The sequence below is a fragment of the Panthera leo genome, chromosome D4 (assembly GCF_018350215.1).
Source record: "Panthera leo isolate Ple1 chromosome D4, P.leo_Ple1_pat1.1, whole genome shotgun sequence".
Taxonomy (NCBI): Eukaryota; Metazoa; Chordata; class Mammalia; order Carnivora; family Felidae; genus Panthera; species Panthera leo.
This window is the reverse complement of record NC_056691.1, coordinates 93,183,654-93,248,243: the sequence shown is the minus strand read 5'-3', so window position 1 is coordinate 93,248,243 and position 64,590 is coordinate 93,183,654. Positions and strand designations below refer to the sequence as shown.

General features: G+C 63.2%; 6 protein-coding genes and 3 long non-coding RNA genes across 12 annotated transcripts; 4 read left to right on the top strand and 5 right to left on the bottom strand.

The window, feature by feature from the left end:
- The first annotated feature begins 6,034 nt into the window (after positions 1 to 6,034).
- On the top strand, positions 6,035 to 8,306 carry LOC122205486. Its single transcript, XR_006196092.1, has 2 exons — positions 6,035 to 6,914; positions 7,160 to 8,306. It is a non-coding gene; the product is annotated as an uncharacterized LOC122205486 (long non-coding RNA).
- A 1,107-nt stretch (positions 8,307 to 9,413) lies between these two features.
- LOC122205637 (endoplasmic reticulum mannosyl-oligosaccharide 1,2-alpha-mannosidase-like) lies at positions 9,414 to 21,930 on the top strand. Its single transcript, XM_042914220.1, has 13 exons — positions 9,414 to 9,653; positions 10,156 to 10,264; positions 10,956 to 11,071; positions 12,603 to 12,757; positions 13,048 to 13,160; positions 14,464 to 14,649; positions 15,346 to 15,494; positions 15,834 to 16,022; positions 17,917 to 18,107; positions 18,984 to 19,104; positions 19,869 to 20,066; positions 20,242 to 20,373; positions 21,005 to 21,930. The coding sequence occupies exons 1-13, from the start codon at positions 9,543 to 9,545 to the stop codon at positions 21,215 to 21,217; spliced, it is 1,983 nt and encodes a 660-aa protein (XP_042770154.1). The 5' UTR covers positions 9,414 to 9,542; the 3' UTR covers positions 21,218 to 21,930.
- LOC122205643 lies at positions 9,975 to 13,309 on the bottom strand. Its single transcript, XR_006196176.1, has 2 exons — positions 13,194 to 13,309; positions 9,975 to 12,827 (listed from the first exon to the last, which is right to left on the bottom strand). It is a non-coding gene; the product is annotated as an uncharacterized LOC122205643 (long non-coding RNA).
- On the bottom strand, positions 15,930 to 17,956 carry LOC122205641. Its single transcript, XM_042914223.1, has 2 exons — positions 17,885 to 17,956; positions 15,930 to 17,802 (listed from the first exon to the last, which is right to left on the bottom strand). Exon 2 carries the CDS (start codon positions 16,828 to 16,830, stop codon positions 16,144 to 16,146), a length of 687 nt encoding a protein of 228 aa, XP_042770157.1. The 5' UTR covers positions 16,831 to 17,802; positions 17,885 to 17,956; the 3' UTR covers positions 15,930 to 16,143.
- A 691-nt stretch (positions 21,931 to 22,621) lies between the features above and the next one.
- Positions 22,622 to 26,221, bottom strand: DPP7 (dipeptidyl peptidase 7). Of its 2 annotated transcripts, none has more exons than XM_042914222.1 (13): positions 26,025 to 26,220; positions 25,837 to 25,950; positions 25,618 to 25,757; positions 25,373 to 25,536; positions 25,056 to 25,191; positions 24,901 to 24,982; positions 24,625 to 24,791; positions 24,417 to 24,477; positions 23,983 to 24,101; positions 23,748 to 23,904; positions 23,550 to 23,614; positions 23,120 to 23,190; positions 22,622 to 22,995 (listed from the first exon to the last, which is right to left on the bottom strand). In XM_042914222.1, the coding sequence occupies exons 1-13, from the start codon at positions 26,104 to 26,106 to the stop codon at positions 22,857 to 22,859; spliced, it is 1,497 nt and encodes a 498-aa protein (XP_042770156.1). In that variant the 5' UTR covers positions 26,107 to 26,220; the 3' UTR covers positions 22,622 to 22,856. The 2 variants fall into 2 exon arrangements, 1 of the variants encoding a protein (XP_042770156.1); XR_006196174.1 differs by having other exon boundaries at positions 22,969 to 22,995; positions 23,120 to 23,351; positions 26,025 to 26,221.
- Positions 26,222 to 27,005: 784 nt separating this feature from the next.
- Positions 27,006 to 46,553, top strand: LOC122205642. The gene is made up of 2 exons (XR_006196175.1): positions 27,006 to 28,125; positions 43,701 to 46,553. It is a non-coding gene; the product is annotated as an uncharacterized LOC122205642 (long non-coding RNA).
- On the bottom strand, positions 34,779 to 47,114 carry LOC122205638 (endoplasmic reticulum mannosyl-oligosaccharide 1,2-alpha-mannosidase-like). Its single transcript, XM_042914221.1, has 13 exons — positions 46,875 to 47,114; positions 46,264 to 46,372; positions 45,457 to 45,572; positions 43,771 to 43,925; positions 43,368 to 43,480; positions 41,880 to 42,065; positions 41,035 to 41,183; positions 40,507 to 40,695; positions 38,422 to 38,612; positions 37,426 to 37,546; positions 36,458 to 36,655; positions 36,150 to 36,281; positions 34,779 to 35,518 (listed from the first exon to the last, which is right to left on the bottom strand). The coding sequence occupies exons 1-13, from the start codon at positions 46,983 to 46,985 to the stop codon at positions 35,306 to 35,308; spliced, it is 1,983 nt and encodes a 660-aa protein (XP_042770155.1). The 5' UTR covers positions 46,986 to 47,114; the 3' UTR covers positions 34,779 to 35,305.
- A 1,105-nt stretch (positions 47,115 to 48,219) lies between these two features.
- On the bottom strand, positions 48,220 to 54,821 carry UAP1L1 (UDP-N-acetylglucosamine pyrophosphorylase 1 like 1). 3 transcript variants are annotated; one of them, XM_042913681.1, is made up of 10 exons: positions 54,506 to 54,821; positions 53,618 to 53,822; positions 53,241 to 53,416; positions 52,761 to 52,933; positions 52,460 to 52,653; positions 51,848 to 51,988; positions 51,087 to 51,272; positions 50,448 to 50,514; positions 49,581 to 49,994; positions 48,220 to 49,415 (listed from the first exon to the last, which is right to left on the bottom strand). In XM_042913681.1, the coding sequence occupies exons 1-9, from the start codon at positions 54,792 to 54,794 to the stop codon at positions 49,911 to 49,913; spliced, it is 1,515 nt and encodes a 504-aa protein (XP_042769615.1). In that variant the 5' UTR covers positions 54,795 to 54,821; the 3' UTR covers positions 48,220 to 49,415; positions 49,581 to 49,910. The 3 variants fall into 3 exon arrangements, with proteins under 3 accessions (XP_042769615.1, XP_042769614.1, XP_042769616.1); XM_042913680.1 differs by having other exon boundaries at positions 48,220 to 49,344; XM_042913682.1 differs by having other exon boundaries at positions 48,220 to 49,289.
- Positions 54,822 to 59,360: 4,539 nt separating this feature from the next.
- On the top strand, positions 59,361 to 64,337 carry SAPCD2 (suppressor APC domain containing 2). Its single transcript, XM_042913877.1, has 6 exons — positions 59,361 to 59,946; positions 62,353 to 62,465; positions 63,142 to 63,288; positions 63,656 to 63,763; positions 63,878 to 64,000; positions 64,074 to 64,337. Exons 1-6 carry the CDS (start codon positions 59,361 to 59,363, stop codon positions 64,200 to 64,202), a joined length of 1,206 nt encoding a protein of 401 aa, XP_042769811.1. The 3' UTR covers positions 64,203 to 64,337.
- Positions 64,338 to 64,590: the final 253 nt, after the last annotated feature.

The following is a 64,590-nucleotide window of genomic DNA, read 5'->3' as shown; positions in this document are numbered from 1 at the left end:
GCCCCAGGACTTCCACAGAGGACGGCCGCAGACCCCAGTGATGCCGTCTGGCTTGCTCTTGTGCTGGTCTCCACTCGCTGTATCCACATGGTTCCGCTACCTGCCTCCACCACGAGATTGCTCCCATCCCCGTTCCCACACTCTGGTTTCTGCTAAGAAACCAATCTGACAGAGATTGCGCTGACTTTATAGATCAATTTGTGCAAGACTGCTAGCTTCCCAGTACTGAGTCTCTTTGGTCCATTTATTTAGACCATCTTTACTTTCGGCAGCACTTTGTAGATTTTAATGTACGGGTGTTGCTGTTATTTTTTTTTAATTTTTTAATTTTTTAAATTTACATCCAAATTAGTTAGCAAATGGTGCAGCAATGATTTCAGGAGTATATGCCTTAATGCTCCTTGTCCATGTAGCCCATCCCCCCTCCCCCAACCCCTCCAGCAACCCTCTGTTTGTTCTCCATATTTATGAGTCTCTTCTGTTTGGTCCCTTTCCTGTTTTTACATTATTTTTGTTTCCCTTCCCTTACGTTCATCTGTTTTGTCTCTGAAAGTCCTCATATGCGTGAAGTCATATGATTTTTGTCTTTCTCTGACTAATTTCACTTAACATAATACCCTCCAGTTCCATTCACATAGTTGCAAATAGCAAGATTTCGTTTTTTTTTTTTTTTTTTAATTTTTTAATGTTTTATTTTTATTTGTGAGAAAGAAAGAGAGAGAGAGAGCGCGTGCGAGGGAGAGGCAGAGAGAGAGATACAGAATCCAAAGCAGGCTCCACGCTCTGAGCTGTCAGCACAGAGCCCAACGTGGGGCTTGAACCCATGAACCACGAGATCATGACCTGAGCCGAAGTCAGACACTCAACTGACTGAGCCACCCAGGCGCCCCAAGATTTCGTTCTTTTTGATTGCTGAGTAATACTCCACTATATATATAGACCACATCTTCTTTATCCATTCATCCATCGATGGACATGTGGGCTCTTTCCAGACTTTGGCTGTTGTCGATAGCGCTGCTATAAACATGGGGGTGCATGTGTCCCTTCGAAACAGCACACCTGTATCCCGTGGATAAACGCCTAGTAGTGCAATTGCTGGGTCGTAGGGTAGTTCTATTTTTAGTTTTTTGAGGAACCTCCAGACTGTGTCCAGCTTGCACTCCCATGCTGTTATTTTGTTAAATTTCTTCCTAAGTACTTTATTCTCTCTGATGTAATTATGAATGGAACTGTGTTCTTCATTTATTTCTGGTCTATTCATTGCTGATATGTAGAAATAAAATTGACTTTTGAGTATGGGGCTTTCCAGACTCATTCATCCTAGTAGGTTTTTTTGTTTGTTGAGCCCTTAGCATTTCCAAACAGGGTCATGTTGTCTCTCAGTAGATGGTTTCCTTCTTCCTCTCCAGTCCGGGTGTCTCTTGTTTCTTTTCTTGCCCAAGTGAGCTGGGTAGAACCTCCACCCATGACAAACAGAAGTGTCTGCCTTGTTCCTGATCTCACAGGGGAAGCATTCAGTCTTTCACCAGTAAGGACAATGTCAGCTGCAGGATTTGGCAGGTACCCTTACTGGGTTGAGGAAGTGCTCTCCTAGCCCCGGTCTGTTGAGAGTATTTATCAGGAATGGATGTTGGATTTTGTCAAATGCTTTTTCTGCATGTACTTTTGGTGACTTATTTTATTAATATGGTGTAGAACACTAATTTGGGAATGTCAAATCAGCCTTACATCCTGGACATAAATCCTCCTTGGTTATGTTATACTTTTTATGTGTTGACACATTGTTTGCTAATGTTTTGTAGAGAATTTTTGCATTTATGTTACTAGTGGATATTGGTCTGCAGTGCCTTATGATGTCTCCGTCTGGTTCTGGTTCTGATATCAGGTTAACGCTGGCCTCGTGGAATCAGTTGGACCGTGTTTCCTCCTTTTCTATTTTCTGGAAGAGTTCATGAAGGATCAGTGTTAATTCTTCTTCAAGTTTTTGGTAGAATTCACCAGCAAAAGCCTGGCCTTTTGTTGGGGAGGGAGAAGGCAGGAAGGTTTTAAAATCACGGTTCCAATTTCCTTGTAGGCATATTCATATTTTCTTTTTCTTCCTGCACCAGTTTTGGGAATTTATATGTTTTTAGGAATATATCCATTTCATCTAAACTGACTTATTGACATAAAGTTGTTCACGGTATGCCCTTTAACCCTCTCGATTTCTGTAAGGTCAGCAGTGATGTCCCCTCCTCTATTCCTTTTTTTCCCTTTTGTAAAAAATTTATTTTTATGTAATCTCCACACCCAATGCAGGGCTCAAACTCATGACCCCAAGATCAGGAGTCGCCCACTCCAGTCAGCCAGGCTCTCTTCTTTTCCTGATATTATTTTTTCTTCATTGGTCTAAATGTTTGTCGATTTTGTCGACCTTCCCAAAGAAACAACTTTCTGTTTCACTGATTCTCTGTTATTTTTCTGATTTGTTTCACTGACGTCTTCAACTTTTACTCTTTTCTTCTCCTTGCTTTGGATTTAGTTTGCTCCTTTTCCCCTCAGCTTTGTTTTTCGTTTAAAGTTTATTTTGAGAGGGAGCATGCGAGTGAGTGGGAGACGGGGGGGGGGGGGGGGAGAGAGAGAGAGAGAGAGAGAGAGAGAGAGAGAGAGAGAGAAAGAGAATCCCAAGCAGGCTCCGCACTGTGAGTGTAGAGCCCAATGCAGGGCTCAAACCCACAAACTGTGAGATCATGACCTGAGACGAAGTCGGATGGTTAACTGACTGAGCCACCCAGGAACCCCTCAACTTCAGACATTTTAAACTTACCTAGATTTGTTTCATGGACTAGCACATGTTCTGTGCTGGAAAATGTTCCATATACATTTGAGAAGAACATATAACCTGCTGCTGTTGGGTAGAGTGTTGTATAGATGCCAGTTAGGTCAAAGTGGTTGCTAGCATCGTTCAAGTCTTCCTAACTCTTGCCGGTATTCTGCTGATTGATTGTTCTGCCCATTATTGAGAGTGGAATATTAAATACTATTTTTGAATTATTTATTTTTCTCTTCACTTCTGTAAGTTTTTACTTCATGTATTTTTAGAGCTCTGTTGTTAGGCGCATACATGTTTAATTGTTATACTGGACAATGATATACTATGAAAACAACCATAAGTGAACTGGAGTGTTTATACTCATATCAGATGAAATTGACTTTAAGACAAAACAATGTTACTAGAGACAAAAAGTTCACCAGCCCCCTCAGAATTTTGAAGGTGTGCCTTTCCTTTCTGGGATCAGAGTAATGATGGCTATGGCCGGCCTGCTTTTTCTCTCTGAATTATTCTGAGACCTTCACTGATCCTTGGAAGTCTAAAACTTCATAAGGGTGTGTCTAGCACTGGGTTTTGTTCATCCATCCTGTCTTGAAACTGGAAGGTTTTCAGCTACCAAATTTCTTGTTAGGCTCCGACAATTTTCTCCGTTCTATTTCCCTCTTGTTCTCCTTGCCTAATTAACCCAGAGGGATTCTAAGTATAGCCTGTTGGACCAGCTGTAGCAGCAGCATCTCCTGGTAAGACTTAGGAAATTCAGAACCTCAGGCTTTACTCCAGAACCCCAGAGCCACAATATGCATTTTAAGACCTGCAGGGGGCACCTGGGTGGCTTAGTTGGTTGCGGGCTCTGTGCTGAGCCTGAAGCCTACTTTTAAAAAGAGATCTGCATGTGGTTTGTCTGCACAAAAAGATCTGAGCAGCACTGGGACCGACCTCTAATCTTTTCTTTCATGGTATCTTTTTGCTATCACCACACCCCTTTTTGGTTTTTATTTCATACTCTAGCAGATTTCCACTATGCTGTCTTCCAGAATAGTTATGGAGGATTTTTTCAGCAGCAATATTTTAAAAATTTTTTCTTCCTGTTTACTTATTTTTGAGAGACAGAGACAGAGCGCGAGCAGCAGAGGGGCAAAGAGAGAGGGAGACACAGAATCCGAAGCAGGTTCCTGGCTCTGAGCTGTTAGCACAGAGCCCGACACGGGGCCCAAACCCATAAACTGTGAGATCATGACCTGAGCCAAAGTCGGACGCTCAACCGACAAAGCCACCCAGGCACCCCTATGTTTTTAATTTCTCTTGTTCGTTTTCTTTTACAGCAAACGATTCTTATTTAATAGATGCGATGCTTCCTAGAATCTGTCACGGTGTTTAAACCCCATTGATCCTGGATTCTGCTTTCAGGGGTACTGTTCTCCTTGCTAATGTGGATCTCTCTTCCAGCAGCTGGTTTCCTTCAGCCCTGAATCAGCCATGGTTGAATGCTCCTGGTTCAGAAAAGGTGGCCGAGGCTTTTCCAGGAGGCTGCTGTGCAGCTTTTTGTTGTTTAGCCACCAGTCCCTCCCCCAGCTCTAAAGGCTGCAGATCTTGGCAGCAGGCGGAGAGGCCTTAGGCTGGGCAGTCCCTAAACGCAGGGTGAAGGGACGTGGTGGAAACGGAGATTCACTGCCAGGAAAGGCTTGCTGCCCAGCCTCGGGGAGTGTGGTCAGCAGGCAGCCTTAGCCGTCAGCCCCTTTGGGGTCCGCCTTGCCTGAAGAGAGTCACGTCACACAAAGCCACACCCTCCCGGACACTGGTGATGAGCCGGATGAAGGTCCAAAAGGCTGACCGAGGCCTGGCAGGTTGTCACTGCCAGCTGACCGCCCCCTCCCCTGCCCTATCCAGTGTTGAACCCCGACAGCTGTCCTGTATCCCAAACTCTACCTCAGCGTCTGCTTCCAGAGAACTCCAGCTGGCACAGCTGTTCCCGGACTGGTCTGAGAAGGTGGGCAGTAAGATGGGCCTGGCAGTCTGAGTCAGGCCCACCCCGCTGGCAGCGACTCTTGCGCTGATGGGCAGTGGAGCTGACAGCCCCTGGTCTGAGGCGTCTGTCCAGCCGCCAACGATTGTGTAGGGATGTGTCACCCAGATGGCTGACGCTAAGCACTTTCCTGTTTGACAGGAAGACAATGAATACCTGGGTGCTGGGGGACAGCCACTGAATGCCAGGTGGGGCCTCCGGTCACTAGTAGAGAAGTTCTCATCCCCTTCAAGGGTGCTGGAAAGAGCCCAAGCCTTCACACTCAGGACAGCTGGATCTCAAGGACGGCTGCAGCCAAGGCAGGCCCAATGAGCCAGGGTCAGAAGCCTAGCTGGGAGCCTGGGGCTGCACACTTGGGGTGGAAATGCCCCAAAAGCTTTGACACGGACTCTCCTAACCCTTCTGAGCCTGCAGACACGGTCCCCACCCGCCCCGAGGAAGACAATGCAGACACTTAGCTTCCTCCCGAGATCATACCTGAGCAATCTCCCCTCCCCACCATGAGCCCTTTGCTGGGCAGAGTCCAGCAGAACCTGGCCAGCCAGCTTTGCACCTGGGGGAAAAGGATCCCACCCGAGGAACCTCAGGATCCTTCCGGCTGACATCAGGGGAGCTGGGGCCAGGCTGTGGGAGTGGATGCTGGAGCCTCTGATGAGGGGTTACAACGTCCCCCGACACGGAAGATGCTGTATTTGGGAACTCTCTCCTGAGAGGCCAGATTAGAGCCTTCACCATGACCTTTAGGACTCGGCTGGACCTTGCGAGGAAACTTGAGGTGGAGAGGTCACCATTGTCACAACAGAAAGCAAGCAAGAACAGGGAAGGAGGCTCAGGGGACCTGGGAGGTTGGATGGGATGGAAACCTACACACACACACACACACACACACACACACACGAATTGGGGATGTGAGGGCCAGCAGCTCTGAGTGGGGTCCACACGACTAGTCGACCTGGAGGTGGTGAGAAAAGACGCCACACGGAGTTTGTGGCCCCAGTGGGAGAGTCACACAGGCTGTAAATGAGGAAGGCCTCCATGCAAAGAGTAGGGAAACCAGTGTCCTTGAAAAACAGCACCAGGCACGGCAGAGACAGACATGGCTCCCCAGCACTCATGACAGGAATGGTCAGGACACTTCGGAATTCCTAGAGCTTCTGGAAGGATAATAGACTCCAGGCTTCCAGCTGTCGACAGGAGAAAAGAATGGGGGCGCCAGGCCCCTGCTGGGAGCTGGGACCGTGACCCCAGCCCCTCAGGCTATTCCCTCCACTGGCCCCTCAGTGCCAGGGGCTGCGGCGGGTACCCAGTGCCCAGACACCAGGGGGGCCACCTCTCCCCTGGCATCCAGTCCTAGGCACCCGTGAGGGGCCAGATCAGCAGAGCCACCCCCTGCCCAAGGCCACAAAGGGAAGGTGAGTCACCTGTCCCCGTGCCAAGACTGTCCCTGGCCAGCACGACTCCAGTCTCTGCCCAGGTCCGGCCTGTCTAGCACTGGGACAGGCCAAGGCTGGGGTCCTGCGCTCTGGTTCCAGCCGACAAACCAGGGCCCCAGGCCAGACGATCGGGTAGCAGCCAGTTAGCTGCCCCACACACTGCCCCAGGACTGTCACTGTGGCAACCAGAAAGGCCACAATGACTGTCCATCATATAACACCAAAACATTCCCACTGGTATGGCTGCGACCCACAGTGCGTGTTCCCATCCCCGCTGATCCTGGATGAGAACCGGGCCAGGGCTCTGCAGCCCTGACTTGCTCTCTGGCCTGCCAACCCCGGGGTCCTGAGGGGTGGCGCTGGTCCCGTCATCATTCCTGGGGACACAAGTGACCAAACAGGGCTCTTTGGCCGTGCTCCTGGCTGTGAGGTCTGGGCGAGAGGCAGAGGTGCGGCGTCCTGGGGGAGGGCAGCAGGCCTGCCTCTGTCGCAACGGAGACGTACGTGAGGACGGCGGCACCTCAAGCCCTACGCGCAGATCCGCCCGGCGGGGAGCGCCGGCCACCCCAGCTTTTCTGCAGACCCACGGACGGACGAGGCGAGAGGAGGGGACGGTGTCCGTCCCCCGCAGGGTGACCTACCAAAGGTGCTGCTCCCTCCCTCTCTTGCAGCTGACCAAGTACCTGGCATGGCGGGGGGGGGGGGGGGGTGTCGCGGCCTAGCCCTCCAGCCCCCCAGTGCCCACCACCTACCCCCCCCCCCCCCCCCCCCCCGCACAGCCTGCACACCTAAAACTGAATTCTCTCAATCTCCCTTGGAGGCCTTGGCTCCTCGGCCAGGGCTGCGGTTGGTTCAGGCTGCTGAATTTTAGGTCTTTTCCCCAACAACCAGTGGGACCAATTCCAGTGGCCGCACGTGGTGGCTAATTAGTCTGAAATATAAGCAGGCGGGGAGCACCGTCCCCCAACCAGCTTGCCAGTAGCTTCCGACAGATCGTGGTGCTCACGGACCTCCCGCGCTCTCTGGAGGGAGACACAGACTCCACGTACGGGGCCACGGTCCCCACGCTGCACCCCTGCGGCCCCACCGAGGCTGGGGAAGACCCGCTGGTCCTGGCCCCTAGCCCTGCTGCTCCGGGCCCCTAGCCCTGCTGCTCTCCCCTCCGGAAAGCAGCACGGGGGCACCTCCCCGCCCGCTGACGCGAAGGGCGGCGTGGAATGCAGCCTGCCGCCCCGCCAGGCCGCCTGCTCCCACACCCTCACGCTGCGGCGACACCCCCACGGAAGCCGGTTTCCCCAGGGCAAGGATGTCACCTGGGCGGTGGGTTCAGAGGCTGCTGACTCCTCCAGTGGCTTGTAGTGGACCAGCGGAGGGTGGACGCGTGTCCCCGCACCCGGACCTGGGCGTGGCGGCGGGGTCGGGGCCAGGCCCAAAGCCCGGAGGAGGACTCTGCTCCCACCCGCGCTGTGCCAGTCCTTCGCAGACCTCAGAGCTGAACCGCGTGCCTTACGACGCTTCTCCCAGCTGCTCCGCTGGCAACCAGAGGGCCTGGGACAGAGGAGGGCCAGCCAAGGCGGGGGCCCAGGTCCGGGGTCCTGCCCACAGCTGCTGCTCCTCACTGCCACAGCCCAATGACCGTGCAGCCTCTTTCCTACACCAGCTGGGGAAGCTACTGAAATGGCCTGTTTTTAAAGACCCCGTTTATTGTACAAGAATTACAGCTGCGCGTAAAGTTTCAAACACGGCCCAGAGATCCGGGGGCACAAGAGCCTTCAGAAAGGCTTTTCCACAGGGTTTGCAGCTTACAGGATTGAAGCACGTCCCCAAACCAGGAACACGGGTGGAGCCCTAGGTCACCGCTCACAGGTGCGCGCTGCTGTGCACACTGCACTCAAGAGGCAGGACGGGCCCCTCAGCACAAAACTGTCCCTCCCCAGACAACCGATAAGGAAGCCACGGACTTCTGAGAGGCTGCCAAACTCTTTGATTTCCCACAGAACGTGGCGGATTCCCAATAAACGCAAGATGCCGTGATTGATCCCTGGCCTGGCGAGCGCAGTTTCTGACCGGCACGGGTGCTGGGAACGGCAACCAGGGGTTCCCAGCTCCGTGCATCCAAGAGAGCAAGAGTCCACACGCTGAGCCCGCACCTGCTCTGGGCGGCCCAGGAGGCCCCTCGAGCTCCCACCCAGCTCTTCGCCAGGATCTCAGGGAGGCCAGGGACCACCTAGTGAGTCTGACACGCTGGGCGGGGGGGGGGGGGGGGGGGGGGGGGGGCAGAACCACCCCACCCCACCCCGGCTAGGTATCCAGGGGTGGGCTCCCGCGCCCTCAGCTGGAGAGCCCTGTGATCCACCCTCCAGATACCACCTTCTCCCTGCTGTCGGCATGTGCAGGGACGGACGCACGAGGGCACCGCTGGCACTACCGGCAGAGCCCTGTGTGGGGGAAAGACCCGCAGGGGCCTCGGGGATGACCCCCGCTAGGGAAGGGGGGTGCGGAGAGCAGGAGGCGCTTTCTGGGGCAGCTTCAGACAAGCCAGGGAGGCGCACACGCCGGCGAGCCCGCCACACACCCCTAAGTGCGGCGGCCAGGACTGCGGGAGGCGGCGGGCTCACCCGAGGGGGCCGGCAAGGAGCGGGAACGGCCCTCGGCGCTGCGGGGCTCGCTCCGCCCTGCCGCGTGTCTACTGAGGGGAAACGCGCGCACACGTCGCCGCGGCGGTCGTCCGCGCGCCCCCAAGCCCATCGGCTCCAAAGAGCGGACACCGACAGCCGCCCCGCCTCGACTCGGGCTCGCACCGGACCCGCTGTCCTCTCGCTGAGCTGCGGCCCCCACTAGCTCTGGGCCGGGAAGTCCGCCCGGGGCCGGGAGTCGAGCCCCGGAGCGGGGGCGCGGGGCGCCGGACGTCCTGCCAACGCCACGGAGCCGGCCGGTCTCGGGGACGCGGCGCCCGGCCGAGTCCCAGGCTCTGCGCCGGCGGGCTGCGCGCAGGCGCGGGCGGGCAAGCGCGTCGCGGCGCAGGTGCGGCCGTGCGCCGACGCGGCGGGACGTAAACACGCACGCTGGGGGCCACGAGGGCGGGCGCAGGCGCGGTGGGGAATAGGAGGGCGCGGCGCAGGCGCATTGGCCGCGCGCGCGATGGGCGGGGTGTGGACGGCGCTGCGATGGCTGCCCGCGGGTGTCGGACCAGCGAAGCCCCCGGCGCCTCTCAGAGCCCGGCCTCCTGACGCCGCCAGTGGGCGGGGTCGCCCGGGCCGCCGCCACCGCTGTCATGTATCCGCCGCCGCCGCCGGCGCCACATCGGGACTTCATCTCGGTGACGCTGAGCCTTGGCCAGAGCTACGACGGCAGCAAAAGCTGGCGGCGGCGCTCGTGCTGGAGGGTGAGGGTCGGCGCCGGGCCGGGGTCCCGCGGCCCGCCCGCCGCCCCCTGCCTGGAGCTCAGGCGCTCGTCCGGGCCCGGGGAGCGGTGGTCGCCGGCCGCAGGCCGTCTTTACAGCCCGCGCTCGGCGGGGCGGGGTCGGGGAGGAGGAAAGCTGTAGGCTGCCCCTCGGTGCGGTGGGTCAGGAGCCCCGCGGTCTCGGGCTGCAGGGCATCGGCACCCCCACATCTGGGCAGATGCGGGGTCCCGCCGGCTGCCTGAGACGGAGCACGCGCGTGGCGCGAGCCTTTCCTCACTGCCCCTGCGATAGGACACGTATGGCTTCTGCGTCTGTTGTTTATTTCCGTTCCCCTATACCGTCTGGAACATCCCCGCGGCTCGTCAGTCTCTGCCGCCGGGGCGCTTCCCCCGGTTCAGAAACCGGACCTTGGGAGTTACCCACTGTGCTCCCTGAATTTGCAACGGTTGCACGGGTCCCAGCTGTGTTGTTTTCCGTCCCGTAGAAATGGAAGCAGCTGTCGAGATTACAGCGCAACGTGATCCTTTTCTTCCTCACGTTTCTCGTGCTCTGCGGGCTCCTGTCCTACATCAGCGTGGCTGACCAGTGGAGAGGTACCGGCTGCGCGTGTGCCTCAACCCCGTGCGTGTGCGTCACTGACTGCGGGTGGCTGGGCAGAAGCGGTCTGGCCGTGCGCCTTAAGCGCCTGCAGCGTGTGCGAGTTGGCGAGAAGCGCAGATGAAAAGGAGCGGAGAGTGTCTTTAGCCACCCTGCTAGAACGTGGCTCGAGTTCGTGTGATGTTGCCCGACTGCTTCCTGGGTGTCCGGTGTGAGGGCCGGCCTCTCCGTTCTCTGTGCCTCACGGGGGAGACGTTCGGGTCCTGAGGTCGCGTGCCCCGTCCAGACACGCTCCCTGAACTCCCTCACACGTGTTACCGTGTGTTCCGAGCGGCCCGGGCAGTCTGGGTGAGGGCGTAGGGAACCCCTGTGGGGGAGGAAAGCTCAGGAGCTGCTGCAGGTGGCTGGAGACAGCTGCACCTAGGCCGGCTTCCGCGCTTCCTGGAAGGGAAGCCGCTGAGGGGAGGTCCGTGTGGGCTGGGCTGCAGGACGGAAGCTGCCAAGTGCTGTGAGGAAGGGTTGGTTACCCTTGGCCGTTCTTGAGTTGGTTTAAAGGACCTTCCCCAGGTCTCACGGTGTCCTCTCGTGGTGAGGAGTGCCCGCCTAGACGTGCTCCTCCACGCGCTCGCTCGGGCTCTCCTTGGGGCTGTGCGGCACGTTTGGGATAAAATCTGTTCTCTCGTTTAGCCGTGGATGGCAGGTCAGCGGAAGAGCGGAAGGTGAGACCGGCAGATCCGCCCGTCTTGCCGGCTCCTCGGAAGGCAGATGCTAATCCAGAAAACTCGCCGGGGCTTTTACCCCAGGTACGTTCAGTGAACTACACGTGGGGTTGCGACCGGGGTCGGTCCCACGGGCGTTTCAGAACCGCGCGTGATGTTCCACACGGACGGGGGAGCAGTTCTTCCCCTTGTTGTTTGTCTGATGTGCGCGCCCTGCGCCCCTTATCCTGAGCCAGTAGGATGACGCCTGGGGCAAGGAGGAGGAATATTCTCTCCTTGCTTCCTTCCCCTTGGACACCTGCTGGTGAGCGAAACAGACCCGCCCCTTGTCTGGAGGAGCTGCAGGCCGGCGGGAGCAGGCCGGTGGCCCGTGGTGTCCATCCCGGGAGGAAAATAGCAGTCGCCTCCAGGGATGAGGCTGGGGACGGGACGCTGAACTGCGGTGTGAGACTGGAGAGCCGCCGGTCCCGGGTAGAGTCGGGAGAGCAGGGCTTGAGTCCAGTGACGTTGCCCGGGGCAGGGGGAGCTGGGCTTGTTCGGGGAGCTGCAGTTTCAGAGGGCGTGGGCGGGGAAGGGGGCCGGGGTCGGGCCCCACGGGGAGCGGCCAGGAGGCCTCTCTGCAACCCGTCTTACTCGGAGGCTGTGCGTCAAACAGCTCACGTCCTCCCTCGTGGAGCCGACACGCACGTCTCTCGCTCCTCTTGGCCGCTCTCGCGCACCTGGGCTCTCGTGACGGCGATGGGAGCAGAGCCCGCCTGCACGGCTGCCCGCCGAAAGACACGTTTCCGTTGCTCGGGAGGCCCGCGCTCCCGTCTGTGGTGGCGGCCGGGGTCGGTGTGCACGGCTCCCCGGGTCCGGGCCTTGGGGCGCGGGGCGGGGCCCCTTGTGGCGGGGCCGCTGGGACCTTTTCTGCTGCTCAGACTCCGGCACTTGTGCCCCAGGCCTGGGTCAGCCCCGGTGCTTTGTGTGCGGCCAGATCCCGTTCTCTCGGCCACGGGCGTCCCGGCTCCGTGGCACTTGTGTCTTTACGACGAGGACCTCTTCACGGGTCCTGTGGGTACCGAGCGGCAGAGATGTTTTCGATCCCTGAGTCGGCCTCCTTGCTGTGTCCTGCGGAGGAGGGGCCTCCTCCTGCCCTCTGCTGACGACGGGCTACGCCTGGGCCCCTGCGCTCCGTCCCTGGACCCGGTGCCCCGGCCACCCGGTTCTGAGGACAAAGGGTGGGAGTCCTGGGGCACAGGCCCGGGACAGCGTTCTTTGCGCCTCCGTCCCCGGGGACGTGGCTCTGACCCTTTATTGCTATCTTTAGGGTCTGTGACGGCCTGGAACCCTCCCGGGCCAGGATTCTAACCCACTGTCCGGGGCTGCGCCAGCCCGCTGGCACAGTCTCCGTCCCGGTTGGTCAGGGCCCGGAGATCGTGAGAAAGGATCTTCTGGCCAAATCTGCATGTTGCCGTGGGAGCGGGAAGGCATCTGCTCCGGGGGCCGTGCGCCACCAGCCATTCCACGCGGTCCGTGGGGTTGGGTCTGATAGGGAGAGCATCCCAGGTGGAAACAGAGTGGCAGCTCCTGGGCCGTTGAACTGTTTTCACGAGTGGCTCTTGTTTTGATCTAGAAGCCTCAGAGGCATTTCCGACGGGGACCGCCCAACCTGCAGATTAGAGCCCCCGACAAAGACTCCAAGGACCGGAGGCAGGATGACACGAGGCGGAGGGACGAGGTGGTGGGCGACGCTCGTCAGGAAGAGAGCACCCAGAGAACGGTGGTCAGGTACAGGGAGCGTCAGAGACGAGGCAGCACGGGTCGCTAGATACGCAGAGGCCGGTCCGTTTGACGTTTCCTGAAAAACAAAGGGATAGGATGGGCGCGCTGTCTGAAGCGGCTTCTCCTCTCAGAGCAGACAGTGGAGAGAGCGGGACCCCGGTGGGGGCGGGGCCCTGCCTTCTCCGCGTCGTGCCGCATGGAGCGGAGGGCCGCCACGAGCCCAGCCAGGCTGTGACCGCGGGCGTTTGCATCTCTGCCCTCAAGCCGGCTGACTCCTCTTCCTCCTCTCCCTGAAGCTGGAGGGGTGCAGTGATCGAGCCGGAGCAGGGCACCGAACCCCCTTCGAGAAAGGCAGAGGGCCCCCCCACCAAGCCTTCCTCACAGGCCCCCGGGATTCAGAACCAACCAGGTAAGGCCCCGCCTGCGCCCCGTCGGGCCTCACCCGGACATGGTGACGGAGAGGGCGCGTGGACACCCAGCTGGGCACCCGGGCGGGCCCCAGCTCTCTGTAGAGCCTTGGAGAGGACACGGGGCTCCACGGCGGCCCGCGGTCCCAGGCCCATCGCGGCAGCCACAGGCCGCCTGTGCGGGAACTGCCCGCGTCCGTGCCAGCGCGGGGCCTGGGGAGAGTGGGGACACGGCCCCGGCTCGGTGGGGTCCTGGGGTCCTGCGTTCTGGCACCTGTAGTTGAGGGCCCTCGGGGCACTGGCGCTTTGTACACTCCGTGCGGCCTGTCTGCTTCGGTTCTCGTGGCGGCCTTTGGGGTCATCGGTCTGTCGTAGGCCCGTTCCACGGACGGGAGACCTGAGGTTAGGCCGGCAGCGGCCACGGCCACTTGCCTCCCGGAGCGGGGGCTCGCGCCAGGTCAGCTGAGCCTGGGGCCCAGGCTGTGACCCTCCAGTCCTGTCGCTGTTGCCACTGAGGGGAGGAGGAAGAAGGAGCCCAGAGCCGGGACGGGCGGCCCGGGCGTGTGGGGGGAGGCAGAGCGGTCGCGGGGCTCTGAGGACCGATGTCAAAGCCGCAGATACCAACACGACTGGGCCTCGGGCCACACCGAGAGGACACGTGTCGCGAAGCCGTCGACGCTCACGTTTCTGTCCGCCTGGTGGCCCTGTAACTCGTGCCTGGTCCTCCGACGTGTGGAGGGGAGAAACCTTCTCGGTCGGTGTCGAGGCCACCCTGGAAGGGCCCCAGGGCGGCCTTGGGTGTGTCCGCCACACGCTGTTCCCTCCCCGAAAACACCCGGAGCTGCTGAGGCACGACGTGGGCACCTGTGAGATGAGGCGCTCTCGTGGAGGTCACCGGGGCCCGGCCGCATTGCACAGCGCGGCTGCCGTGGCGGAGCGGCAGGCACCGGTCTGCTGCCTCACACACCTCCGCCCGCCGCGTGTTCCCCGCAGCTCCAGAGGGTCGTGCCCGCCGGGCGTCTGGTGGAGGCGGACGGGCGCAGGCCAGGCGGATGAGAGGCCGAGCCGTCGCGTGTGGGCCCTGGAGGCCTCGCCACCTTGCAGCCGCGTCCAGCCGTGCGGCTCCAAGCCCGGCGGCGCCGCGCCCCGACCTTCGGGGTCGTCCGCTGCTGACCTGCGGCCCCGGACGGTGTCCCCCCCCCCCCCCACCCCCCCCCCCGAGCGCCCCGCAGCTTGGGGCTGCAGAGGGGCGGTGTCTGAACCCTGGGCGGTTCCGGTCCCCACGACCCGCCGTCTTCCTCCCAGCCTCCCCGAACGAGCGTCAGAGGGCCGTGATAGACGCCTTCCGCCACGCGTGGACCGGCTACCGCAAGTTCGCCTGGGGCCACGACGAGCTGAAACCCGTGTCCAGGTCCTTCAGCGAGTGGTTTGGCCTGGGACTTACGCTGATTGACGCCCTGGACACCATGTGGATTTTGGGTCTGAAAAAAGGTACCTGCCCGTCCCCGAGCACGCGGCCAGGTTCCCCTGGTGGAACGCTTGGGCGCGCGAGTGAGCGAGCCGTGCCCTGGAGGGTGTAGACGCCACTGTTTCCGTCTGAGGAGCTCTCCCTTCCCCTGGGTGGCAGGCAGTCGCTTTGTCCCTTGATGTCAGGCGTCCTGGGGACGCTCGGGGCAGTCGCCCCCTCGGCTCCCGGCCGAAGGCCTGGGCTGGCGCCCAGGGGCAGTTCCAGCCCGTGCTCCTGTGCTAGCCGGAAAGGGGCTCCCTGGTGGGAGGCGGCACGTGATCCGATAAGGCCATCGGCGTCCCGGGTCTCTCCGTCACACCCTTCTCAGGCCACGTGGACGGGGTGTGGTTGAGGCTACGGGTCTTTGGGTACTTCCGAATCGGTCTCTCGGAGTCCGTTTCCGGTGTTCCGTAGAGGCCAGAGGCTCCCCCCGAGTTACTCACGTGGCCCTTTGGGCCGTGGCCTTTACCCGTCAGCGTTGGTGCTCACGACGGCACGCTGGCTCCCCGTCCTCCGGGTGCAGGGGGCTCCGCGGTGTGTCCCCTTGCCGTGGGAAGGGAGAGAGAGCGAGCTCGGGAGAGAGAGACACGAGGACGCACGTGGCCCCAGAGCCGGCGAGCGGTCACGGGGGCGCCGGGACCTGTAACCTATTCCCGCTCCCACCCCGTCTCCTGTCGCAGAGTTTGAGGAAGCCCGCAAGTGGGTGTCTAAGAAGCTCCGGTTTCAGAAAGACGTGGACGTCAACCTGTTCGAGAGCACGATCCGGATCCTGGGCGGCCTTCTGAGCGCCTACCACCTGTCCGGGGACGACCTCTTCCTGAGGAAGGCCGTGAGTGTCCGGGCGCCGGCGGAGGTTCCGCGGCTCGAGGGGGCCCCCGGGGGTGGGGGCGGGGGTCTGTTCCGGGTCTCGCTCCCGCGCACGTGCGTGGGAAGGTCCCTGTCACCGTCGCGACCCGTGGGGAAGTGCTCTCGGGGCTCCTCGGTCTCGCCGCAGTTGAGCGCCGAGGCCACGTGAAGCCAGTGAGGTCCCGTGTCCACTCACGGGGGTGAGCACGGGTGGCGGGGTGGCGGGGGTGGCGGAGGTGGGGCGGGAGGGTGGGCGTCGTGGAACGGAGCCGAGGCTGCCGTGTGACGGGAAACCTCGGTCCTCGTCGTGTCGCGTCATCAGGAAGACTTTGGGAATCGGCTGCTGCCTGCGTTCCAGACGCCCTCCAGGATCCCATACTCGGACGTGAACATCGGCACCGGAGCCGCCCACCCGCCCCGCTGGACCTCGGACAGCACGGTGGCCGAGGTCACGAGCATTCAGCTGGAGTTCCGAGAGCTCTCCCGCCTCACGGGGAGTAAGAAGTTTCAGGTACGGGGGGCCGGCCTGCCGGCCGGGGGCGTCTCGCCAAGCGGAGGCGTGCGTGGACTTGACCCCGGGCCGCAGGACCACCGTCCTTTGTGCTTTCCGGTCCCTCGTCCCTCGCCTTTCCTCAGCTGCGCGGGCGGGAAGCGCGTCGACTGGGGGCTGAGTCCGAGCGCGGGCCCGTGTCCTTGGGGTCCCAACTGCCCCCTGCCGCGTGCTGTGGTGGCCCCCGGGGGTGGTCCGTGCCGGGAGCGAGGCAGGGGCCCACAGTCGTGGGTCTCGGCCTTGCTAGCCCGTCGCTGACGGTCCTTATGGACCTCGCTCCTGGCCCTCGCCCCGACCCCATTGGCCGTGGTCCCTCTCCTCGTGGGTGAGTCTCCAGCACGCGGCGGACCCTCTGGACTTGGCGCTCTGCCTTGTCACCCTTCCTCTGCCTTAAAAACCTGAGCTGCGATTTGAACGTCAGGAAGTTTTGCCTCTTGGCTTGAACGTCGCGCCGCAGTCCCACGTGGGCAGCGGCTGCCACCGTCTGATTCCGGAACCAGGTCCTCACCCCAGGAAGTAGGCCAGCGCACCCTAGCGCTCCCACCCGGGGCCCCCTGCCTCGGTGGCCGCAAATCCACTCGTCGTGCGTGGCTTTCTCTGTGTGGAACGCTCGGCGTGAGTGAGGTCCTACGTACGGCGTGGGCCGTCCGTGGCCGGTTCTGTCGCCACGCGTGACGTTTTCGTCCGCGCTGGAAGCGTCCGGGAGAGGCGCACCCGTGTCGTAGCACGTGTCCGAAGCATCGCTTTTCGTGGCCCGGTGGTCTGCCATCGTGCGGTCGGACCACGTGCTGTCCGGGCTCTGGTGCGTTGAGGAGCATCTGGGTTGTTTCCCACGCGGGGGTGGTAAGAGCGGCGCTCCCGGGAGAAGGTTCCAGGCGCACACAGGGCTCTGGCTTTTCCGCGGCAGCCCGCGCTTGTCCTCCGGTCTTTCTCGGTAGCCTTCGCGGTGGGCACGCGAGGGTGCCTCCTCTGGGCTGTGGATTTTGTCCTGATGACGTGTGGCGTTTTCCAAACGCCCACGGGCCCCGTGTTCATCTCCCGGGTGGAGGTGGGCGTCCGGGTGCCTGTCTGCTTGTCGGCGGATTAGCGGCTTTCCTGTCGTTGGCTCGTACTCCGGAAGCTCGGCGTCTCTCTGTCTGCTCTGAGACGTCGGCCGGGCGCCGTCGCGATGCCGGATCTCTGTAGCTGCTGGAGACCCAAGGGAAACCGAAGCCGCCCCTGCCTCAGAGCACTTTGTAAAAGGGGGCGGGCGTACGTGGCGGGTGGAGGCCAGGAAGTCACTCCCCAGGCGGGGTCCCGAGCACCGTGAGCAAACGCGCACAGGGCCATGGAGCACAGATGCGTGGCGCTGCCTGGGAGGAGCTGAGGTTGGTTGGGTCTCGAAGGATGAGCAGGATCAGCGGGCGGGTGTGCCGCGACCGCGGGCTCGGAAGCAGACGCGCCTGCCTTCCCTCCGGCGAGCGGGAGCAGCCGGCCACGCCTGGGCAGGAGGTCCCGGGGACCGCGGCTGCGGCCTTCAGACACGGTCCCCTGCCAGGAGGAGGAGCTCAGCCCCGTGTTCGGGGCCCTCGGCATCCGCCCGCTCATCGAGGCAGCCGCGTGTGAGGGTGGGGACCTGGTTGCCGTGTGGCCGGGGCCACCCTCAGAAGCCCTTGCCCGGTGCAGCCGGGCAGGGGAGCGCCGTGGGCCGGGACGCCGGCCTCTTCCGTCCTCTTCCGTCCTCCGCTGGGAACGGGCCCGCCTGTCACGGAGGAGGGGTGAGCCGACGAGGCCCGCCTTCCTCGGCTGGCCCGAGGTCCAGCAGCCCCGTCCCCCTGGCTCACCCGCGCTCTCCCCTTGTGTGTGTGTGTCCCAGGAGGCCGCGGAGGAGGTGACGAGGCGTGTGCACTCCCTGTCGGGGAAGAAGGACGGGCTGGTGCCCATGTTCATCAACACGCACAGCGGCCTCTTCACTCACATGGGAGTGTTCACTCTGGGCGCCAGGGCCGACAGCTACTACGAGTACCTGTTGAAGCAGTGGATCCAGGGCGGAAAGAAGGAGACGCAGTGAGGCCTGTTTCTGCTGCCTCGGGGACGGGGTCCCCGAGGCTCCCCTTGTCCCGAGTTCTCGGTCAGGAGGCAGCGGCCGTGCCGGACCCGGACTCGGCCCCTCCGCGGGGGACGTGTCTCTTCCCGGCACGGCCTTCGTGCCAGAGAGGACGCCTGGCTGGTCACGGAGGTCCCCGGCCCCTCTGCGCCAGGCGGGGCCTGGGGTCTGGGCCCGGCCGAGGGGCCCCCGGCTCACCGGCCGAGCTGTCGTCCTCGGGGTTGTGGAGGCGGCTCTGCTTGTCCGCTCCCCAGCAGAAGGTGGCCAGGGGCCCCTGGGCCTCCCCACGCTGCCTGCTTGACGCTTCAGACGTGCGCTTTCCCAGACAGCAGTGCCTCGGGGAGCCTCGTCGTGCGGTCGGGAAAACACAGGTCACTCTAGTGAAGGAACTGGAAATCCTTGAAGTCTCACGCCGGAGGGTGACCACGACCTAGGACCGCTGGGGGGTTGGGGGGGGGGGCAGCTCCAGGCCGACCCCTACGGGCAGAGATCAGGTCATCCCGCCTGGGGAGCCGGAGTTCCCCACGCCTGAACGTGGGGACGTGGAGAGAACCCTGGTGGGCACGTGGGGTCCCGGGTGGTCCACGGGGGCCGGCTGAGAGGAACGACCCTGTTCGGGGGAGCGGCGGGCACAGCCCCGTGTGTGCCCCAGGCCGCTGACTGCCACGAGCCTGCATCTCCGGGCTGGCGTGGTGCCACCCCAGACAGGGCCAGGCCTCTTGGCCACTAGCGTGGGGATGGCAGCTCGTGGCCACGTGCCCGTTCCTGGGTAACCGGGCGGGGGGTCGGGCCGCGCACCCACCTGGCCTGAGCCCACGGGGCCTGCCGGTTCACAGGTTACTGGAAGACTACCTCGAAGCCGTCGAGGGAATCAAAAGGCACCTGCTGCGCAGGTCTGAGCCCAGGAAGCTCACCTTTGTGGGGGAGCTGGCCCACGGCCGCTTCAGCGCCAAGATGGTGAGCACGGTCGTGATGCAGGTGGGGCGTAGGGGGGCGTAGGGGGCCGCACCCACCCACCGGGGCCCCCGGTGGCTCCGCGAGTCTGGACGTTGGAGAGATGGCTCAGATTCTGGTCGTGGGGCGTGAGCCCTCACAGGTCGATGATGGACTGCGCGGCGGTGTGCGGCAAGGGGAGGCTGGGGTCTGTGATGGGTCCCCGGCCCCTCCCCCGGGGTGCCGCTCCTGTCCCCCAAGACCCCCCCCCCCCCCCATGCTCAAGACCCCACTCCCTCCTCCCTCCCCTCTCCCCTCCCCCCTCCCCTCCCTCCCCCCTCCCCCCTCCCGTCTCCCCTCCCCTCTCCCCTCCCCCCTCCCCCCTCCCCCCTCCCCCCTCCCGTCTCCCCTCCCCTCTCCCCTCCCCTCTCTCCTCCCTGCCCCCTGCCCCCTGCCCTGGGTCTAGTTACTTGTCCCCTGCCCCTGGTACTCCATCAGTGTTTGTGGGGTCAGGGCCAGACCCGGGTCAGCATCCGCTCCCCTGGCAGGCGGGTGTCCGTCCGCCACCCTCCCCCCTGCCCATGTGGAGCTCCAGGGGCCGGGCCCGTAGTGGCGTCGCTTTCCACGTTCCTGCCCTTGTGGGCCCTGAGGAGTCCCCGCTCAGGCCCGTCGACCCCTGGGGATGCGGGGGGCCTGAGGTAGCGCTGGACCCTGCACCCGGTGTGGCCCCCGCCCCTGCCCCACGTGGCCACCGACTCACAGTGGTGAGGAAACCGCTCTGGTTTCAGGACCACCTGGTGTGCTTCCTGCCAGGGACGCTGGCTCTGGGCGCCCACCACGGCCTGCCCGCCGACCACATGGAGCTGGCCCGGGCGCTCATGGACACCTGCTACCAGATGAACCGCCAGATGGAGACGGGGCTGAGCCCCGAAATCGTGCACTTCAACCTGTACCCCCAGAGCGACCGCAAGGACGTGCAGGTCAAGGTGAGCCGGGCCGGGGTCTGGGCGTGGGGGCGCCCTGCGGGCTCGGCCTAGCTCCGGCCTAGCTGCTCCCGGGTCCCCCCACCCCCCACCCCCCACCCCCCACCCGCCACCCCAGCCGGCCGAGCTCAGCCCGTGTTGTGTCCCCCATCCCTCCCTGCCCCCCTCCCCCGCCCAGCCGGCCGACAGGCACAACTTGCTGCGGCCCGAGACGGTGGAGAGTCTGTTCTACCTGCACCGCCTCACGGGAGAGCGCAAGTACCAGGACTGGGGCTGGGAGATCCTGCAGAGCTTCAACAAGTACACGCGGGTGAGCGCCCGCCCCTAGTCCCTGCTCCCCTAGGGCAGGGCTCCCCTGGGCAGCCAGAGGGGGGCGGGGGCGGTGCAGGCTCGCCGCCGTGGCCTCGGGAGTTCGGCGCCATGTGCCCCAGGGTCTCGGGGACCAGGCTCTGTGGCCCGGTGTGCACAGGGCGACTCTCCTCCTGGATCCTCCGTGTGGCCCCGGGCGGCCCTTTCCCACCCCAGACGGCACCGTGACCGTGGCCCCGACACCCGTCTCGCGGTCTGGGCCGTGGCTCGGAGGTCACGCCGTGTCCGGGGCCTGCCACCCACCCCGGCAGAGAGAGAGCGCCAAAACCCGACCCGCGTAGGCCCCCTCCGGGTTCCGGAGCGCGGGCTGCACGTCGGGTCACGTGAGGGCGGCTGGCGTCTCTGAGGGGCCGTCTGGAGGAGCTGCGGCTGAGCTCCGGGGGGCCGGTCCCCCCGGTGGACCTTGGGGTCGTCTGCCTCAGACCCTGCCCTCGGCCACGGGTGCCGCGGTGAGGCGCAGAGGCCCCGGCCGGGGGCCTTGCGGCCGCCGGCGCCCCCGAGGGCTGAGGCCGGCGTGGGGAGCTGGCTGGGCCTGGGGCCGTGGTGACGCCGCGGTCTCCGCTCTCGGGCAGGTCCCCTCGGGTGGCTATTCTTCCATCAGCAACGTCCAGGATCCCCTCAATCCCCAGCCCCGGGACAAGATGGAGAGCTTCTTTCTGGGGGAGACGCTCAAGTACCTGTACCTGCTCTTCTCCGACGACCCGGCCCTGCTCAGCCTGGACGCCTACGTGTTCAACACTGAGGCTCACCCCTTGCCCATCTGGGCCCCGCCTAGGGTGGGGTGACCCCCCTGTGGGCACTGCCCGGGGGCCTCACACGTCTTGCGTTTGTGGGTACCTGTCCTCGGAACCCTGGCCTTGGGTAGGTTCGCTCTCCTGACCTTGGCCGCGGCGTGTCCCCTCGGCCGACTGTCCGTGCTCCAGGGTCAGGCTGATGACATTCCCCGGGGGGTTACCGAGCCTGACATCTCAGGGCCTCAGAGGTGGTCAGGGCAGCTGGGCGCCCGGTGCTTTGCCGCTGGCTTTGCACTTCTGGCTTGTGGTTCTCATGACGTCGGATGGTGTCGTGAGGTCAGCGCTGTGAATCCCCGAGGCCCCACCTGCTGGGGACCTTCCTGCTTGAATCATGACTTACATTCCTGATCCCCAAACGTCTTCTGTGTGGCCCCAGTGTCTCTGCTTGTCCCCTGGGGCCGCTCTGGGTCTCCTGGACCCACACATGTTCTGAGATGAGCTGAAGGGACAGCCCGACATGCGGTTCAGCCCGGGCTCTCCGAGTCTGTGAATGTGCCCTGACCCGGGAGTCCTGGGGGGGGGGGGGCACTTGTGACCTCCTGCGAATCCGGGCACCTGGCCGGCTGTGGTGTTTACATGTTGGACTCAGGGATCCTCCCCCGGCCCTGCAGGGGCGGGGAGGGGCGGGTGGACGAGTTCATCCTGCTCCTGGACCACCCGACAGAACGGACTTTCCAGGCAGCATAAACGTGGATTTGCCCTGACTGGTGTCTCCCGTGTCTGTGATGGAACCTGTGTTGCTTGAGCCATGGGCGGGGCATGCGTCACACTCCCACCGTCACCATCAGGCTGGAGAGCTGGTAGGAGGCGGTGTGGACACGGAGTCCAGGTTCCCGTGGGAGCTGATGCCCTGCACCTGCTCCTCCTCCAGCAGCTGCTGTTTCCCTCCTTGAGCACGGACTCAGGGCGCTTTTCCAGAAACAAACCTCAGCTTCTGCTTGGGATCCTGCCTCCTGGAACCAGGTGGCCCCGTGGGACAGGCCCAGCTCCTCTCTATGTGATACTCTTTCCGGAAGGTCCTCTTTGCCTGAAAAGCTTGAGTCTCTCTGCGTTTGCAGAGACCAAGGCTCCCAGTGCTGGGCAGGACCTCAGTTCTCAGACACTCTATACTCCTGTCGCTCCAGCAGCCCTGGGGGCCGGTGGCCGCTCTTGGGGCTGCCTTCTGCTCTTGGCCCCTAGTCCCGTGTGTTTTGTGCCTGGAACAGGGCTCTGTACCCCCTCATGGCTGTTGGCTGCTCCTCTGCACCCAGGGGCCTGGTTGGCAGCTGCCCACCCAGGGGTGCAGCCGCGGTGGCAGTCGTGGGCAGAGCTTTGTGGCCCCCCTCTCCAGTGGGCCACCCGGAAGGACGCCTGGGCCGGCCACAGGGGGCCCCAGCGCCCACCCCTTGCCCTGAGACCACACACAGGTTGAGGGCTTTGTTTTATTAAACATGAGGCTGGTTTGAGAGGTGTGGCAGTGTGCCCGGTCTGTCACCCCATGAGGACCACAGACACCATGCTTTGTGCTGTGTTGTGCACAGCCAGGCCACCAGATGCTTCTTTGGCCCCTCCCTTGGCCTTAGCCCCTCACCCCCAGCGCCCTGAGCTGCTCCCCAGCGGGCCTGTCCGGTCCCGAGTCGGGGAGCGCTCCTCAGCCCCCCCCGAGTCCCCCACGCTGGGCCAGCTGCAGCCGCTGTTCTCTTCTGGCTGCGGCCACCCACTCGCCGATGAGCCTGGCCTCGAGCCTGCGAGCCTCCCGGACAGACGTGGGGTCTTGTGGGTGAGACGCTCTAAGGAGAAGGCGCGGGGGCCTCAGCCGGGCAGCAGGCCCGAGCCTCGCCTCACCCCACCTCGGCCCACACCCGGCCACGGCCTGGGGCCCCACGTCGCTCCCCTGCCGGGGCGGGACTGCACCTGAGGTCTAGGTGGTGGGCTCCCCCCCGGATGGTGACAGCGAGGACGGAGGTGCTGAGGTTTCTCTGTATCTGTGTCGGTCGAAGGACATTCCGTCGGCTACTCGCCGTGCTCTGGGCCACGGCCGACCCCACCTTCGCCCGCCCGGTGCCACCTGCTCCAGGGCCTCGTGTCCCAGCCCGTGGGGCACAGCCGAGGCCATGACTTAAAGACACTACGTGGCCGTGACGGCCTCATTGAAAGGGGGAGACGGAGATGAACGAGCCAGATGTCAGTTCACGTAAAGAAGTCGGGGAAAAAAGCAAAGGAGAGGAGGGGATAAAGCGGGAACAAGAGCAAAGGCGGCACCGAACCCACAGAACCACGTGTGCAGCCTGGCGAGGGCAGAGCCGGTTCTTGAGCGGAGTCTGGCGAACCCAGGGAGACTCACCCCGCCCCCTGCCCAGGGGTCCAGGTCACCGTTGGAGAAGATGATGTTGCTGGCAGCTTTGAGGTCTGAAAGCACAGATGTGGGGGGTGGAGAGCAGGCCCAGCCCCCCAGCTCTGAGCCACGGAGATCGGGGGAGTGGGGGGAGGGGGGGGAGTCAGCTCAGCACAGAGGGAAGGAGGCCACCATCTCGAGCCTCACCTCCCGCCCCGAAGCTGATCCGCAGCCAGTCCCTCCGGGGCCACACGCCCCACGTGTCCAGGCAGTACTGCTGGCGGAGGCCCTCCGTGAACGGCAGGTCGGGGAAGAGGTCGGTCACGTTGTTGCTGGAAAAGGTCAGGTTGATCTCGGTGCAGGCCTGTGGGACGCCACACACCGAGGTCAGCCCGGCGGGGCGGGCGACCTCACCCCGCACCCCCGCGCGGCACCCCCGGACCTGGTAATCCCAGGCCTTGGCGTCAGGGCCCGAGCCGCAGCCTGTGGGGTCCGCGCAGGCCTGGTACTGTCGGTAGATGTCATAGCAGGGCTCCGTGCCCGAGGAGTTGTACACCAGCCCTGGTGAGAGGGGCGCTGGGGCCGGGGGCCTGCACGGCCACCCCGCCCCCTCGGTGGGGGACACGTGCCCGTGAGGCGTGGGGCTCCTGGGGGCGGGGCTCTCAGCTGCCGCTCCGGCTGCTGAGGGTGGCCAGGCGGTGGCCGGGCCGGAACTCGTCGGAGACCCCGTGGAGCAGAGTCTCCCCCACCGACCCCCGCCGGGCTAGGGACTGCACGGGGGCAGCTGTGCTCCTGGCCTCCACGTGACCCTTGCCCCCAAGCCACACCCACCCCCCCACGCTCAGCACCAGGCCCAGGGCCGAGGGGCAGACGCACCAGCCAGCGCTCGGAGCCCCTTGATCCTCCGGGTCTCGCTCAGGAGCCGGTCGCAGCCAACCTAGGGGTGCCAACCAAAGACCCACGCTCGGCCTTCGCTGGTCCCAGGCCCCAGAGTGGCTTCAGGGTGCTCGGGCTGGCCACCGCTGGCCACCCCGGGGCGGCCGGGCCCCTCTCCGTCCACAGATCCCAGCCGGAGTCCCCTTGCCTTGACCGGGTTGGCAGGAAGGTGCCCTATGAAGTCAGTGGGATACGGGTAGTCCATCATGGCCAGCACCGTGAAGGCGTTGCGGGCAAACCCGAAGAGCTGGGTCAGGTCCTTCTGGCCGGAGAGGGGCTGGCAGGTGCCGAACTCCTGGCTGACCGTGTCATAAGCTGCCAGAAGAAGGCGGGACGGTGGCCTTCGGAGGCTGCTGTTGGGCGAGGATTGGGGGGAAGGAAGGAGGCGAGGGGCGGTCAGTGGGTTGTGGGGGGGACTGCTCACCTCCCCGTATGAACAAGTCCTTGATCTGCCGGAATGCGTCCCGCACGCCCTGGGCACACTTGGGACTCTGGCCTTCAAAGTCCTGGAGAAAGGAGGATCGTGGCAGCTGCCACCATAGCCTGGTCCGGCCCGTGGGCCCCAGAACCTTCACTCACCGCCGAGACATCCCGGAAGAACTGGTAGGAGTCACCGAGGCCGGCCACAGCCACAACGGGTGCACTGGCTGCCAGCGCCCCAGCCACGAGGTGCGGGTACTTGATCCTCATGTAGGCGCTGAGCATCCCCCCGTAGCTGGGCGGGGACACAGAGCGCCTGGGGCCACAGCCTCCCCAACGCCCCTCTCCGCTCTCCCTTGTTGGAGCCCACGGTGCCCCCAGGAGGACCCGAGACTTCCGCGTCTCCCAGAAATTCTGGCCCTGGGGCCGGCCACGTGTTTGTGCCTCAGGGAGAAATGAGACGGGCGAGAACCCACCTGCCACCGAACACGATGGCGGGGGTGTCCTGGGCCCCAAGGTCCCGCCGCAGCGCGCTGAGCAGCCTCGCGAAGTCGGCCAGGGCCTGTTCCACGGTCAGCAACTCCGTGTGCCCGCGCTGTGTGGACCGCTCTCCGAAAGGGAGCGACTTCCCGTAGTACCGCTGCAGGTGGCCGACGAGACGCTGAGCCCGGGCCCCGCCCGCCCTCGCCCGCCCTCCCCTGCCACGAGTGCGTGTACCCACGTGCTCCGCGAAGACGACCAGGGCCCCCTGCTGTGCCGCCAGCTCCAGGATGAACCCCGAGTTGTTGGCGAAGGACCACACGTTGCCCTCATTGCCCGTGTAGAAGAATATGGGCCCCTCGCCCTTTTTCCAGAACTTCTCTGTCGGGCGGAGGCGGGAGGGGGCGGGTGAGGCACAGGGCGGGACCTCAGGGCCCCGGGACCCCCGGGGCCACCTCACCTGACACCAGGAACCGCTGGAGGAAAGTCTTGTTGCCGAACCTCTCGAAGTTGAAGTGGTCCAGAAGCTGCTCAAAGTAGCCCTCCTGGAAGTCACACTGGGGGACTCTGTGGGCTGGAGGGGCGTGGTGCTCAGCGCATGGGGACACTGGGCACGGCGGCGGGGGGCGCCCACGGGCCCGCACTCACCCCCAGCCTCCGGGCTGCACAGCCCCAGCGCCAGCAGCAGGGTCAGGGCCCGGGGGAGGGCCGGCTGGAGCTGGGTCCCCATCTCCGCTCTGCCGCGGGCTGCGGTCACATGACCGGCGTGCCACCCTCACGTGACAGCCCGGGCGGGGCTGGACTCTGGGCCCGACCTCCCCTGCCCCGCCGGGCTCCTGATGCCTTTTCTCCGGGTCCTCCAGGTTCCTGCCACCCACCGTGTCGCTACGGAGACGGTCACCTTGGAGACACAGGAAGCGGGAGAGGGCTCCAGGGCGTGGTGTCGGGGCAGGGGACGTGCACCCAGCCACCTGTCCTCTAGGGGCCACTGCTGAGTCATGGGGAGGTGGGAGAGACCTGCCAGTGTCCCAGCTGCCCCCCCCCCCCCCCCCCCCCCCCCCCCCCCCCCCGCCCAGCCGGGACACACCCAGGCCTCTCCCAGCCTCTGGGCCACTGGGTGATGCCCTGGGCCGCGTTGCGCCCCTAGTGACGGCCCACAACGGAGGGCGGGCTCTTGAGGGCAGGGCTGCGAAGGCCACGTGGGCTGACCCCCGAGGAGAAGTGGGGGAGCCTCGGCAAGATGGGGTGGCGGCAGCAAGGAGGGGGCTCACGCAGAAGGCCAGCGGCTCTGAGGAAGGGGCTTGTCCAAGCGAGAGTGTGAGGCCTTGTGGCAGCAGCAGGGGCCTCGGAGCCCAGGCGGGGGCTCGGACGGTGCAGACACGCAGCTGCCGAGAGCCCAGGTCGGGAGGCGGCGGCCCCAGGCCCCTGCTGGGAGTTGGGACCCTGACCCCAGCCCCTCAGGCTATTCCCTCCACTGGCCCCTCAGGGCCAGGGGCTGCGGCAGGTACCCAGTGCCCAGACACCAGGGGGGGCACCTCTCCCTTGGCATCCGGTCCTGGGCACGCGTGAGGGTCCAGATCAGCAGAGCCACCCCCTGCCCAAGGCCACAAAGGGAAGGTGAGTCACCTGTCCCCGTGCCAAGACTGTCCCTGGCCAGCACGACCCCAGTCTCTGCCCAGGTCCGGCCTGTCTAGCACTGGGACAGGCCAAGGCTGGGGTCCTGCGCTCTGGCTGCAGCCTGAGAACCCGGGGCCCCAAGCCAGGCTGATTGGGGAGCAGCCGGTTAGCTGCCCCACACACTGTCCCAGGACTGTCACTGTGGCAACCAGCATGGTGACAATGACAGTTGATCATGTCATACCACCCCAGGGGTGTGGTCACCCCATGGTCACCGAATGCCACACCACAATCATTGCACAATCCCTGTCCCCATCCCCACATCCCTGTGTCCCTGTCCCCGTGCCCCCATCCCCATGTCCTGTCCTTGTCCCGTGCCCCGCTCCTTGTGGTCCTGCGTTCCCACATCCCCGTGTCCCTCTGTCCCTATACCCCTGTGTCCCCATCCCTGTGTCTCTGTCCCTCTTTCCCTGTGTCCCTCATGTCCCCGTGTCCCTAGCCCTATTTGCCCACCATTGTTTCCCTGTCCCCGTCCCTGTGGCCCCATCCCCTGTCCCCGCCCCTGGGTCCCTGGGACCCCATGTCCCCGTCCCTGTGTCCCCACGTCCCCGTGTCGTGTCCCTACTTGCCCATCATTGTGCCCCTGTCCCCGTCCCTGTGTCCCTATCCCATGTCCCAGTCCCTGTGTCCCTGTGCCATGTCCCTCTCCCTGTGTCCCTGTGCCATGTCCCTCTCCCTGTGTCCCCCTGTCCCCATCCTGTGTCTATGCCCCCAAGCTCCCATGTCCCCGTCTCCCCGTCTCCCTGTTCCTGTGTCCCGGGACCCGCACCCAGGGCTGCCTGTCCTGCGTTGAGTAGAGAGCTGCCCTCGCAGGGTCTCCATGGCCTCTGCAGGGTAGAAGCCAGGACAGGACAGAAGGGCTCACAGCTCCTTCCCCCTGGATGGCAGCCTCGCCCCAGGCAGGCCCTCCTCTCATCCTCTCCTCTCAGCTCGGCTGCCTGACCCTCATACCCCAGCTGCAGACCCAGCATATCCTTCCCTCCAAACCCTCCCGGCAGCACCGGGAAGGCCCAGAAGGTGATTCCGATTCTGTCTGACTGTCCTGCCACACCTGGTGGCCCTGAGCTTGCGGGTACGTCTGGGGGTCCAGAAGCCCTTCTTCCAACTCCCTGGGGAGGGGGGACAGTGACTTTGGGGCCAAAGCTGGGTCTTGATTCCCCCCTCCACAGCCCATAGATCTGGGGAGACAGGCCCTGTCTCCCCCCACCAGCTCTGCCCTTTCGGCCCTCAAAGCTGCAAGCAACAGAGCAGCGGGTGTGGACGACAGGAAACCCCACACGGGTCCCCACAATCTGGGCTCTGATCGAGCTGCACGTGAGGTCGGGGCCACATTTGTGTGCACTCTCAGTTATACACGCTATGTGCTGAGCCCCCTTTCATGTCATGAAAGGTGCTTTTATCTGTTGTTGAGCATTACTTTTTTATTGTTCTGGACATTTAAAAAAACATATTCTAGATATAAATTCCTTATCAGATATGTTGTTTGCAAAGACTTTCTCCCATTCTGTGGGCTTTGGTTCTGTGCACTCCGCATCCTTCGATGCACAGGTTTCGACGAAGTCCTACTTGCCTGGTGCTTGTGCTTCTGGATTGTGGCGTGAGAAGCCCTGTGAGGCCCGCTGGGTGCAGACCTGTCTCCGTATTGCTGTTGCTGCTGTTTCTAGGCGCCGGATGGTTTCGCTCTTTGGGTTGCTGATCGATTTTTAGTTGATGTTTTGTATGTGGCGGGAAGTAAGGTCCAGCTCCATTCTTTGCATGTGGAAATCCAGTTTTCCCATCACCATTTGTTGAGGACAAGGTTCTTTTCCCCACTGAGTAAACCTACATACCCTCGCAGAACATCAGTCGGCCATCCACGTATGTGTTCATTTCTGGGCTCTCCCTTCAGTTACAACCACGTGTCTGTCACTACACCAGCACCACACTGCTCGGAGTACCATGCCTTCGTCGCAAGTTTTTAAATCGGGCAGTCCGTGTCGTCCAACTTTGTTCTTTTTCAAGAATATCTTGCTATTTGCGGCTCCTTGCAATTCCACATTAATTTGAGAATTCATTTTCCATTTTGGCAAAAAAGGCTGTTGGAATTCTAAGACGGACGGTACTGAACCTGTAGATCATTTTTGTCTAGCATTGACGTCTTAAAATTAAGTATTCCTGGGGCGCCTGGGGGGCTCAGTTGGTTAAGTGTCCGACTTCGGCTTAGGTCATGATCTCACGGTTTGTGAGTTCGAGCCCCGCGTTGGGCTGTGCTGACAGCTCAGGGCCCAGAGCCTGCTTCGGATTCTGTGTCTCCCTCTCTCTATGCCCCTCCCCTGCTCATGCTCTGTCTTTCTCTAAAATAAACATTGAAAAAATAAAAAATAAAAAAAGTATTCCTATGCATGAACAAAGGATGTTTCCACTTATGTAGATCTTCTTTATTTTAGCAATGTTTTATACTTTTTGGTGTACATTACATCCTTAAATTTATCCCTATTTATTCTTTTAGATGGTGTTTTTATTTTAAAGTAAGCTCTGTGCCCAACGTGCGGCTGGAACTCACAACCCCAAGATCAAGAGCCAAATGCTCCACAGACTGAGGCAGCCAAGCGTCCCAGCCCTAATGTTATTTTCAATGGAAGTGCTTTCTTAATTTCCTTTCAGATTGTTCACTGCAGGTGCACAGGAACATAACGTTTTGATTGCTGATCTAGCGCCTTGCAACTTTCCTGAATTTATTAGCTCTAGTCATGTTCTTGTGAATTCTTTGGGATTTTCTATACACAGGATCATATCATGTGCAAATAGAGTTTTACTTCTTCAATTCCAGTCCGAATGCCTTTTATTTCTAGTGGCGGTGGAAGCAGATAGTCCTGTCTTATATCCGGTCTTAGAGGAAAAGCTTCGTCTTTCACTGTTGAGTGTGATGTTGGTTGTGCGTTTTTCCATGATTACCCTTTATTGTGTTGAGGAAGTTCCCTCCTACCTACGGTTTCATGAGTGTTTCTACCATAAAAGAGTGTTGGCTTTTGTCACGTGCTCTATGTCAATTGCAGTTATCGTGTATTTTCTCCACTGTGCTCTATCAATGGAGTGTATTATTGTTTCTTTTTCCTCCTGGCGTGTGCCTTCTTTCATTCAGCACGATGTCCTTGAGGTCCATGCAAGTTGTTGCTTGTATCCACAGCTCATTCCTGTGTATTGTGTTGTGTGGATGACTGATCTCCTTATATTGAAACACCTTGATCATGGTGTAGAATCTTTAAACATACTGCCAGATTTGTCAGTATCTTGCTAAGGATTTTTGCATTAATATTCACAAGGAATATTGGCCTGTAGTCTTTTACTGAAATGTCTGTATCTGGTTTTGATATCAAGGTAATTTTGGGTTTACAGAATGATTTAGAAAGTTTTCCCTCCTCTCAATTTTCTGAGACTTTGAGAAGGACTGGGGTTAACTCTTAAAATGTGTGTGTGTGTGTGTGTGTGTGTGTTTTAAGATTTAAGTGATCTCTACACTCAATGTGGGGCTCGAACTCAACCCCAAGATCAAGAGTTGCACGCTCCACAGACTGAGCCAGCAAAGTGCCCCAACTTTGAAAATGTTTGGCTGAATTCCCCAGAAGCCACATGACCCCAGGCTTCTCTTTGTTGGGAGGGTTTTGTTGTTGTTGTCTCTTTGTTTACCATTGGATCCATCTATTTGTTCTAGGTCTGTCGAAAATTTATAGATCATCTTGAGTTTAGATCATTCTTGCATGTCTGGGAACTTGCCATCTTAAAAAGACCGTCAGATTTGATGGTGTGAAATTTTTCTGTAAGACCACTGGTGACGCCCCCACTTCTGTTTCTGGTTCTATCTATTGGACATTCACCTTGTTAGTGTAGCTTGGAGATTCAGTTTTGTTGATGCTTTCGAAGAACCAACTTTTGGTTTTGTGGACCGTCTCTGGTGTTTTTCTATTCTCTATTTTACTTATCTCCATTCTACACATTTCCTTCACACTGCAAGCTTTGGGTTTAGTCTGCTCTTCCTTTCCTAGTTCTTCAAGGTGCATAGTTAGCTACTAACTGGAGATCTTTCTTCCTTTTATATTATTTTTATTTTTAAAAAATTTTTAATGTTTATTTTTTGAGAGAGAGAAACAGAGTGTGAGCGGGGAAGGGGCAGGGAGAGGAGACACAGAATCTGAAGCAGGCTCCAGGCTCTGAGCTGTCACTACAGAGCCCGACGCGGGGCTTGAACCCACAAACCGCAAGACCATGACCTGAGCCGAAATCAGGTGCCCAACCGACTGAGCCCCCCAGGCGCCTCTATATTATTATTTTTAAAGTAGGCTCTACACCCAACATAGGGCTCGAACTCACGGCCCTGATAAGGAGCTGTGTGTTCTACCGACTAAGCCAGCCGGGCGCCTCGTACATTTTTAATTTTTTTTAATGTAGGCATTCAAAGCTATGGATTTTGATCTGAGCACAGCCTTCCGTGCATCCCATAAATTGTGTACTTTGTGCTTTCAATTTCATAGGTCTCAAAAGTGTTTAACTTCCTTTCTGACTTCTCCACTGACCCATTGATTGTGTTTATTTATATTTGGGAGACAGCATGAGCAGGGGAGGGGCGGAGAGAGAGGGAGACACAGAGTCGGAAGCAGGCTCCAGGCTCTGAGCTGTCAGCACAGAGCCCGATGAGGGGATCGAACCCATGAGCAGTGAGATCTTGACCTGAGCTGAAGTCAGACGCTCAACCAACTGAGCCAGCCAGCACCCCCCCTCTTTCAATCATTTAAAATACACTGGGGTGCCCGACTCAGTTGATGGAACGTGCAAGTCTGGATCCTGGGGTTGTGGGTTCGAGCCCCATGTGGGGTATAAAGTTTACATAAAAGTAAAATCTTTAGGGGCACCTGGGGGGCTCAGTCAGTTGAGTGTCTATTTGAGCTCAGGACATGATCTCACGGTTGTGGGATTGAGCCCAGTGTCAGGCTCTACACTGTGCATGCACCCTGCTGAAGATTCTTTCCTTCTCCTTCTGCCCCTCTCCCCAGCTTGTGCTTGCTCTCAAAAAAAAACAAAAAACAAAAAACAAAAAACAAAAAAAATGCATTAATGCTTGTTTTGTGGCCTAATGCAGACAATGGAGAATGCTCCATGTGCCCTTGAGGAGCAGGGACACTCTGTTGTTGGGGGCGCTCTCGTCTGTTGGGTCTGCCTCCTTTGTAGCCCTGTTCGTGTCCTCGGCTTCCTCGCTGGTCTTCCCCTAGCGGGTCTGCGCATCTTGAAGGCGGCTAACGAAGTCTCCACCTGCCACTGGAGACCCGGCTGTTTCATTTGACTCTGCTGTTCGATGCATTTGTACCTGTTCTACCTCCTTTGTAACCCTGTCTTTTCTTCCCCATGGAAAAATCCTGTTTTGACCGAACACAAAGTAAGCTGCATCCACGTTGACCTCTTAAAAGTTTTTTAATTTTTATTTGAAAGACACCGTGTGCAAGCAACGGAGAGGGCAGAGAGGTAGAAAGAGAATCCCAGCAGGCACTATGCTCGGCGTGGGGCCCGATGCAGGACTCCACCCCACGACCCTGGGATCGTGACCTGAGACGAAATCAAGAGTTGGGTGCTCGACCCACTGAGCCACCCAGGCACCCCCCGTGTTTGAATTAAAGCCTATTTCGTCTGGCGTTCGCAAAGCCACCCCAGCTCTCTTGGGGTCACTGTTTCCATGGGGTGTCTCCCCCCATGCTTTTGCCTTCAATCTATTTGTATCTTTGAAAGCATGGTCTCTGCTAGACAGTATGTACTTGGGTCACTGTGTTTTAGTCCATTCTGCCAAGCTCTGGTTTTGATCGAAGAGTTTCATCCATTTTATTTTACGTAATTACCAATAAGACTTCTTTCTACCAGTTTGTGCGTGTTTTCTATACGTTAATCCTTTTTCGTCCCTCATTTCTTCTGAGGACTTTTTTTTTTAAAAACTTTAGTGAACCATTCTCACTCTCTTCTCCTTTCCACCCACGTGTAGCTTTTTGATGATTTCATCGTGGCCATCATGGGTGACATCCCGAATTTCTAACAATCTGGTCCACACATACAGCAACTCTGTTCACTAACATACACGACCTATCTCTGAGGCGGCTCAGACCAGTCTGCTTCTGTAGCTACTCTCAAAACTCACGCTGCACACCGTGGGCCCCAAAACATAAACTTGTAATTATCTCCCACGAACAGCTTTTAAATCCTGGAGAATAAAAACAGGAGTGGCAGCCAAACACGTAACTGATTTGACGCATCCCAGCCGCGTCTTAACAGAGCCCCGGTTCCCATCCGGCAGGAGTTCCGCCCAGAGTCCTTGGAGCATTTCACGCACGTCAGGCCGCCTGGCGACAAGCCATCCGGCTTTCCCCTGGAAATACCTAGAATCCTCCATTTCTGAGTCAGTTTTGCCGTACATGGAACTCCGGGGTGACAACTTCTCTCATCAAAGCGTCATTCCGTTCCCATCTTCTGGCCTTTTTGCTCCCTCACTGGGCGGCTGGCCTTGCCACGGGTCTGCACATCACAGGTCACCGCTCACGGCGGTCAAGACTCTCCCACCACTTATGCCAGGTCGTCTTGTGCTGATTCTACTAGGAAGTGTCTCACCTTCTTGAACTTGTAATTTACATCTTAGAACATCACATTTGGAAAGCGTTCAGCACTGTTTCAAATCCCCTTTTGCCCCTGAGACCCCAACTCTAACAGACTTGTGGGGCCTGCGGAGGGTGGGACCTGTCCCTCGGGCTCTGTCCACGGCTCACGTTCTGTGGTCTCCTCGCTGCTGTGGCTACTGAACTCTGCTGATGAATCTCTCAATCGCTGCACATTTCAATGGAAGATGATTTTTAATAATTATTCCTTCTGGTAATTTCTCTGGTCGTCTCAGTGTGCTCGTAGTATTTCCCCAATGTCCCCTACTTCCATGTGTGTGTTCAAGTTGAGAACGTTTAGTTTTATCAGTCCTTTTCTAATAATTCTCAAGGCTGGACTGTCTCTAGCGACACTTTTTAGCAACTAATTTTGTTCCTTTCATGGAGACACACTTCCTTTTTTCCTCATGGTTCATTGGCTGTTGTCAAAACGGACCGCGACGGTTCTACTGCTGTTTTGTCTCTGGGGAGAACGGGAGGTGGATGTTGCCGCTCTGCCTCGCTACGGAAATCTTTTCTGTACGCTGACCTTCCCAAGGTATCCGATTTTGCATTTTGTGAACTTCTGTCTTTCACGAAATGCACAGAAGCTGATGAAACAACTTGGGTGTGGCGCTCGCTGGCTCTGTTTGCTGTGGGTCTGTGTTCGGGACAGGCCGCGAAGCACACCTTCCGCTCCCACCCCGTGGTGCGTTATCTCGTCCAACGACAGGTAAGGTGCGCATGTGCTAACTTATGTATGGAGGACGGCATGATTATCGGGCTGGAAACCGGACACCCCTGTGCACTGCAGTCAGAAGCGCCCCAAACCAACGATGGCTTTCTCTCAAACTACGCAAAGACGTTTCACAGTAAAGGACCCGCCTACCAACACAGGAAACAATCCACGTTTATGCTGCCTGGAAAGTCCGTTCTGTCGGGTGGTCCAGGAGCAGGATGAACTCGTCCACCCGCCCCTCCCCGCCCCTGCAGGGCCGGGGGAGGATCCCTGAGTCCAACATGTAAACACCACAGCCGGCCAGGTGCCCGGATTCGCAGGAGGTCACAAGTGCCCCCCCCCCCCCCAGGACTCCCGGGTCAGGGCACATTCACAGACTCGGAGAGCCCGGGCTGAACCGCATGTCGGGCTGTCCCTTCAGCTCATCTCAGAACATGTGTGGGTCCAGGAGACCCAGAGCGGCCCCAGGGGACAAGCAGAGACACTGGGGCCACACAGAAGACGTTTGGGGATCAGGAATGTAAGTCATGATTCAAGCAGGAAGGTCCCCAGCAGGTGGGGCCTCGGGGATTCACAGCGCTGACCTCACGACACCATCCGACGTCATGAGAACCACAAGCCAGAAGTGCAAAGCCAGCGGCAAAGCACCGGGCGCCCAGCTGCCCTGACCACCTCTGAGGCCCTGAGATGTCAGGCTCGGTAACCCCCCGGGGAATGTCATCAGCCTGACCCTGGAGCACGGACAGTCGGCCGAGGGGACACGCCGCGGCCAAGGTCAGGAGAGCGAACCTACCCAAGGCCAGGGTTCCGAGGACAGGTACCCACAAACGCAAGACGTGTGAGGCCCCCGGGCAGTGCCCACAGGGGGGTCACCCCACCCTAGGCGGGGCCCAGATGGGCAAGGGGTGAGCCTCAGTGTTGAACACGTAGGCGTCCAGGCTGAGCAGGGCCGGGTCGTCGGAGAAGAGCAGGTACAGGTACTTGAGCGTCTCCCCCAGAAAGAAGCTCTCCATCTTGTCCCGGGGCTGGGGATTGAGGGGATCCTGGACGTTGCTGATGGAAGAATAGCCACCCGAGGGGACCTGCCCGAGAGCGGAGACCGCGGCGTCACCACGGCCCCAGGCCCAGCCAGCTCCCCACGCCGGCCTCAGCCCTCGGGGGCGCCGGCGGCCGCAAGGCCCCCGGCCGGGGCCTCTGCGCCTCACCGCGGCACCCGTGGCCGAGGGCAGGGTCTGAGGCAGACGACCCCAAGGTCCACCGGGGGGACCGGCCCCCCGGAGCTCAGCCGCAGCTCCTCCAGATGGCCCCTCAGAGACGCCAGCCGCCCTCACGTGACCCGACGTGCAGCCCGCGCTCCGGAACCCGGAGGGGGCCTACGCGGGTCGGGTTTTGGCGCTCTCTCTCTGCCGGGGTGGGTGGCAGGCCCCGGACACGGCGTGACCTCCGAGCCACGGCCCAGACCGCGAGACGGGTGTCGGGGCCACGGTCACGGTGCCGTCTGGGGTGGGAAAGGGCCGCCCGGGGCCACACGGAGGATCCAGGAGGAGAGTCGCCCTGTGCACACCGGGCCACAGAGCCTGGTCCCCGAGACCCTGGGGCACATGGCGCCGAACTCCCGAGGCCACGGCGGCGAGCCTGCACCGCCCCCGCCCCCCTCTGGCTGCCCAGGGGAGCCCTGCCCTAGGGGAGCAGGGACTAGGGGCGGGCGCTCACCCGCGTGTACTTGTTGAAGCTCTGCAGGATCTCCCAGCCCCAGTCCTGGTACTTGCGCTCTCCCGTGAGGCGGTGCAGGTAGAACAGACTCTCCACCGTCTCGGGCCGCAGCAAGTTGTGCCTGTCGGCCGGCTGGGCGGGGGAGGGGGGCAGGGAGGGATGGGGGACACAACACGGGCTGAGCTCGGCCGGCTGGGGTGGCGGGTGGGGGGTGGGGGGGTGGGGGGTGGGGGGACCCGGGAGCAGCTAGGCCGGAGCTAGGCCGAGCCCGCAGGGCGCCCCCACGCCCAGACCCCGGCCCGGCTCACCTTGACCTGCACGTCCTTGCGGTCGCTCTGGGGGTACAGGTTGAAGTGCACGATTTCGGGGCTCAGCCCCGTCTCCATCTGGCGGTTCATCTGGTAGCAGGTGTCCATGAGCGCCCGGGCCAGCTCCATGTGGTCGGCGGGCAGGCCGTGGTGGGCGCCCAGAGCCAGCGTCCCTGGCAGGAAGCACACCAGGTGGTCCTGAAACCAGAGCGGTTTCCTCACCACTGTGAGTCGGTGGCCACGTGGGGCAGGGGCGGGGGCCACACCGGGTGCAGGGTCCAGCGCTACCTCAGGCCCCCCGCATCCCCAGGGGTCGACGGGCCTGAGCGGGGACTCCTCAGGGCCCACAAGGGCAGGAACGTGGAAAGCGACGCCACTACGGGCCCGGCCCCTGGAGCTCCACATGGGCAGGGGGGAGGGTGGCGGACGGACACCCGCCTGCCAGGGGAGCGGATGCTGACCCGGGTCTGGCCCTGACCCCACAAACACTGATGGAGTACCAGGGGCAGGGGACAAGTAACTAGACCCAGGGCAGGGGGCAGGGGGCAGGGGGCAGGGAGGAGAGAGGGGAGGGGAGAGGGGAGGGGAGACGGGAGGGGGGAGGGGGGGAGGGGGGAGGGGGGAGGGGAGAGGGGAGGGGAGACGGGAGGGGGGAGGGGGGGAGGGGAGGGGGGAGGGGAGAGGGGAGGGAGGAGGGAGTGGGGTCTTGAGCATGGGGGGGGGGGGGGGGTCTTGGGGGACAGGAGCGGCACCCCGGGGGAGGGGCCGGGGACCCATCACAGACCCCAGCCTCCCCTTGCCGCACACCGCCGCGCAGTCCATCATCGACCTGTGAGGGCTCACGCCCCACGACCAGAATCTGAGCCATCTCTCCAACGTCCAGACTCGCGGAGCCACCGGGGGCCCCGGTGGGTGGGTGCGGCCCCCTACGCCCCCCTACGCCCCACCTGCATCACGACCGTGCTCACCATCTTGGCGCTGAAGCGGCCGTGGGCCAGCTCCCCCACAAAGGTGAGCTTCCTGGGCTCAGACCTGCGCAGCAGGTGCCTTTTGATTCCCTCGACGGCTTCGAGGTAGTCTTCCAGTAACCTGTGAACCGGCAGGCCCCGTGGGCTCAGGCCAGGTGGGTGCGCGGCCCGACCCCCCGCCCGGTTACCCAGGAACGGGCACGTGGCCACGAGCTGCCATCCCCACGCTAGTGGCCAAGAGGCCTGGCCCTGTCTGGGGTGGCACCACGCCAGCCCGGAGATGCAGGCTCGTGGCAGTCAGCGGCCTGGGGCACACACGGGGCTGTGCCCGCCGCTCCCCCGAACAGGGTCGTTCCTCTCAGCCGGCCCCCGTGGACCACCCGGGACCCCACGTGCCCACCAGGGTTCTCTCCACGTCCCCACGTTCAGGCGTGGGGAACTCCGGCTCCCCAGGCGGGATGACCTGATCTCTGCCCGTAGGGGTCGGCCTGGAGCTGCCCCCCCCCCAACCCCCCAGCGGTCCTAGGTCGTGGTCACCCTCCGGCGTGAGACTTCAAGGATTTCCAGTTCCTTCACTAGAGTGACCTGTGTTTTCCCGACCGCACGACGAGGCTCCCCGAGGCACTGCTGTCTGGGAAAGCGCACGTCTGAAGCGTCAAGCAGGCAGCGTGGGGAGGCCCAGGGGCCCCTGGCCACCTTCTGCTGGGGAGCGGACAAGCAGAGCCGCCTCCACAACCCCGAGGACGACAGCTCGGCCGGTGAGCCGGGGGCCCCTCGGCCGGGCCCAGACCCCAGGCCCCGCCTGGCGCAGAGGGGCCGGGGACCTCCGTGACCAGCCAGGCGTCCTCTCTGGCACGAAGGCCGTGCCGGGAAGAGACACGTCCCCCGCGGAGGGGCCGAGTCCGGGTCCGGCACGGCCGCTGCCTCCTGACCGAGAACTCGGGACAAGGGGAGCCTCGGGGACCCCGTCCCCGAGGCAGCAGAAACAGGCCTCACTGCGTCTCCTTCTTTCCGCCCTGGATCCACTGCTTCAACAGGTACTCGTAGTAGCTGTCGGCCCTGGCGCCCAGAGTGAACACTCCCATGTGAGTGAAGAGGCCGCTGTGCGTGTTGATGAACATGGGCACCAGCCCGTCCTTCTTCCCCGACAGGGAGTGCACACGCCTCGTCACCTCCTCCGCGGCCTCCTGGGACACACACACACAAGGGGAGAGCGCGGGTGAGCCAGGGGGACGGGGCTGCTGGACCTCGGGCCAGCCGAGGAAGGCGGGCCTCGTCGGCTCACCCCTCCTCCGTGACAGGCGGGCCCGTTCCCAGCGGAGGACGGAAGAGGACGGAAGAGGCCGGCGTCCCGGCCCACGGCGCTCCCCTGCCCGGCTGCACCGGGCAAGGGCTTCTGAGGGTGGCCCCGGCCACACGGCAACCAGGTCCCCACCCTCACACGCGGCTGCCTCGATGAGCGGGCGGATGCCGAGGGCCCCGAACACGGGGCTGAGCTCCTCCTCCTGGCAGGGGACCGTGTCTGAAGGCCGCAGCCGCGGTCCCCGGGACCTCCTGCCCAGGCGTGGCCGGCTGCTCCCGCTCGCCGGAGGGAAGGCAGGCGCGTCTGCTTCCGAGCCCGCGGTCGCGGCACACCCGCCCGCTGATCCTGCTCATCCTTCGAGACCCAACCAACCTCAGCTCCTCCCAGGCAGCGCCACGCATCTGTGCTCCATGGCCCTGTGCGCGTTTGCTCACGGTGCTCGGGACCCCGCCTGGGGAGTGACTTCCTGGCCTCCACCCGCCACGTACGCCCGCCCCCTTTTACAAAGTGCTCTGAGGCAGGGGCGGCTTCGGTTTCCCTTGGGTCTCCAGCAGCTACAGAGATCCGGCATCGCGACGGCGCCCGGCCGACGTCTCAGAGCAGACAGAGAGACGCCGAGCTTCCGGAGTACGAGCCAACGACAGGAAAGCCGCTAATCCGCCGACAAGCAGACAGGCACCCGGACGCCCACCTCCACCCGGGAGATGAACACGGGGCCCGTGGGCGTTTGGAAAACGCCACACGTCATCAGGACAAAATCCACAGCCCAGAGGAGGCACCCTCGCGTGCCCACCGCGAAGGCTACCGAGAAAGACCGGAGGACAAGCGCGGGCTGCCGCGGAAAAGCCAGAGCCCTGTGTGCGCCTGGAACCTTCTCCCGGGAGCGCCGCTCTTACCACCCCCGCGTGGGAAACAACCCAGATGCTCCTCAACGCACCAGAGCCCGGACAGCACGTGGTCCGACCGCACGATGGCAGACCACCGGGCCACGAAAAGCGATGCTTCGGACACGTGCTACGACACGGGTGCGCCTCTCCCGGACGCTTCCAGCGCGGACGAAAACGTCACGCGTGGCGACAGAACCGGCCACGGACGGCCCACGCCGTACGTAGGACCTCGCTCACGCCGAGCGTTCCACACAGAGAAAGCCACGCACGACGAGTGGATTTGCGGCCACCGAGGCAGGGGGCCCCGGGTGGGAGCGCTAGGGTGCGCTGGCCTACTTCCTGGGGTGAGGACCTGGTTCCGGAATCAGACGGTGGCAGCCGCTGCCCACGTGGGACTGCGGCGCGACGTTCAAGCCAAGAGGCAAAACTTCCTGACGTTCAAATCGCAGCTCAGGTTTTTAAGGCAGAGGAAGGGTGACAAGGCAGAGCGCCAAGTCCAGAGGGTCCGCCGCGTGCTGGAGACTCACCCACGAGGAGAGGGACCACGGCCAATGGGGTCGGGGCGAGGGCCAGGAGCGAGGTCCATAAGGACCGTCAGCGACGGGCTAGCAAGGCCGAGACCCACGACTGTGGGCCCCTGCCTCGCTCCCGGCACGGACCACCCCCGGGGGCCACCACAGCACGCGGCAGGGGGCAGTTGGGACCCCAAGGACACGGGCCCGCGCTCGGACTCAGCCCCCAGTCGACGCGCTTCCCGCCCGCGCAGCTGAGGAAAGGCGAGGGACGAGGGACCGGAAAGCACAAAGGACGGTGGTCCTGCGGCCCGGGGTCAAGTCCACGCACGCCTCCGCTTGGCGAGACGCCCCCGGCCGGCAGGCCGGCCCCCCGTACCTGAAACTTCTTACTCCCCGTGAGGCGGGAGAGCTCTCGGAACTCCAGCTGAATGCTCGTGACCTCGGCCACCGTGCTGTCCGAGGTCCAGCGGGGCGGGTGGGCGGCTCCGGTGCCGATGTTCACGTCCGAGTATGGGATCCTGGAGGGCGTCTGGAACGCAGGCAGCAGCCGATTCCCAAAGTCTTCCTGATGACGCGACACGACGAGGACCGAGGTTTCCCGTCACACGGCAGCCTCGGCTCCGTTCCACGACGCCCACCCTCCCGCCCCACCTCCGCCACCCCCGCCACCCCGCCACCCGTGCTCACCCCCGTGAGTGGACACGGGACCTCACTGGCTTCACGTGGCCTCGGCGCTCAACTGCGGCGAGACCGAGGAGCCCCGAGAGCACTTCCCCACGGGTCGCGACGGTGACAGGGACCTTCCCACGCACGTGCGCGGGAGCGAGACCCGGAACAGACCCCCGCCCCCACCCCCGGGGGCCCCCTCGAGCCGCGGAACCTCCGCCGGCGCCCGGACACTCACGGCCTTCCTCAGGAAGAGGTCGTCCCCGGACAGGTGGTAGGCGCTCAGAAGGCCGCCCAGGATCCGGATCGTGCTCTCGAACAGGTTGACGTCCACGTCTTTCTGAAACCGGAGCTTCTTAGACACCCACTTGCGGGCTTCCTCAAACTCTGCGACAGGAGACGGGGTGGGAGCGGGAATAGGTTACAGGTCCCGGCGCCCCCGTGACCGCTCGCCGGCTCTGGGGCCACGTGCGTCCTCGTGTCTCTCTCTCCCGAGCTCGCTCTCTCTCCCTTCCCACGGCAAGGGGACACACCGCGGAGCCCCCTGCACCCGGAGGACGGGGAGCCAGCGTGCCGTCGTGAGCACCAACGCTGACGGGTAAAGGCCACGGCCCAAAGGGCCACGTGAGTAACTCGGGGGGAGCCTCTGGCCTCTACGGAACACCGGAAACGGACTCCGAGAGACCGATTCGGAAGTACCCAAAGACCCGTAGCCTCAACCACACCCCGTCCACGTGGCCTGAGAAGGGTGTGACGGAGAGACCCGGGACGCCGATGGCCTTATCGGATCACGTGCCGCCTCCCACCAGGGAGCCCCTTTCCGGCTAGCACAGGAGCACGGGCTGGAACTGCCCCTGGGCGCCAGCCCAGGCCTTCGGCCGGGAGCCGAGGGGGCGACTGCCCCGAGCGTCCCCGGGACGCCTGACATCAAGGGACAAAGCGACTGCCTGCCACCCAGGGGAAGGGAGAGCTCCTCAGACGGAAACAGTGGCGTCTACACCCTCCAGGGCACGGCTCGCTCACTCGCGCGCCCAAGCGTTCCACCAGGGGAACCTGGCCGCGTGCTCGGGGACGGGCAGGTACCTTTTTTCAGACCCAAAATCCACATGGTGTCCAGGGCGTCAATCAGCGTAAGTCCCAGGCCAAACCACTCGCTGAAGGACCTGGACACGGGTTTCAGCTCGTCGTGGCCCCAGGCGAACTTGCGGTAGCCGGTCCACGCGTGGCGGAAGGCGTCTATCACGGCCCTCTGACGCTCGTTCGGGGAGGCTGGGAGGAAGACGGCGGGTCGTGGGGACCGGAACCGCCCAGGGTTCAGACACCGCCCCTCTGCAGCCCCAAGCTGCGGGGCGCTCGGGGGGGGGGGTGGGGGGGGGGGGGACACCGTCCGGGGCCGCAGGTCAGCAGCGGACGACCCCGAAGGTCGGGGCGCGGCGCCGCCGGGCTTGGAGCCGCACGGCTGGACGCGGCTGCAAGGTGGCGAGGCCTCCAGGGCCCACACGCGACGGCTCGGCCTCTCATCCGCCTGGCCTGCGCCCGTCCGCCTCCACCAGACGCCCGGCGGGCACGACCCTCTGGAGCTGCGGGGAACACGCGGCGGGCGGAGGTGTGTGAGGCAGCAGACCGGTGCCTGCCGCTCCGCCACGGCAGCCGCGCTGTGCAATGCGGCCGGGCCCCGGTGACCTCCACGAGAGCGCCTCATCTCACAGGTGCCCACGTCGTGCCTCAGCAGCTCCGGGTGTTTTCGGGGAGGGAACAGCGTGTGGCGGACACACCCAAGGCCGCCCTGGGGCCCTTCCAGGGTGGCCTCGACACCGACCGAGAAGGTTTCTCCCCTCCACACGTCGGAGGACCAGGCACGAGTTACAGGGCCACCAGGCGGACAGAAACGTGAGCGTCGACGGCTTCGCGACACGTGTCCTCTCGGTGTGGCCCGAGGCCCAGTCGTGTTGGTATCTGCGGCTTTGACATCGGTCCTCAGAGCCCCGCGACCGCTCTGCCTCCCCCCACACGCCCGGGCCGCCCGTCCCGGCTCTGGGCTCCTTCTTCCTCCTCCCCTCAGTGGCAACAGCGACAGGACTGGAGGGTCACAGCCTGGGCCCCAGGCTCAGCTGACCTGGCGCGAGCCCCCGCTCCGGGAGGCAAGTGGCCGTGGCCGCTGCCGGCCTAACCTCAGGTCTCCCGTCCGTGGAACGGGCCTACGACAGACCGATGACCCCAAAGGCCGCCACGAGAACCGAAGCAGACAGGCCGCACGGAGTGTACAAAGCGCCAGTGCCCCGAGGGCCCTCAACTACAGGTGCCAGAACGCAGGACCCCAGGACCCCACCGAGCCGGGGCCGTGTCCCCACTCTCCCCAGGCCCCGCGCTGGCACGGACGCGGGCAGTTCCCGCACAGGCGGCCTGTGGCTGCCGCGATGGGCCTGGGACCGCGGGCCGCCGTGGAGCCCCGTGTCCTCTCCAAGGCTCTACAGAGAGCTGGGGCCCGCCCGGGTGCCCAGCTGGGTGTCCACGCGCCCTCTCCGTCACCATGTCCGGGTGAGGCCCGACGGGGCGCAGGCGGGGCCTTACCTGGTTGGTTCTGAATCCCGGGGGCCTGTGAGGAAGGCTTGGTGGGGGGGCCCTCTGCCTTTCTCGAAGGGGGTTCGGTGCCCTGCTCCGGCTCGATCACTGCACCCCTCCAGCTTCAGGGAGAGGAGGAAGAGGAGTCAGCCGGCTTGAGGGCAGAGATGCAAACGCCCGCGGTCACAGCCTGGCTGGGCTCGTGGCGGCCCTCCGCTCCATGCGGCACGACGCGGAGAAGGCAGGGCCCCGCCCCCACCGGGGTCCCGCTCTCTCCACTGTCTGCTCTGAGAGGAGAAGCCGCTTCAGACAGCGCGCCCATCCTATCCCTTTGTTTTTCAGGAAACGTCAAACGGACCGGCCTCTGCGTATCTAGCGACCCGTGCTGCCTCGTCTCTGACGCTCCCTGTACCTGACCACCGTTCTCTGGGTGCTCTCTTCCTGACGAGCGTCGCCCACCACCTCGTCCCTCCGCCTCGTGTCATCCTGCCTCCGGTCCTTGGAGTCTTTGTCGGGGGCTCTAATCTGCAGGTTGGGCGGTCCCCGTCGGAAATGCCTCTGAGGCTTCTAGATCAAAACAAGAGCCACTCGTGAAAACAGTTCAACGGCCCAGGAGCTGCCACTCTGTTTCCACCTGGGATGCTCTCCCTATCAGACCCAACCCCACGGACCGCGTGGAATGGCTGGTGGCGCACGGCCCCCGGAGCAGATGCCTTCCCGCTCCCACGGCAACATGCAGATTTGGCCAGAAGATCCTTTCTCACGATCTCCGGGCCCTGACCAACCGGGACGGAGACTGTGCCAGCGGGCTGGCGCAGCCCCGGACAGTGGGTTAGAATCCTGGCCCGGGAGGGTTCCAGGCCGTCACAGACCCTAAAGATAGCAATAAAGGGTCAGAGCCACGTCCCCGGGGACGGAGGCGCAAAGAACGCTGTCCCGGGCCTGTGCCCCAGGACTCCCACCCTTTGTCCTCAGAACCGGGTGGCCGGGGCACCGGGTCCAGGGACGGAGCGCAGGGGCCCAGGCGTAGCCCGTCGTCAGCAGAGGGCAGGAGGAGGCCCCTCCTCCGCAGGACACAGCAAGGAGGCCGACTCAGGGATCGAAAACATCTCTGCCGCTCGGTACCCACAGGACCCGTGAAGAGGTCCTCGTCGTAAAGACACAAGTGCCACGGAGCCGGGACGCCCGTGGCCGAGAGAACGGGATCTGGCCGCACACAAAGCACCGGGGCTGACCCAGGCCTGGGGCACAAGTGCCGGAGTCTGAGCAGCAGAAAAGGTCCCAGCGGCCCCGCCACAAGGGGCCCCGCCCCGCGCCCCAAGGCCCGGACCCGGGGAGCCGTGCACACCGACCCCGGCCGCCACCACAGACGGGAGCGCGGGCCTCCCGAGCAACGGAAACGTGTCTTTCGGCGGGCAGCCGTGCAGGCGGGCTCTGCTCCCATCGCCGTCACGAGAGCCCAGGTGCGCGAGAGCGGCCAAGAGGAGCGAGAGACGTGCGTGTCGGCTCCACGAGGGAGGACGTGAGCTGTTTGACGCACAGCCTCCGAGTAAGACGGGTTGCAGAGAGGCCTCCTGGCCGCTCCCCGTGGGGCCCGACCCCGGCCCCCTTCCCCGCCCACGCCCTCTGAAACTGCAGCTCCCCGAACAAGCCCAGCTCCCCCTGCCCCGGGCAACGTCACTGGACTCAAGCCCTGCTCTCCCGACTCTACCCGGGACCGGCGGCTCTCCAGTCTCACACCGCAGTTCAGCGTCCCGTCCCCAGCCTCATCCCTGGAGGCGACTGCTATTTTCCTCCCGGGATGGACACCACGGGCCACCGGCCTGCTCCCGCCGGCCTGCAGCTCCTCCAGACAAGGGGCGGGTCTGTTTCGCTCACCAGCAGGTGTCCAAGGGGAAGGAAGCAAGGAGAGAATATTCCTCCTCCTTGCCCCAGGCGTCATCCTACTGGCTCAGGATAAGGGGCGCAGGGCGCGCACATCAGACAAACAACAAGGGGAAGAACTGCTCCCCCGTCCGTGTGGAACATCACGCGCGGTTCTGAAACGCCCGTGGGACCGACCCCGGTCGCAACCCCACGTGTAGTTCACTGAACGTACCTGGGGTAAAAGCCCCGGCGAGTTTTCTGGATTAGCATCTGCCTTCCGAGGAGCCGGCAAGACGGGCGGATCTGCCGGTCTCACCTTCCGCTCTTCCGCTGACCTGCCATCCACGGCTAAACGAGAGAACAGATTTTATCCCAAACGTGCCGCACAGCCCCAAGGAGAGCCCGAGCGAGCGCGTGGAGGAGCACGTCTAGGCGGGCACTCCTCACCACGAGAGGACACCGTGAGACCTGGGGAAGGTCCTTTAAACCAACTCAAGAACGGCCAAGGGTAACCAACCCTTCCTCACAGCACTTGGCAGCTTCCGTCCTGCAGCCCAGCCCACACGGACCTCCCCTCAGCGGCTTCCCTTCCAGGAAGCGCGGAAGCCGGCCTAGGTGCAGCTGTCTCCAGCCACCTGCAGCAGCTCCTGAGCTTTCCTCCCCCACAGGGGTTCCCTACGCCCTCACCCAGACTGCCCGGGCCGCTCGGAACACACGGTAACACGTGTGAGGGAGTTCAGGGAGCGTGTCTGGACGGGGCACGCGACCTCAGGACCCGAACGTCTCCCCCGTGAGGCACAGAGAACGGAGAGGCCGGCCCTCACACCGGACACCCAGGAAGCAGTCGGGCAACATCACACGAACTCGAGCCACGTTCTAGCAGGGTGGCTAAAGACACTCTCCGCTCCTTTTCATCTGCGCTTCTCGCCAACTCGCACACGCTGCAGGCGCTTAAGGCGCACGGCCAGACCGCTTCTGCCCAGCCACCCGCAGTCAGTGACGCACACGCACGGGGTTGAGGCACACGCGCAGCCGGTACCTCTCCACTGGTCAGCCACGCTGATGTAGGACAGGAGCCCGCAGAGCACGAGAAACGTGAGGAAGAAAAGGATCACGTTGCGCTGTAATCTCGACAGCTGCTTCCATTTCTACGGGACGGAAAACAACACAGCTGGGACCCGTGCAACCGTTGCAAATTCAGGGAGCACAGTGGGTAACTCCCAAGGTCCGGTTTCTGAACCGGGGGAAGCGCCCCGGCGGCAGAGACTGACGAGCCGCGGGGATGTTCCAGACGGTATAGGGGAACGGAAATAAACAACAGACGCAGAAGCCATACGTGTCCTATCGCAGGGGCAGTGAGGAAAGGCTCGCGCCACGCGCGTGCTCCGTCTCAGGCAGCCGGCGGGACCCCGCATCTGCCCAGATGTGGGGGTGCCGATGCCCTGCAGCCCGAGACCGCGGGGCTCCTGACCCACCGCACCGAGGGGCAGCCTACAGCTTTCCTCCTCCCCGACCCCGCCCCGCCGAGCGCGGGCTGTAAAGACGGCCTGCGGCCGGCGACCACCGCTCCCCGGGCCCGGACGAGCGCCTGAGCTCCAGGCAGGGGGCGGCGGGCGGGCCGCGGGACCCCGGCCCGGCGCCGACCCTCACCCTCCAGCACGAGCGCCGCCGCCAGCTTTTGCTGCCGTCGTAGCTCTGGCCAAGGCTCAGCGTCACCGAGATGAAGTCCCGATGTGGCGCCGGCGGCGGCGGCGGATACATGACAGCGGTGGCGGCGGCCCGGGCGACCCCGCCCACTGGCGGCGTCAGGAGGCCGGGCTCTGAGAGGCGCCGGGGGCTTCGCTGGTCCGACACCCGCGGGCAGCCATCGCAGCGCCGTCCACACCCCGCCCATCGCGCGCGCGGCCAATGCGCCTGCGCCGCGCCCTCCTATTCCCCACCGCGCCTGCGCCCGCCCTCGTGGCCCCCAGCGTGCGTGTTTACGTCCCGCCGCGTCGGCGCACGGCCGCACCTGCGCCGCGACGCGCTTGCCCGCCCGCGCCTGCGCGCAGCCCGCCGGCGCAGAGCCTGGGACTCGGCCGGGCGCCGCGTCCCCGAGACCGGCCGGCTCCGTGGCGTTGGCAGGACGTCCGGCGCCCCGCGCCCCCGCTCCGGGGCTCGACTCCCGGCCCCGGGCGGACTTCCCGGCCCAGAGCTAGTGGGGGCCGCAGCTCAGCGAGAGGACAGCGGGTCCGGTGCGAGCCCGAGTCGAGGCGGGGCGGCTGTCGGTGTCCGCTCTTTGGAGCCGATGGGCTTGGGGGCGCGCGGACGACCGCCGCGGCGACGTGTGCGCGCGTTTCCCCTCAGTAGACACGCGGCAGGGCGGAGCGAGCCCCGCAGCGCCGAGGGCCGTTCCCGCTCCTTGCCGGCCCCCTCGGGTGAGCCCGCCGCCTCCCGCAGTCCTGGCCGCCGCACTTAGGGGTGTGTGGCGGGCTCGCCGGCGTGTGCGCCTCCCTGGCTTGTCTGAAGCTGCCCCAGAAAGCGCCTCCTGCTCTCCGCACCCCCCTTCCCTAGCGGGGGTCATCCCCGAGGCCCCTGCGGGTCTTTCCCCCACACAGGGCTCTGCCGGTAGTGCCAGCGGTGCCCTCGTGCGTCCGTCCCTGCACATGCCGACAGCAGGGAGAAGGTGGTATCTGGAGGGTGGATCACAGGGCTCTCCAGCTGAGGGCGCGGGAGCCCACCCCTGGATACCTAGCCGGGGTGGGGTGGGGTGGTTCTGCCCCCCCCCCCCCCCCCCCCCCCCCGCCCAGCGTGTCAGACTCACTAGGTGGTCCCTGGCCTCCCTGAGATCCTGGCGAAGAGCTGGGTGGGAGCTCGAGGGGCCTCCTGGGCCGCCCAGAGCAGGTGCGGGCTCAGCGTGTGGACTCTTGCTCTCTTGGATGCACGGAGCTGGGAACCCCTGGTTGCCGTTCCCAGCACCCGTGCCGGTCAGAAACTGCGCTCGCCAGGCCAGGGATCAATCACGGCATCTTGCGTTTATTGGGAATCCGCCACGTTCTGTGGGAAATCAAAGAGTTTGGCAGCCTCTCAGAAGTCCGTGGCTTCCTTATCGGTTGTCTGGGGAGGGACAGTTTTGTGCTGAGGGGCCCGTCCTGCCTCTTGAGTGCAGTGTGCACAGCAGCGCGCACCTGTGAGCGGTGACCTAGGGCTCCACCCGTGTTCCTGGTTTGGGGACGTGCTTCAATCCTGTAAGCTGCAAACCCTGTGGAAAAGCCTTTCTGAAGGCTCTTGTGCCCCCGGATCTCTGGGCCGTGTTTGAAACTTTACGCGCAGCTGTAATTCTTGTACAATAAACGGGGTCTTTAAAAACAGGCCATTTCAGTAGCTTCCCCAGCTGGTGTAGGAAAGAGGCTGCACGGTCATTGGGCTGTGGCAGTGAGGAGCAGCAGCTGTGGGCAGGACCCCGGACCTGGGCCCCCGCCTTGGCTGGCCCTCCTCTGTCCCAGGCCCTCTGGTTGCCAGCGGAGCAGCTGGGAGAAGCGTCGTAAGGCACGCGGTTCAGCTCTGAGGTCTGCGAAGGACTGGCACAGCGCGGGTGGGAGCAGAGTCCTCCTCCGGGCTTTGGGCCTGGCCCCGACCCCGCCGCCACGCCCAGGTCCGGGTGCGGGGACACGCGTCCACCCTCCGCTGGTCCACTACAAGCCACTGGAGGAGTCAGCAGCCTCTGAACCCACCGCCCAGGTGACATCCTTGCCCTGGGGAAACCGGCTTCCGTGGCGGTGTCGCCGCAGTGTGAGGGCGTGGGAGCAGGCGGCCTGGCGGGGCGGCAGGCTGCATTCCACGCCGCCCTTCGCATCAGCGGGCGGGGAGGTGCCCCCGTGCTGCTTTCCGGAGGGGAGAGCGGCAGGGCTAGGGGCCAGGGCCAGCGGGTCTTCCCCAGCCTCGGTGGGGCCGCAGGGGTGCAGCGTGGGGACCGTGGCCCCGTACGTGGAGTCTGTGTCTCCCTCCAGAGAGCGCGGGAGGTCCGTGAGCACCACGATCTGTCGGAAGCTACTGGCAAGCTGGTTGGGGGACGGTGCTCCCCGCCTGCTTATATTTCAGACTAATTAGCCACCACGTGCGGCCACTGGAATTGGTCCCACTGGTTGTTGGGGAAAAGACCTAAAATTCAGCAGCCTGAACCAACCGCAGCCCTGGCCGAGGAGCCAAGGCCTCCAAGGGAGATTGAGAGAATTCAGTTTTAGGTGTGCAGGCTGTGCGGGGGGGGGGGTAGGTGGTGGGCACTGGGGGGCTGGAGGGCTAGGCTGCGACACCCCCCCCCCCCCCCCCCGCCATGCCAGGTACTTGGTCAGCTGCAAGAGAGGGAGGGAGCAGCACCTTTGGTAGGTCACCCTGCGGGGGACGGACACCGTCCCCTCCTCTCGCCTCGTCCGTCCGTGGGTCTGCAGAAAAGCTGGGGTGGCCGGCGCTCCCCGCCGGGCGGATCTGCGCGTAGGGCTTGAGGTGCCGCCGTCCTCACGTACGTCTCCGTTGCGACAGAGGCAGGCCTGCTGCCCTCCCCCAGGACGCCGCACCTCTGCCTCTCGCCCAGACCTCACAGCCAGGAGCACGGCCAAAGAGCCCTGTTTGGTCACTTGTGTCCCCAGGAATGATGACGGGACCAGTGCCACCCCTCAGGACCCCGGGGTTGGCAGGCCAGAGAGCAAGTCAGGGCTGCAGAGCCCTGGCCCGGTTCTCATCCAGGATCAGCGGGGATGGGAACTCCCGGCCTTGCAGATACACCTCCAGAGCCTGGAAACAAGGATGTCATTATGTCCACACGTTCACCTCTGTCCCCAGGTGGGGTCCATATTCTGCCTTGAGCCCGTGTGGGGTAGGGCCAGACTCGCTCCCGGCACTAAGGGTCGGATGCCACTTGCAGACCCAGGCCCTCTTGAGCCCAGATCGTCTCAAAGGGTCCACGCCAGCATTCCTTCCTTGCAAGGCTCCCACAAAGCCTGGCTGGAACCCTAGCCTCTGGCCTCACCTGATATCCTCCTGGCCTCTCCTGGTCCTTGGAGGCCTCCTGATGCCTCACCCACCCTACGTCCTAGAAGGTCCTCTGTATCTGAAGAACTACTTGTCTCATCGGTAACGTCAGGCAGAGCTGTGACTTTCCGCCCCAGCATCCACCACTCCCCAGCCCTCCTCCCGATCATGCATCCCTACCCCAGAAAAGACCTGAACGAGCCAGTCAACTCTCACCTCTCCAGAGTAGGATACCAAAGGCGAGATCTCACAGATGGCAGGAGGCTCTCCGCTGCTGGGCAAGCTGTGGGAGCCCATGTGTCAGCACCTGCTCCAGGGTGTGTGCCCTGGGGCTGGCCTTGCCTGGCCCAGCTCCCATAGATCTTTTCTCAGCACCACTCCCTTCCACGGCACCCCCAGAGCCCTCGGCAAACTGCCCCCGACTTGAGTGATCAGCTCTGATCTGGGCTGGAAGACACCCCTCAGCCCTGCAGGTACCCCGCACAGGTCCCCCTGGGCAGCGCGATTTAGGTGGTGGCTCTGTCGTTTCCTTTTCCAGTCCCGGAACGTGACCTGCATTGCTGTTTTCTACACATCATGCCTAGCTCTTGGATTCAGAGCTTACAGATGAGTCAGGAAGGCTGGCAGCCACTCACCTTCCCCGAGGCCCTGAGCAGACCTTGAGGAGTTGGGCTCAAAGCTGCAGGCAGTCACTGTATGGCTGGGCCGGGTGCGTGGCCACCCATACTCCGCGTGGTGCTGGAGCCCAAGCTCCCAGCGCAGCTCAGACAGCAGTGGAGCCGGCAAGGGCCTGGGGTGGGGAGCTGGACCCTGACACCCTTGTCCTTTGAGGAGCATGCTGACGGGCACACTCACCTGGGCAGCTCAGGGAGCCGCGCCCCACACGCGTCCAGAAAGTGGGCCCCTGCCTGCAGGGCCCAGCGGTAATGCTGCAGGAGCAGGGCGCACCGAGTCGTGGTGGGGTTGTCGCTAGCAGCTGAGGCAGCGTTCTTCAGAGGAGAAAACTCCTCCTCCCGAGACACTTCGAAGGCCACGAAGTTCCTGTGCGGACGACAGCTGGTGACCAGATGTCCTGACCCAGAGGCCCTGGTCCTGGGCAGGCAAAGCCTGCACCGGGCTCACAATGACTAAATGGTGGTCTGTTCCACGCAGGAGGCCCCACAGTCACTGCGTGTGTCTTTGTTTCTGAGATCCCTGGAGCTGCCTGATTCCCCCCCCCCCACCCCATTCCCACCTGCCAAACCCACAGACCCTGAGACCCCAGATTGAGGGCCAAGTCCCCTGGGAGTCCCCCAGCCACCGGCCCGGGAACAGCCTCCTAACCCCGGCCAGGAGCAGACGGAAGGCTCAGGAGTGGCAGGGGTGGCCCCCAAAGCACAGCCCCAAGACTGCAACCGCTCCAGAGGTCACCATGCTCACACTGCAGGGGCAGTGTGAGCCCCCTTCTCCTGCCCCCTTCTCCTGGAGCCCGCCTACAGCCCCTAGCCCCCCACTGCAAAAGTGCACCCCCACTGTCCCCCACAAGCCTCCACTTCCCAGCCCAACTAGGTCTCAGAACCCACCACCAAAACAAGGAGAGGAGAGAAAGAAAAAAATGAACGACTTTTGCCACTAACTTAGCGAACGGGAACACATCAAACACAAACTTCTCCATCTTTATCCCATTTGGTTTTAGCGGCTTTACCAGATTTCCCTCCTCATCCACGTACGGGACCTTCTTCACAGCCACGTGTGGCTTCAGCAAGGGCTCAAACTCACTTGGGGGTGGGGGGGAGACAGGAGAACAAAAGAAGGAAAGACACGGTTCAGACGGGACACCCCTGGGAGCCCCCTCCCCACCTCTCTGCACACCTGGCCAGGCAGGATGGGCCGACAGACGGACACCGCAGGGCACAGGAGCCCCGGGAGTGAGCCCTGTCTCTGGAAGGACACAGGCACCCTCTTACGCTCCCCAGCCCGCGAGAGAGACTGGCACCACTGGCCACATCCCCCCCCAGGTGAAATGGCAGCTGGCAAGTCGCAGGGCAGAGGTGGGGCCTGGGGCCACAGCCACCGTGTGGGGAGGAAGAGCAGGCCAACCGGGCCCCAGAGCCTCATACCAGCTGCTAGAGGTCTGGTGGCATTGGCCGACTTAAATGCACCCCAACCCAGGCTGGCCCCTGACCGCAGCCCCACTGGGCTCAGGCCAGCCTCCCTGGCCAGCACCCTTGGCCACCTGCTGAGCACACCTGACGACAGCCCGGAGGAAGCCTCGAGTGAAAAAGTGGTTGCAGATGTTGCCCAGGTGGTAGAGGAGGCTCCCATCGGGCCCGCGAAGCCGTGCGGTCTCGGGGCTGATCTCGCTGTACTCCACCACCTGAGGGACTCCGTCCACCTGGCACACCACCCCCACGGGCTCCTCCGGGGACGCCTTTGCCACCACCTGCAGCCGAGGCAGAGACAGGAAAGGCTGGCGGGGGCGGGGCCGGGGGCGGGGCCGGGGCGGGGCGGGGCGAGGCAGGCAGCCGGGCAGTGGGCGGGGAAGCTCACCTTGGCCCCACAGTCTGCGCCGCGCAGCACGCAAAAGCCGATGAAGACAGGGTCAGCCAGCCGCACGAGAATGTTGTCCACACAGTACACGTGCACAAACTCCACTCCCCGACGCTCCATGTCCTCTAGAATCTGGTGGTCCGACAGTGCGCGGTACAGCCCTCCGTTGCCATCTGCCAAGGGAGAAAGGGACCAGTCCCCCGGGCTTCAGCCATCCAGTCCAGAGCCTGCTGGAGGCAGGAGAGGCCCCTGGGGCTGGACCTTGTACCTGAGGCAGCTCTGTGTCACTATCCAAGTAGCGCTATGGCTGTGTCATGCAACACATGGGAATCAAGGCCCAGAGAGAGGAGGCCAGTCGCCCAGGACCACACAGCCTTCTAGCATAACGTTCTGGCCTGGCCACCCGCAGCCCTCCTGACCTCCGATTAGCTCCTTGTTCTAGAGCAGGCAGCGCTTCCCTGACTCAGGGGCGGGGCATACCTGGGGCCATGGCAACCTTGTCTTTCTTCTCCAGGATGGCCCTGCCATCAAAGGTCACAGCAGGCAGCATGCGCTGCTCAAACATGATCACGTTGTTGGGGTCCAGGTGGAAGAAGTCGTGCTCCTTGAAGAACCTGGCGGTGGGCTCCAGCGTGAACTCACTTGTCATGATGTACCTGCGAGGAGAGGCAGGGCTGAGCAGGCCCTTGGAAGGGCCCGGCCGCTCGGGGATCCAGGGCTCCCGTAGGGGCTGGCGTCGGAGTCCCGGCTGGGGCTGGGCGTTGGGGGTTGGGACTCGAGTCTTGGTGTGGGGCAGGGCTGATGCTGCGTGGGCAGGGGGATCATTCTGGGGAGAAGGCGAGGAGGGAAAGGCACACCAGGGTATGGCGCACTGGGTCCCGCTGCGCTCGCCGGCCAGCTGCTCCACCCGCCGAATCCGTTCTGCCTGCAGCTGGTACAGGCTCTTCCGGCTGGGCAGCCCCACCTGATACATGCCCTTGGGGTAGGTCACGCCTAGGCGCGTGCCCTGCCCACCAGCCAGCAGCAGCACAGCCACCTTGCTCAGGGCGATCTGGTGGAAACCTGGGGGCAGAGGGTGCCGTGAGGGGACTCCTGGGACCTGCCATATAACCACCCCCTCACTTCAGAGCAAGCCAGACGTGTGCCCAGGGCTCTAAAACTTCTGAGAGCCACAGAACAGAGATCTCCAAATAACGTTCCGACTTCACGTGGGCCAGGGCCCCATCCAAATCTGACCTTGTCCAGACCCATCAGAGGTCCTGATGATGTCCTCCAGGGCTTATTCCCAGCCTGGGTCCTTCAGAGGGAACACCAGGTCAGACAGGTCAGAGCAGTCTGGTGGGGGCCCTGGGCAGGCTTCCCTCCAGGAGCACCTGCCTCACCCGTAAGGCCAAGAAGCCAAGAGTGCACCCGGGGCCAGCGCGGTTGTGAAACGGAGCGTGTACAAATGTGCAAGGGGTTCCCTGCTGTCAGTACGCTTGTGGCCCGGGCAGCTGACCATCCAGGTGTGCGCCTGCACAAAGCTCTCGCTCGAGGGGGAAGCCGCCTGAGGGCGGCTGCCCCCTTGGCAGCTTTTGGAGCCCTACACCTGAGTCGCGAGCTGGTGTGTGAACGGAGACCCCACAAAGGAACGAGGCGCGCCAAACTCCTCCAAGTACAAGCTCTCCTGTCACCCCACTTTGGGCAAGGCCCCCTGCGCCGGCCAGGCCCACCCCGACCGGGGACCCCCGCCCCGCCCCGCCTACCTTCCTCCTCCCAGAGCCGCCGCGTCTCAGGGTCGCACCGGCTCGCGCTGCCCACGCGCTCAGGGGGCAGGGGCCGCAGGCGCGCGGCCAGGCCGGGCTCCGGGCCCGGGGGGCACGCGCGGGCCGCAGCCGCGCGCCGGCAGTGCTCGCGCAGCGCCTCGGGCTCCAGCGCCTCCAGCTCGGCCAGGAGCGCGGCGCGCGGCCCCGGAGCCAGCTCGGCGCAGAAGCGCAGCAGGTGTTCCTGGCCCGCGCGCTGCAGCCGGGCGCGCACGTCCCGCTCCGAAGCCATGTCGCCGCGGTCGGCCGCGTCGGCACTCGTGACTCGCGCGCTCCTACCGGCGTCACGGGACCCGGCGGGCGGTGGCGACCCCCGGAGGGGCGGGGGCCAGGGCGCCACGCCCCCGACCCCGCCTCCGAGTGCCCCCTCCTTCCTCCGGCCCCGCCCCTCCTCCAGGGGCCGCCTTCCCTCTCCCGCCTGACTCCGCCCCTATCCGCTCGGCGCCGGACACTGAGGGGCCGAGTCAGAGGGCTAGCGACGCCCGAGGCGTGGGGGCCCGGGGGCCCCCGAGTCGGGAAACCCCTGATCCCCGGCGCGTGAGGGCGGACTTCAGTTCTAACGTACCCCCCTCTGGACCCCACAGCCCTGAGGGTCAGGGCACCCGACGTGGAGACTGTGTTCGCCTTGACCAAGACCCCTGGCGTCTGGGCTGGGGAGGATAGAGTCGGATCGTCTGTAGGGTCGGCTGTCCGGATGCCGCCAAGGCCTCCCAAGAGGGCCACCCAGCACCCGCGGGGGGCTTCCTCCTTCACGCCCTTCGTCCTTCGCATTGCCACGTAACCAGAACCGCTCAGGTTCGCCCTTCCCCCTGCCGTATTATCTTAACTATGACTTTAAAATATTTTCCTATTAAAAAAAAATAAATAAATAAAAATAAATAAAATAAAATATTTTCCTATTATTAAAATAGAGATCTTGATGTCTATAAACTCCCTTGTGAAAAATAATAATGAGAGTAGCTTGGGCCATTTGGGGACAAAGCTTCCAGAAAAAAAGTTTTTATTAAATTTTAAAGTAAAACAAATTCAAATGGCATTTGGGGACCCGAAATGAGAAGTGACCTCTCCTCCAGACCTGCCCCAGCTAACCCCTGTTAAGGCTGTTACATCCACACGACTCCTGAAACAGAATGCTACGGGCACCAGTGACAGTCACAGCAAAGTTTATTACAATGAGAGCAAGGCCGACCGATCTGGACCAACACTCTTGATAAGAGTGCGCCGGGAACGGCGGGGGTACAGAGTTTTTATAGCCTATCACATCGTTTTATCATTACCTGGGAACAGAACAAAGAAACAATTTTCAGATGAGTTAGAAACAGTTGCCTAATGAGGTGTTTATTTTAGACTTTCTGCCTCTAAGTTGCAACCAGTGGATCTCCTTGACCCTGCCTCTGATGCTCTTTTCTTTGAACTTTTGTTTCCTTAATTGGTGAAGCCTAACTTACAAGAGTATGAGGCTGTTATTTTTCAAGCTAAGAGTTAGCCCTACACTACAATTTAACCCTTACAAGGCAATTGTGTCTCCGTGCAGGCAGGTTCTGTACATAGAAACTCCCACATGTTCCTTTCTTGGGTTAGGAAGGAGAGCTTCACAGCCCCCTGGGGGTGCACTCTAAATTCTGGTGGACTTTTCAAGGATGGCCTTAGGCCTGCCTCAGGACCTTTGCACTAGCTGTTCCTCCTACCTGGACCACTCTTTCCCAGAGACTTCCTGCCACACTCTGCCAGGTCTCTGCTCCTGTGTCACCTCCTTGGGGAGACCATCCCAGCTCATGTTGGCTCAGACAGCACCTTCCCATCCATCTCTGTTCCTTCCTGCCTTTCTGTGTTCTTTGCTGCCCGACTCCCCTCAGAAAGGAAACTCCACAACAGCTGGATGTAGTTTGGTTCACTGCTGTGCCCCCTCACTCTAGATGAATGCCCAGCACACAGGAGGAACTCAAGAAATGTTTGTTGGGTGAATGAGTGTTGAATCCCACATCTAGCACAGTGACTGGGCCACAGCAAGTGTTCAGGGAGTGCTCTCTGAATGAATGAATGAATGAATGAATGAATGAATGGTCTGCTCCAATAGTTTGTGGCAGTTGAAGGGCAGTTTGGGGCAGATGTTGGAGGTGTGCATGGGAGGTAAGGAACCAAGGAGCAGAGTAGGTCCCACACCCCAGGCCAGAGTCTAGGGGAACCCTTACCCCCTGCACATGTGCCCTTGAAGGCAGTGTCACGTGAACTCAGGGCTCATCTCAGTCAGAGTGACCCCCAAATCTCACTTCAAGGTGGGGGTGGGGCTGAGATCGGGAGGGTTTGGACAATTGAGGCTGTGTAGCCAGAGGCACCTAAAGCACCAGAAGAAGGAGAGCTGACCCACCCGGGCAGACAGGTGGGAGTGCCAGCGAGGCAGGGGTGTACAGCCTCCTGGACCACCTGCCAAAGGCAGGCTTTTGGCCGAGGTCCCTGGTGGTTACTGCAGGAATAGAGACCAGAGAATCGCCAGAACTGGGCAGCTACCTGTCCTTGACTCCATGCTGCGTTAGGCAGGGGACAAAGGGGCCCAGTCCCCCTGTCCACCTCCAAGGAGCTCCAAGCTGGCACAGTGAGAACATAATCACAACGGGGATGGGCCCCTCAAAAAGTACAGGGGCCACAGGGGACCCGCCTGGCTCGGGGCTCTGGAAAGCCCTCCGGGGGAGATAGCAACACTGAAAGGTACAGAGCTAGGAAAGTGTCGGGCCAGGCTGGAGAGGAGGAAGCGGTCAGAATTCAGGACAGGAAGTACACGAGGGCCACGCCTTAGTCCCACACCCAGAGCTGGGACAGACTCCAGTTTTCTCTGTACCTTCCTCCAGTGCCTAGCCAGAGAAGCCCACAGGGAGGCCGGCAGGCCAAAGGCCAGTGGGGACTTCCTCCTCCATGGCTCCTGATACACTGAGCAGGCCTTGCTTTCTCTGCACGGTGGACTCAGGCTCACAGTGGCCCTGGCCTGGGTGCTGCTGGCCACGCTGTCCTGCTGTCCTGAGGTGTAGCAGCATCGCTTGCTGCCGCTGGCCGCTGGCCTCCACACCCACACAACACCCCCCCCCCACCACCACCACCACGGAGCTGTCCCTGGGCCTCCCCATCCCACCCAAGGGTGGCGTTTCCACTGTGACCTCCAGGATGAGGCTTCCCATGTGCTGGTCACCCACTAAGCCTCCACTGTGGGCCAGGCTGAAGCCCGGCCTTGGGGTGGACCTGTCCTGCTTCCAGAAAGCACAGGGAAGGACCCATGGGGAGAGAAACACGAGAGCTAGGAGAAAGCAGCCTTATGCTTTGAAGGTCAGGACATCTAACCAGACTTCCAAGGGCGGGTCAGGTACCTGAGTGGGGTTTCAAAGGACGCACAGTGATTGGCCAGGAGCAGACAGGGAAACATGTTCCTGGCGGGACAGCTACCATGTGCAAGGGCCCAGAGGTGAGAGAACGCTGGGCACCCTAAGGATGGGGGATGGGGCAGGGTGTGCTGGAAGGAGACGAGGAGGGAGAGGTGAACTACAGGAAAAGCGGCCTGAATGCTGTTCTGGGACTCTGGCTAGTCCTGTCCCTGAAGGGGAAGGCTGGGATGAGCTAGGCTCCACGGGGAACTCCAGGCTCACAGCTTTCTAGGTGCTTCCAAAATTCCTTACCATAAAGGAGCCTCAACTCTGAGGCGTGTGAAAGGTAATAAAGGAAGGCCGCATTTACAACGGAGTCAGGAAGCCCTGACAGGGGGGCTCTCATGAACAGGGCACCTGTCCCAGCGGACCGAACGTCCTGGGCAGGAAGAAAGTCACCTTACCGCCCTAGCAAGAGGAAGTTCTCTTCTGGACGAGACCGCAGGCTAAGCCCCTGCCCCCTCCCAGACTGACCAGACAGAATGACTGGATGCTGGCTGGAAATGAAGCAGGGGCCGCTGGGGACACAGGGCTGCCTGGCCCGGAGCGCCTGGGGAACCGCTGGAGGAAGGGTCCAGCCAGGGGAAGAGGCTGGAGCAGAGGAGAGCTGGTCACCAGATGGGGATCTGGGGACACAGGAAAAAGTGGCTTTGTCCTGCAGTAGGCAGGAAAGGCCAGGCTATCCCCAGGGACAAGGGGAGGAGCCGGCAGCAGTGTGGACAGACAGGCCTCTGTAAGGGGAAGCGTCCTGCTGGCTGGAGCCCAGTCCTCTTGGGACTCTCCGGGCAAATGGGCCCCAGAGTCGAGGTGCCTGGGCCCGGGGACCCTCAGCGAAGAGTCCCCAGGGGAGTCAGACAGGGAAGGTGACTCCCAGAGGAGGTGTGCTCCCCATCCTTACCCCACGAGGCCACCTGGGGACAGGTTTTCGTAGGGCGCCAGGCCCCGCCCCTCCGAGAGGGCTGAGCCGCCGCGAGAGGGGGAGGGGGAGGAGAAAGGGGTCCGCTCGGGGCTCCGCCCGCCACCCGCGAGGCCCGGAGGAGGCCGAGTCGGGACCCCGCCCCCAGGCTAGTACCCGTGTCTCGGCGCACCCCCGGCCCCTCCCCGCACGGCGGCGGGAGCGCGCGGGGCGGGGCGGGGCCCTCGGCGGAAAAAATCAAACCGGGCTGGCGGCCTCTCAGCCAATCCGGGAGCAGACGGGCCAGCTTCGGCCAATGGCTGCCGCGAATGCTAATGAGCGCTGACGCCACGGGAAGGGTCCATTCAAAAAGTCGCAGCTATTGTCGCGCCGGGTTGCGCGCGCCGGCCGGGCCCCGCCGTCGGGCCCCGGGGGGACGGAGCGCGGACGCCGCGGGGACCGAGCCCGGGACGGAGCCCGGCGGCGGCAGCCCATGGCCGGAGCCGCGATGGCCGAGCCGGGCCACGGGCCGCCCGCCGCGCCCGCGCCCGGCACTGAGGGGCTGCCGCGCGCCTTCCTGCAGAGCCTGCGCACGCTGTTCGACATCCTGGACGACCGGCGGCGCGGCTGCGTGCACCTGCGCGAGATCGAGTCCCGCTGGCAGGGCGCCGACGCGCGCGAGCTGCCCCGCGGCGTGCTCGAGGGCCTGCGCCAGGTGGCCCCGGCCAGCGGCTACCTGACCTTCGAGCGCTTCGTGGCCGGCCTGCGCACCTCGCTGCTGAGCGCCGACGGCGGCCCGCGGGGCCAGGCGCGCGCCCCGGCCCGGGGAGGCTGCCCGGCGCGGCCCGGGGGCCAGCCGCCGCCGCCGCCGCGCCTGGTGTTCGCGCCGGCCGACGAGCCGCGGACGGTCCTGGAGAGGAAGCCCCTGCCCCTGGGCGCGCGGCCCCCGCCAGCCGTCCCCGGCGGCGCGGCCCGGAGCCTAGAGAAGCTGTGCGGACCCGCAGAGGCAGCGCCCGGTCCCGCGGAGCCCGAGCGGCCCCAGGGCGCGGCGCTGGAGCGGAGCCCGAGCGCGGACGCTGGTGAGTGCGGGGCGGCCCCCAGCCCCGCCTCGTAGCCGCCCCCCGCCGAACCCCCGCGACCGGCGCCTCAGGCCAGAGCCGCAGAGGCGCTGCGGCGCTTCTCCTACCGCGGGGGCCGGTAAGCGCCTGGAGGGAAAGCGGCCTCCTGGGTTCCCGGTGTGCTCAGGGGCCAGCCCCTCCCCCTCCACAGCGGGAGGCTGTCGTAGGGCCCGGGGGCTGGTGGAGGACGCCGCCAACTCCACCAGGAAGCCACTGTACGGGCCTGAGCTGAGCACTGAGGACCCCTGCCCCACACCTGGGGACACTTAGACCCTCAGTCGTATCCGTGGTAACTGCCTAGGCAGAGTTTTCCTCTCGTGCAGAGGAGAGAGGGGCCCAGGCCGGGCGGGGCCCTCGCTGCCTTTTTGGGTTCTCAGTCCGGCAGCTCCACTCAGACGGCTGGCCTTGCTGCCTCCACCACTGAGGCCAGGGTCCGCCGAGGTGGCCCCGAAGGACCTGGCCTGGTTGCCAGGAAGAACGAGGCGGTGGGTGAGTCTCCAGCCCAATCTTCAAGCCTGCAGGGGCGACACCAGGGAGAGACCCAGGCGCAGCCACTGTGGATGGACGGCGGGCTGCTTGCCTAGCTTCCGGTCCAGTTGGCAGTGCTGGGAGATGGCTGAATGGCTCCCCTGTGCGCGCCCCCCCCCCCCAGTGTCTTTCCTGGAAATAGCACCTGCACTATGGCTGGGGGCAGGGTCCAGACCCCTCAGCCCATTCAGCCTGCACCTGTGCACCACCTGGTGCAGGCCTTCCGCACCCCCCCGCCCCCATGGCCGCTGCCAGCCCTTTCTATGCCTTCACTGCTCTGCCAGCTTCATTGGACCTCCACCCCAGCCTTGCCCATGTCCCCCAGCCCCATGACTGGTGCTTGGAGCCACAGTGGCTCCTGGCCTCCTTGGTGCAGCCGTCCAGAAGCCCACCCCAGGCTGGGGGCTCCCCCTGCTCCTCACTGCCCAGCCACTCTGTCCCTGTGGTGTGGGCAGGCAGGGGGCACTTCTGAGTGCAGGGCTAGAGCCGTCCCTGTGGCTGCATGTAGTTGAAAATCAGCCATGGGACTGGGGTTTGGAGGCCTCAGACCTGCAGTCCTGCTCTGTCCTGGTGCCTGACACCACAGAGCAGCTTTAGTCTCAGGCCAGGCTCTCACTGTCCCCTTTTCCAGGCAGGGACCCAGACGAGAGGCATGGCATGTTTTGGCACTCCAAGCCCCCCCCAGATTTCCAGGAAGAGAAAGCCCTCCTACTCCCAGAGCCCCCTGCTCCAGAGATCCAGGGGCCCCTTCCCTATCCCCTGCTGGAGCTCAGTGCACCCAGGCCTGCCCTGGCCCCCGTGGTGCAAGCCGCTAGCTCAGGCCCAGATGGGGACAGACAGGGCTGCGTCCGCCTGCTGGTCCCTCTGAACATCCAGCGTGCTGTCGTCTGGGAATCTGGGAGCTGCCCCCACACCGAGCCCGGGGGTTCTGAGGTTCCATGCTCTCTAGCCTCCCTCTGCTGTATCTTCTGTGCCAGCCATGCAGCATGGGCAGGTTGGGACGTGAACTCTGGGCTGGCTCGGAGCCTGTCTGCCAGGGCCGGCTGGAGGCCTGCAGAGACCTGGTGCCAGCCCCGTGGACGTGTTCCCTCCTTGCACCACCGCCCCCAGTGCAGGGGGCAGAGCCTGTGAGGCTGAGCCTGGTGTGGGGGAATAGGGCCCGGGAGCCAGGAGGGTGACCTTCTCCACACCCGCACCCTACTCTGCCTCGCGGGTTGCCCGGCACGCGCTCCCCATCCCCCGGGGAAGGCAGCTGGCCCCGATGGCTTTTCAGCCCCAAGCACACTCAGCTGCACACACTTCACCTGCACGGACTCCCGTCACCCCTGAAGGCCCCGGCAGACCAGGAGGGAGAAGCAGGGCCGGCCAGAGGCCTGCTCCCTCCCCCTGTACTTAGCAGCCCATGAGCCCCTGCAGTGTACTCGAAGCACCCTGGGCAGCGGGAGTGCTGAGAAGAACCGGGTAAAGCCCCTGCCCCAGGGCGCTCGTGCTGGGACATGTGTGTGGGCGCGCACGTTTGTGTCGTGTGTACAGACATGCAGCCTCAGCGGTCACACGGCCCTTACCAAGGGAGGGGTGAGGGGAGCTGGTGGGGATGGGGTGGGGAGCCAGCCGCCAGCCAGGCACAGAGGCAAGGTGTGTGCTGCGCTGGGCCGTTGCCCATGCCCCCCAGGATGGGTTGAGATGGGGAGGGCCCGTGCAGAGGCTCTGAGTTGCCCATGACCCCAGAGAGACGTAGGCCTGGACACCCAGCTGTGCACCGCCAGGCTTGGGGTGGGGGACGTTGAGCTTCACTAGGCAGGCCTGGAAGTGACCCAGGTCCTTGCCCCTCTGCGGCAGGTGCAGTGGCCTGCAGGGCCCGGGAGCTAGGCGTGGGCGATGCCCATCGGGCCCCCCGTGCCCGAGGGGAACGTCGGAGGCACACCATCACCAACGGCGTGGACTGTGACCTGGTGAGTGAGGGCTCTGGGGGATTCTCCACCTTGCCTGGGATAGGACTTGGCCCCCACGCTTGGTCTCCTGGACCACCCCTCTGCCTGGGAGGTGGCAGTCAGGCCGGGGTTCTGGGGGACCTATGGCTGGAATGTGAGTTAATTACATACATCTGTCCCCGTGTCTGGGTTTGAATCCACTGGGGACGTGGCTCTAGACCACACGAGGAAGTCCTTTAGGGAGAAAGCAGCCTCCGTGCACCATGCAGTGGTGCCCCTCCCCAGAACTGCCCCTGCACCAGCCGGCTTCACGAGGCTGTCCTTTGCCAAAACTGAGCCCGGCTCCCCCGCTGCGTGCTCGCCATTTGCTCCAAAGGAAGCTGCTGAGCTCGGGGGTGTCGCCTGCGTTCCTGTGGGGGAAGCCTGCGTGGAGGGGCTGGGAGAGGACAGCCCGCCCGCAGGGGGACAAACGGGGCGGTGCTTCCCAACACGGGCACGCGTAGGACTCACGTACAGGCGCGTGCGCCGGCAGATCTGTGCTGGCGCCGCTGGCCTGCGCGGGCGCGCGTCCGAGTTGCGGGGCGCGCGCCGTGTGTGTGTGTGTGTGTGTGTGTGTGTGTGTGTGTGTGTGTGTGTGCGCGCGCGCGTGTGTGTGTGCGCGCGCCCCATTCACACGTGTGCGTTGGCGCACATGCAGCTGAAGCAGCTGAAGGAGCTGGAGCAGGAAAAGGAGGTGCTGCTCCAGGGTCTGGAGATGATGGCCCGGGGCCGCGACTGGTACCAGCAACAGCTGCAGCGCGTGCAGGAGCGCCAGCGCCGCCTGGGCCGGAGCAGGGCCAGCACCGTGAGTAACGCCGCCCGGGACCGGGCTGTCCCCGTCCCCAGGCAGGGTGACCCCCCCCCTGCACCTGCAGGAACCACCCACCTAACCCCAGGCACCCCCAGGTAGGCACGGGATGCCCTATTCCGGGACACATCGGCCGTCCTTCCTCCCAGGGTGCTGGGACCCCCACCCCCGACACACACACACACACACACACACACACACACACACACACACACCGTGATGTCCCCCACCGGCAACACCCGTAGGCTCCCTCTCGGCTCAAGCAGTAATTTGGGGAGACAAGAGTGCCACCTGTGAGGGCTCTTCTCGAGGCACGGTGGCTGGTCCTGCTCTCTGACCTTCCCCTTTTCTGCTCTCCTCTCAGGACCTTGGGACTGAGGGGAACCCCCTCCCGCTGGGCCGGCTGCTGCCCAAGGTCCAGGAGGTAGCCCGGTGCCTGGGGGAACTGTTGGCCGCAGCCTGTGCTGGCAGGGTGAGTGCGCCCCCCCCAGACCACCCAGCGCCCACCTAGGGCCCGTGCCCATCTTGGTGCCACCCCTCACCCTTGTCCTGGAGGCTAGGCCTGCCTGACTGTGCCCTCCCGTAGGCTCTGCCCTCATTGTCCTCGGGGGCCCCGTGCCCAGCCCTGGCCCCCACCTCACCGTCAGCCCCAGGCTGGCAGCAGCAGACCATCCTCATGCTGAAAGAGCAGAACCGGCTCCTCACGCAGGTGAGGTGCGGGGAGGGGTGCAGGGTGGGGGCTGGAGGCCCGGGGTGCCCTGACCGACCTCCCGCCCGTCCAGGAGGTGACCGACAAGAGTGAGCGCATCACGCAGCTGGAGCAGGAGAAATCTGCCCTCATCAAGCAGCTGTTTGAGGCGCGCGCCCTCGGCCAGCAGGATGCTGGGCCCTTGGACTCCACCTTCATCTAGCCGGCCAGGGGCGCGGGCGCGGGCGCGGGGCTCTTAGGACCTGGCCCGGCAGTCAGCCTGGGCAGGTGCCTCCTTGAGCCCCACTTAGGCTAAAGATCACCTGACTGGCCTGGACACGGGTTTCTTCCTCTCTTCCAGTCGGGGCTTCCCCAGAGCGCCCCCCCCCCCCCAGCCCAGGTGGGGCCAGCAGGCAGGCTGTGCCCCGGAATGCCTTGTGGCTCCAGATACGGACTCGGTCCCGGCCTGGGGGGCTAAACCGGGGCGGGACTTCATTGTGCTGTCACAGCCTGAAGCTGTTCCAGCGGCTGTCAGTGGTCAGCGGGGGACGACTCCTCGTGTTTCCCAGGTCTCCGGCAGCCCTGGGCAGCCCGGCTTTGTGGCAGGCCTG

What these genes read in the sequence shown, in the direction of transcription:
- LOC122205638 (XM_042914221.1), bottom strand. Translation starts at nt 46,985, where the DNA reads ATGTATCCGCCGCCGCCGCCGGCGCCACATCGGGACTTCATCTCGGTG. An exon ending in GGCGGCGCTCGTGCTGGAGG is followed by an intron (nt 46,373 to 46,874) that starts GTGAGGGTCGGC and finishes TCCGTCCCGTAG; the next exon opens with AAATGGAAGCAGCTGTCGAG. An exon ending in ACCTCTTCCTGAGGAAGGCC is followed by an intron (nt 40,696 to 41,034) that starts GTGAGTGTCCGG and finishes TCGCGTCATCAG; the next exon opens with GAAGACTTTGGGAATCGGCT.
- DPP7 (XM_042914222.1), bottom strand. Translation starts at nt 26,106, where the DNA reads ATGGGGACCCAGCTCCAGCCGGCCCTCCCCCGGGCCCTGACCCTGCTG. An exon ending in TTCCTGCCAACCCGGTCAAG is followed by an intron (nt 24,478 to 24,624) that starts GCAAGGGGACTC and finishes TGGCACCCCTAG; the next exon opens with GTTGGCTGCGACCGGCTCCT. An exon ending in CCAAGGCCTGGGATTACCAG is followed by an intron (nt 23,905 to 23,982) that starts GTCCGGGGGTGC and finishes GGCGTCCCACAG; the next exon opens with GCCTGCACCGAGATCAACCT.
- LOC122205641 (XM_042914223.1), bottom strand. Translation starts at nt 16,830, where the DNA reads ATGGCAGACCACCGGGCCACGAAAAGCGATGCTTCGGACACGTGCTAC.
- LOC122205637 (XM_042914220.1), top strand. Translation starts at nt 9,543, where the DNA reads ATGTATCCGCCGCCGCCGCCGGCGCCACATCGGGACTTCATCTCGGTG. An exon ending in CGGGATTCAGAACCAACCAG is followed by an intron (nt 13,161 to 14,463) that starts GTAAGGCCCCGC and finishes TCTTCCTCCCAG; the next exon opens with CCTCCCCGAACGAGCGTCAG. An exon ending in GCTTCAACAAGTACACGCGG is followed by an intron (nt 20,374 to 21,004) that starts GTGAGCGCCCGC and finishes GCTCTCGGGCAG; the next exon opens with GTCCCCTCGGGTGGCTATTC.
- UAP1L1 (XM_042913681.1), bottom strand. Translation starts at nt 54,794, where the DNA reads ATGGCTTCGGAGCGGGACGTGCGCGCCCGGCTGCAGCGCGCGGGCCAG. An exon ending in GCGGCTCTGGGAGGAGGAAG is followed by an intron (nt 53,823 to 54,505) that starts GTAGGCGGGGCG and finishes CTCTGCCCCCAG; the next exon opens with GTTTCCACCAGATCGCCCTG. An exon ending in TTCCTCCGGGCTGTCGTCAG is followed by an intron (nt 51,989 to 52,459) that starts GTGTGCTCAGCA and finishes CCCACCCCCAAG; the next exon opens with TGAGTTTGAGCCCTTGCTGA.
- SAPCD2 (XM_042913877.1), top strand. Translation starts at nt 59,361, where the DNA reads ATGGCCGGAGCCGCGATGGCCGAGCCGGGCCACGGGCCGCCCGCCGCG. An exon ending in ACGGCGTGGACTGTGACCTG is followed by an intron (nt 62,466 to 63,141) that starts GTGAGTGAGGGC and finishes GCGCACATGCAG; the next exon opens with CTGAAGCAGCTGAAGGAGCT. An exon ending in AGAACCGGCTCCTCACGCAG is followed by an intron (nt 64,001 to 64,073) that starts GTGAGGTGCGGG and finishes CCGCCCGTCCAG; the next exon opens with GAGGTGACCGACAAGAGTGA.